This window comes from Mus caroli, unplaced genomic scaffold, assembly GCF_978045245.1.
Source record: "Mus caroli unplaced genomic scaffold, Mus_caroli_1 scaffold_6, whole genome shotgun sequence".
In the NCBI taxonomy this organism is placed as follows: domain Eukaryota; kingdom Metazoa; phylum Chordata; class Mammalia; order Rodentia; family Muridae; genus Mus; species Mus caroli.
The window spans coordinates 104,153,859-104,225,947 of record NW_028227261.1 but is presented as its reverse complement, the minus strand read 5'-3'; positions in this window follow the sequence as shown (position 1 = coordinate 104,225,947).

Here is a 72,089-nt window from a genome sequence, read left to right as displayed (position 1 = left end):
ACAAAAACCACATGATCATCTCGTTAGATGCTGAGAAAGCATTTGACAAAATCCAACACCCATTCATGATAAAAGTCTTGGAAAGATCAGGAATACAAGGCCCATATGTAAACATGATAAAAGCAATCTACAGCAAACCAGTAGGCAACATCAAAGTAAATGGTGAGAAGCTGGAAGAAATCCCACTAAAATCAGGGACTAGACAAGGCTGTCCACTCTCTCCCTACCTATTCAATATTGTACTTGAAGTCCTAGCCAGAGCAATTTGACAACAAAAGGAGATCAAGGGGATACAAATTGGAAAAGAAGGAGTGAAAACATCACTTTTTGCAGATGATATGATAGTATATATGAGTGACCCTAAAAATTCCACCAGAGAACTCCTAAACCTGATAAACAGCTTAAGTGAAGTAGCTGGATATAAAATTAACTCAAGCAAGTCAATGGCCTTTCTATACACAAAGGATAAAAGGCTGAGAAAGAAATTAGGGAAACAACACCCTTCTCAATAGTCACAAACAATATAAAATACCTTGGTGTGACTCTAACTAAGGATGTGAAAGATCTGTATGACAAGAACTTCAAGTCTCTGAAGAAAGAAATTAAAGCAGATCTCAGAAGATGGAAAGATTTCCCATGCTCATGGATTGGCAGTATCAACATTGTAAAAATGGCTATCTTGACAAAAGCAATCTACAGATTCAATGCAATCCCCATCAAAATTCCAACTTAATACTTCAAGGAATTAGAAAGGGCAATCTGCAAATTCATCTGGAACAACAAAAAACCTAGGATAGCAAAAACTCTTCTCAAGGATAAAAGAACCTCTGGTGGAATCACCATGCCTGACCTAAAGCTGTACTACAGAGCAATTGTGATAAAAACTGCATGGTACTGTTATAAGGTTAGACAAGTAAACCAATGGAACAGAACTGAAGACCCTGAGAAGAACCCACACACCTTTGGTCACTTGATCTTTGACAAGGGAGCAAAACCATCCAGTGGATAAAAGACAGTATTTTCAACAAATGGTGCTGGCACAACTGGCGGTTGTCATGTAGAAGAATGCAAATTGATCCATTTCTATCTCCTTGTACTAAGGTCAAATCTCAGTGGATTAAGGAACTCCACATAAAACCAGAGACACTGAAACTTATAGAGGAGAAAGTAGGGAAAAGCCTCGAAGATATGGGTACAGGGGAAAAATTCCTGAATAGAAGAGTAATGGCTTGTGCTGTAAGATCTAGAATCTATAAATGGGACCTCATAAAGTTGCAAAGCTCCTGCAAGGCAAAAGACACCGTCAATAAGACAAAAAGACCACCAACAGATTGGGAAAGGATCTTTACCTATCCTAAATCAGATAGGGGACTAATATCCAATATATATAAAGAACTCAAGAAGGTGGACTCCAGAAAATCAAATAACCCCATTAAAAAATGGGGCTCAGAACTGAACAAAGAATTCTCACCTGAGGAATACCGAATGGCAGAGAAGCACCTGAAAAAAATGTTCAACATCCTTAATCATCAGGGAAATGCAACTCAAACAACACTGAGATTCCACCTCACACCAGTCAGAATGGCTAAGATCAAAAACTCAGGTGAGAGCAGATGCTGGTTAGGATGTGGAGAAAGAGGAACACTCCTCCATTTTTGGTGGGATTGCAAGCTTGTACAACCACTCTGGAAATCAGTTTGGTGGTTTCTCAGAAAATTGGACATAATACTACCAGAGGATCCCGCAATACCTCTCCTGGGCATATATCCAGAAGATGTTCCAACAGGTAAGAAGGACACATGCTCCACTATGTTCATAGCCGCCTTATTTATAATAGCCAGAAGCTCGAAAGAACCCAGATGCCCCTGAACAGAGGAATGGATACAGAAAATGTGGTATATTTACACAATCGTGTACTACTCAGCTATTAAAAGGAATGAATTTATGAAATTCCTAGGCAAATGGATGGACCTGGAGGGCATCTTCCTGAGTGAGGTAACACAATCACAAAGGAACTCATACAATATGTACTCACTGATAAATGGATATTAGCCCAAAAACTTAGGATACCCAAGATATAAGATACAACTTGTTAAATGCATGAAACCCAAGAAGAACGAAGACCAAAGTGTGGATACTGTTCCCCTTCTTAGAATCGGGAACAAAACACCCATGGAAGGAGTTACAGAGATAAAGTTTGGAGCTGTGATGAAAGGATGGACCATCTAAAGACTGCCATATGCAGGGATCCATCCCATAATCAGCTTCCAAACGCTGACACCATTGCATACACTAGCAAGATTTTGCTGACAGGACCCAGATATAGCTGTCTCTTGTGAGACAATGCCGGGGCCTAGTAAACACAGAAGTGGATGCTCACAGTCAGCTATTGGATAGATCACAGGGCCTCCAATGCAGGAGCTAGAGAAAGTACCCAAGGAGCTAAAGGGATCTGCAACCCTATAGGTGGAACAACATTATGAACTAACCAGTACCCCAGAGCTCTTGACTCTAGCTGCATATGTATCAAAAGATTGCTTAGTCGGCCGTCACTGGAAAGAGATGCCCATTGGACTTGCAAACTTTATATTCCCCAGTACAGGGGAACCCCAGGGCCAAAAAAGTGGGAGTGTGTGTGTAGGGGAGTGGGGGGTTGTATTGGGGACTTTTTGGATAGCATTGATAATGTAAATGAGGAAAATATCTAATAAAAAAAACATACATACAAAAAAATAAGAAATATGAATTTCCTGGGAGTCAGGGATGGGTGGATTCTCTAGGAAGTCCAAAGAGACCCAGGATGAAGAAGGCTCCCAGGAATCAATGTCAGTACCCTTGGTAGAAATGCTCAATAGTTTTTATATGGAACCTGAAGAGAACACCTCCATCATCCAGACAGGATCCAGGACCCCCATTTGAGGGGTGGGGATACCAACCCTCCTATAAAACCTTTTTTACATAAAATTGTTCCAGTCTAAAGGAAATCCAGGGTCAAAGATGGAGGAAAGAATGAAAGAATGACTGACCAGTGACTAGCTCATTTTGAGAGTCATCCAATGGGCACCAATCCCTCACACTATCAATGATGCTAGGTTGTACTTTTAGACAGGAGTCTAGCAAAGCAAACCTCTGAGAGGCTCTACCAAGAAGCTGACTGAGACAGTTGCAGATACCTACAGATAAACATTGGACTGAGGTCAGGGACTCCTGTGGAAGAGTTAGGGGAAGAACTGAAGACCCTCAAGGAAATGGCAAAGGTACAGGAAGGCCAAAGTGTCAACTAACCTGGAACCTTTGGAAGTTCTAGAGACTGAGTCACCAACCAAAGACCATACATGGGCTAGTCCAAGGCTGCCAACACATATGAAGCAGAGGACTGCCAACTCTGCCTCAGTGGGAGAGGACGTGACTAATTCTGCAGAGACTTCAAGCACCAAGTTGGTTGGATGGTGGGAGAGGGACTGCTCTCTCAGAGGCAAAGGGGTGGGGGGTAGGGGAGAAACCTGTGAGGAGAAATCAAGAGTGGTCAACATTTGATTTGTAAATAAATAAATAAATGCATAATCTACATGAATAAATAAATAAATAAATAAATAAAGCCATTAAAAAAGAAAAATAATGAGGTTTGCCTTATCTTCTGGGTGTTGAACTTGGTTGTGCTCATTCAGGGAACACAAGGAACACAAAATTTGTATTGGTGATACAAACATATATTGTGATTGCCACAACTTCTGCAATAACCCTGTTGGTAGTCAATTTTGGTGGAAACTGAAATTCATATAAATTCATATCTTTGACTCCTAAGACTGACAATTGATGTTTGATTTGAATGTAATAACTGAATGAATTACTGAGTCCTGGGCTTCCAGGTCTTTAATTTTTTTTTTATTTTTCAGAAACTATTTTTGAATGCATGTTCCCCATGTTAATGTCTTTGTGAATCATTTTAATGTTTCTTTATTTATAAAACTTACATATGTGCAAAACTTCATGTAACATATTGCACAAAGATCTTGCTTTCTGGGAGGCTGAACATATTACAGATCACCATGTCGTAGTTTCAGAAGGAACCAATGACACTAACTGGTATATGAACATTTGAATGGCGACCTTTCTGATTTAAATGTGTGTGTATGTGTGCATGTGTGTGTGGGTGCATGTCTGTATGCATGTTCCTGCCTGCGTTCATGCATGCATGCTTGTTGTGTCCCTAAGCTCTGAATATCCTGTCAATATTCATTAGACCCATGTGAATACTCATGATTCTAAACACCTGACCCTTATACTCTACACCACAGGAGATTTATAAAATCACGGAAATGAACACAAAACAAGGCAGCACAATTATGAACAGATAATGACCACAGTGAAGTTGCATTGCACATCGTCTTTACAAGCGTCAGTGTTTGCTTAGTGCTCACTCTGTAGCTTTTCAGCATCACATTATAACCACTAACTGCCTGCATATATTCATAAGACAATTTTCTTGCCTGGTATAAAATACATTTTTTTTTTGCAAAAGGCTTATTGTTTTAGCATACCTACAACCTTTATTACCTCTAACATATAACTTTCTCTGGTTGGTGCCATTTCTATAACACACACACACACAAACACACACACAGAGAGAGAGAGAGAGAGAGACAGAGAGACAGAGAGATTATAATTCTTTAATGCTCTTATTCTCTCCAGTATTTGATGTGTTCAAAGGCATTTACTATGTTGACTTGGAAAGTACTGTGACATAAGAGGTGTGAGGAGAAAACATTTAAATATCACTGTGTCTGGGAGCTGGAGAGATGGTTCAATGGATAGGATCGCAGGTTGCTCTTCCAGAGGACCAGAGTGTGATATCCAGAACGCACATGTTTACTCACAATCTCTGTAACTCCACCTCCAAAGTATCTGATGCCTCTCCTGGCCCTGTTTGAATGTTGCATGCATGGAATGTATAGACATGAAGGCAAAAACACCCACACACAAAAGTTAAAAGAAAAGTGAAAAAAATTCCTTTGTGTTCTATTGTGATTCAGTATATATATCCCTGCAAATTAAAATGGGCCATAAAATGTGACTGTGGGTTAAATGTGATACCCATACATTTAGAGAAACAACTTATTGATTTAACCAGTTACTTCTCTGTTTGACACATGTTGTATATGAATGTTTTGTAGCTTACATCAATGAATTTTTAGTTTAGCTGAAAAAAAAAATCCTTTCCTTATGCAAGTTCTTCTGAACCTAGTTCTGTTAACTGCAGTTCAGAAGCACGAAAACTTCCAATTAGCATTTTTTTCTGTGTGTGTGTGCACGATCGTGCTCATATGTGCATGTGCAAGCACATGTGTATCTATATCTCTTGGTGTGCTGTACATATCTGTGGGGTGTGCACAGTTTTAAGAACTGACATGTACACTGACATGCATATGCAGGAGCCAAAGAACAGTGATTTCTTTCTGTGTCACTGAATTTACTTATCAACCTGAAGCCCAAGAAAAGTTCTGCCTTTTCATCCAGCTCTGGGATTATATGGACGCAAACTATGCCTGTTTTTTTTTTTTCTCTGTGTATGTGTTTGTGTGTGTGTGTGTGTGTGTGTATATGTGTGGTAATGGAGATTCACATTCAGGGCTGCATGCTTAAACAGCCAACTTATCCACTGAACCATCTCCCCAGCCTCCCTCAATTATTTCTTAATATACTTTGCAATGTTAAATAAAATTAAAGCACAAAAATATTGACTGAAATGTTTGTAATAAAGTTTATTACACATTTTGATATATATATATATATATATATATATATATATATATATATATATATATCAGAGCTGTCCATGTATGGTCAGTGCATTTACTATATCCATTTTCAGATGTGAAAATTAAAAAAAAGGTGATTTACTTCATCACCTAAAGATCAGGGAAGCCACATGTTAAGGATTTATGATCTCACTCTTGGGGTTTCAGAGGAAAACATGCTTAGAAAGAGAAAGAGGGAGAGGAAAAATAAAGCAACATGACTTTGTGGTTTCTATTATGTTTCTTGCTTTGCCGCTCCTTTTTTCAATTGTTTCCTTGGGAAGAAGAATTGACAAGACCACACACACACAAACACACACAAACACACACACACACACACACACAAAGAAAATATTTATCTGTTCTCTCTCCTTCTTCCAGTAACTCCCATGTCCTCTTTCTCCCCATCAATTCATGCTTTCTGATTCTTATTGCTGTATTTACACACACACACACACACACACACACGTATAAAAACATGAATATAAATACAACCTGCTAGTTCTAGTGTTATATATAGTTTCAAGCTTGACCTTTTAGTATTGGATAAGCACCATGAGCTCATTCCTGGAAAAAAAAATCTCCCTGTCTCAGCAGTTGTTAATTTCATGTTTCTCTTCATCTAGGGGTGAGGCCCCATAAAATTTCCTCTGTCCATGTTGGATTTTTAATTGGGGATGTCCCCTTGACGTCTTTTTTTTTTTCATTTTTTTATTAGGTATTTTCTTCATTTACATTTCAAATGCTATCCCAAAAGTCCCCCATACCCTCTCCCCCTCCCCGTTCTCCTACTCACCCACTCCCACTTCTTGGTCCTAGTGTTCCCCTATACTGGGACATATAAAGTTTGCAAGACCAAGGGGCCTTTCTTCCTAATTATGGCCTACTAGTCCATCTTCTGCTACTTATGCAGCTAGAGACACAAGCTCTGGGGGTACTGGTTAGTTCATATTGTTGTTCCACCTATAGGGTTGCAGACCCCTTTAGCTCCTTGGGTACTTTCTCTAGCTCCTCCATTTGGGGCCCTGTGTTCCATCCAATAGCTGACTGTGAACATCCACTTCGGTGGTTGCCAGGCACTGGCATAGTCTCAAAAGAGACAGCTATATCAGGGTCCTTTCAGCAAAATCTTGCTGGCATATGCAATGGTGTCTGCGTTTTGAGGCTGATTATGGAATGGATCCCCAGGTGTGGCAGTCTCTATATGGTCCATCCTTTCATCTCAGCTCCAAATTTTGTCTCTGTCACTCCTTCCATGGGTGTTTTGTTCCCAATTCTAAGAAGGGGCGAAGTGTCCTCACTTTGATCTTCATTCTTCTTGATTTTCATGTGTTTTGCAAATTGTATCATGGGTATTCTAATTTTCTGTTGCTAATATCCACTTATCAGTGAATACATATCATGTGAGGTCTTTTGTTATTGGTTATTCACTCAGGATGATACCCTCCAGGTCCATCCATTTGCCTAGGAATTTCATAAATTCATTCTTTTTCATAGCTGAGTAGTACTCCATTGTGTAAATGTAACACATTTTCTGTATCCATTCCTCTGTTGAGGGACATCTGGGTTCTTTCCAGCTTCTGGCTTTTATAAATAAGGCTGCTATGAACATAGTGGAGCATGTGTCCTTCTTACCAGTTGGAACATCTTCTTGTTATATGCCCAGGTAGAATGCTTGAAATTTCGTGAGTATAGCATCCCTATAATATCTAGAAGACACAGGCTCACAGAAGGCTTCTTGTTCATCTGACTCTTGAAATATTTTCACCTTCCTTTCAAAATGTATCCAAATTATTGTTAGAGTCTAGGCCCTAATCTGGAGAAACAGACATCACTTGCCTTCAATTCATTTTAATGTCAAAAAGGGTGTGTACAATATCAAATGCCTAGTACTATAAATTGGTCATCTATTTTCGGAAGCTTTATTTAAACTCATTACTGATGTGTAGGAAAACTTGATTTGGTACTTCGATGTTCTTTACAATAAAGTTTTAATTCTGTAATTAGGCAACAAATAGCTTTCACACTCTTGCAAAGCTAAGAAGTCTGATGCCACCGGTTGAATCTCAGCCAAAAAGAAAGTGAAGAAGCAAATACTAGCTGTAATTTCCATAGCTATAATGAATCCTTGTATAATAGGTATAAAAACAGAAATCAAAGATGAAGTCTATGCAGTAATGGATCTACTATGAAGTAGATGGAGATCTCCTCCACCAGTGAAAGGAAATGTTGACAGGTAGTGAATTTATAAAGAAACATTGGTTTTGTTGGACCCATGCATCATCTTTGAGGTATGTTTGATCATAAAATGCTGCCAGTTCTGCTAAAAATAATGCAAAATACCTTCTGCTTTTCACCTCATCATTGTGATTTTTGTTTAGAACTGTAATTCCTTTAAGCTGAAATAATCTTTCAATTTCAAGATCACAAAAACCAACTTTAATGTTGTTAGAAGAATGACTTGGATCTATATTTTAAAGCAGTTCCTATTTTTGTTTGTAGGAAGAGATCAGGATTACTTTAGGAACTATTTAATTTACATGATGATCCTAAAGTTTCCAGTGTGCTTGTTCCTCCTGTAGTCTGTTTGTTAGACTACTTTTAAAATGCCACATTATATTCACCAAAATTAGTGGCTGTGTTTTCACCAAAGACATTTTTCATGGTTAAATCCCCCAGTTATCCACAGTGTCTTCTAAAGAGCCAGAAGAAATGAGAACACATTATTATTTTAGGATCTTTATTAAAAGCTTCATTTTCTTAGACAAGTCAGACTTCCTAATAAGTCCTTAGGTCAGTAAGAAGGGTCTCTATGGATTAAACATATTTAATCTAAAGGGTAGTTAAACTGGTAGAATATTTCAGAATTCTTAAGACTGAAAACTGAGCTCTTTTTATAATGGAAAACAATTTTATGAACTCTTTGTAATAAAAATTATATTTTCAAATACTGTGCTACATGATCATCTCTTTTGCAGTGAAAAAGCAAATTCTGGAATCTTCCTTATTAATCATTTTAATCTGAAGCTTTAATCCTTTATTTTATTTTATTTTTTGTCTTTAGCTATGACTCACAGCTTTGGGAATATGGAGCCTGGGGAGGCTGACTCCTGGTGTCAGGCTGGAACCTTGGTGGAGCAATAGGACACCAACTTACACACAAAACTTTCAACCCAAAACTTACCCTGTCTGTAAGAAATGCAGGGATTAGAGATGGGGCAGAGACTGAGGGAACCACCAGTCAATAACCATCCCAACTTGAGACCCATCCCATGGGCAAGCACCAATTCCTGGCATTATTAATGATTCTCTGCTATGCTTGCAGTCAGGAGTCTAGCATGGTTGTTCTTTGAAAGGCTCCAGCAACTGACCCAGACAGATCCAGACACCCACAGCCAAACAGTGGATGGAGCTTTGGGACTCTTATAGAAGAAATTTAAGAAGAAGTGCAGCTCCTAGGGGGATAGAAACTCCACAGGAAGACCAACAGAATCATCTAACCTGGACCCTTGGGGGGTTCACAGACTGAACCATCAACCAAAGAAAATACACAGGCTAGTCCTAGGTCTCCCCACACATATGTAGCACATGTGCAGCTTGGTCTTCATGTGGGTCCTGAACAACTGGAGCAGGTGTTATCTGAAAAGCTGTTTCCTATTGCAAAAGCTGTTGCCTGTATGTGAGATATGTTCTTTTAATTGGGCTGTCTGGTCTGGTCTCCATGAGAAAGGAAATAACAGGTTACACACACACACACACACACACACACACACACACACACACACACACAGGAACACACACAATTAAGGGAAGTTCTCTGTTCTTGAAACCACTTAGAAACAATTTAGGAAATATTTATCTAAAAGAATGAGGGCAACTTCTTTAGGCTACTGAATAGATTAGATCTATAACATGTCAAGCTATTTGTTTATTAACATAAATCTAGGAGAACAGCATAAAGACATTTACCAAAGAATTTCTTTCCAAGTTCTTAATAAAATGCATACATGTATGTTAGGGTTTGGCTTACACATGTATGTGTCCATTTATCTATACAACTTAAAGGAATATAAATTAAGTGCATAGAGATAACAAAAATGTACATTACTATCATATAAAAATAGTATTTATACTGGTATTTCATTAGAATAAAAAAATACATGAAAAAACACTAAAAATGTGATGTCACAATTATATTCACACTAAAATTACAATTTAAAGTTATGTAGCAATGTATATAACAAGAAAACATGAGTGACTAAGGCGATGTAAATGGCAGGTATATTACTCATTTTCTTTCTGAGGAGTTTTATTGTCTAATTCCCTTTTTTATTACATCTTATTTTTTTAAAAAACAGAAAAAATAAATATGTATGACAATATAAAATTTAAATAGGACTTTAATTTCCATTATTTTTTCTTGAGAGACAGGTTTTAATGACAAATAATATAATAAAAAAGAAGACCTTATTAAAGTTATCAATTTGCAACTATTACATTTATCTAATTTCTCTATATGTATTTATGTAAGTAAGGAGGCAGCACCCACTGTGTGTGTGTGTGTGTGTGTGTGTGTTTGAGAGAGAGAGAGAGAGAGAAGAATAGTATACAACTTCCCAAATATATACCCCCTTGTTTTGAAATGGACTGGTACATTCTCCTGTGACCAGAACGGCCTTGCATATATTTAGTTTTCCTGACTTAGACTTCCTAGTGCTAGATTTTAAGCAAGTGCTACCATATCTAGCCTTCAAAAAAAATCCTTGAATTATTTAATATATGCAACTTCCTTTTCTATTGAAAATTATGTGAATAAATACTCATATGTATATATTTAAATGACTTAAACCAATCACTGTATAAATCCTAACTCTCTGTCTAACCTTCATAAGATATTCTGTGAACCTAGAGATTTGGGGATAATACAATTATTTCTTCTAGTTTGGTGTAAGCAATGAATAAATAAAAATATTATACTTATGAAATGTTAGAAATATTCTCCAAATGTTCTTCCAAAAAGTAACACTGTAATACTTACTGATGGAGACATTTTGATGACTTTCTAGTTGGAACAAAATGGTATGGTTTTGATTTAAAGCTCTGAGTTCTAGAAAAAAAATTAAAGTTCATTAAACTTAGCACTGTGTGCTAAATGCAGATCAGCTCATCACTGAGCAACAACTCAATCATTGATGAGAGCTCTTTGAAAGGCCCATCATTATAACATTAAATGTCACTTTATTACCAGACAGTAACTGCCTGATTAAATTCTTTAATGGATGGGGCTCATCGAGAAGCCATATTGAAAGTATCTTCCAGCTGATTAAAGTCAGCAGTCAAGGGAAATATTAGTAAGAATGAGTCTCTGTCTTGCTCATTATTTTCATGTGTGGTCTCTCCATTTCCTTTGATGTATTAGCTACTTTGCTTGTGGCTGTGACAAAATACCTGACAAGGCACAGTTTAATGATAGGAAGACTTATTCGGGTCCAGAGTTCCAGATGATACTTTCTATCATTGGAGGGGAGGCTCACTGGCAAGAAAGGGAAGCTTGCTGGTAACACTGCCTTCCCAACCAGGAAGCGGAGGCTGAACAGGAAGTGAAGCTTCCAGTGGTCCACTTCCTTAAGGAGGGCTTTAGCCCCTATAGTTTTTGTGACTCATGATCATTTCAAACAGTGTCATCAGACACAGATTAATTATTCAAATATGTGAAACTGTGAGGGACATTTCTCATTCAAACCACGCAAATGACACTGAGAGTTCCATACCTTTTAACTTAGTTTTGCTTCATAAAACCTCCCTTTTGTATCTTTTAAAGAAATTTATTCTTGGGCATTTTTATATATGTATTAAATGCATTCATTCTAATTACTCTTACCTCCTACCTGTGTCAATTCCCCTTATTGTGAACATATCCATGTATCTTCTACTTCATTGAGTTTCATCAAGATGATCTGTGTGAGTTTATCCATTGGATCTCAGTAGGCTCAGCAAACGTGAGTTACTAGAAACAATAATCCCTTTCTTAGTCACTGAACTTTTTATTAGCCAATAGTTCAACAGGAAGAAGTATAGCCCCATAAGGTCTTCCCCTACACATAATTGAGTGTTGACAGAGCCACTCATTTACAGGTCAGGTCAAGCAACTGAAGCATCTGTGAGTTGCATATTGTAATGGCAGTGCCATTCTTGGAAAAGAATATTTCACAGTCCTACTTTTGGTCTCATGCATTCTTTCTGCATCTTCTTTTGTAATATTGCCTGACCGTTAGACAAGGTGATACAAATATTGTGTTTAGAGTTGAACACGTCTTCTCAGTACTCTGACTTGTATCTCTGTATTCACTATTGTTCATTGGAAAGACATGCTTTTCTCATTCGACTGGGGATACCGTTTATCTATGGGTATATATAGGTATTTAGAAAGCAGATATATACACTGTGTAATTTAATTTAACAACAGTAGTACATGTGTGTGTGTGTCTGTGGTGTAAAACCAATAGAAAAAATATAAGAAAATTTAAACTGTTTTCTAAATACTGATCTTACCTGAACATACTAGTTCAACTCTCAATTCTCATCCAGGAAGTCTTTTTGTCAGTGAGTAGTAATTTATACAGATTCACAACTTTTCAACATGAATAGAGTAAGATACTGAAGAGTGATGAGCCTATAATAGAATATTTGTATAAACTTCCTCTTCCTAAAATTTGAGACTTAAAACAGAAAAGAGGTAGAAAAATTGTAAGAGTCAGAGTTAGCAGAGGACTAATATAAAGCAATGTATTCCCAATACTACAGAGAAGTTACACAAATGAATTCATAGATGACAACATAATATTGCTGAACAAACTACCTACTTTGGATGGACAATATAGAGAAATCGACCTGGAACTTAGCTAGAAATTTCTTCTCTGCTAGTTATATTTTATAGTGCTGGAAAATTCTGTGAAGGCAGCTTGGGTAGGAACAAAATACATAAATGATCTTACATAGCTTTGAATCCTATGAAATTCAGTACCAACCTATACAACAACATGTGACTACTTAGGCAATGATGGTAGAACCATTAGGGCATAGCAAACCAAATTCTGATTAGATTTAGATTTGCCTCCATATAAGGCAAACCATTTAAGGTAGTTGTTGCCACTTTTTGGGAACTATCATGGTCTTTTAAAAAATATTCATATATATATATATATATATATATATATATATATATATATATATATATATATATTCCATACCTCTTCTTTCTCCTGAATCCACTGCTCCTTAGATTCCTTTTAGAAAAGTGCAGGCCTCTCAGGGATCTCAAACCTGTCATATGAAGTTGCAATAAGTCTAGGTACCTCAATTCATATTAAGGTTGGAAAAGACAACACAGCAGGAGAAAAAGTATCCCAAAGCAGGCAAGAAAGTCAGACACAGCCCCTACTCCCACTGTAATTTTTCCTACAAGAAGATCAGGTTACACAACCATCACATATAAGCAGAGGGCGTAAATCAGATCCTTGCAGGTTACCTGTCTCTGAAAGCCCCTATGAGCCCAGGTTAGTTAAGTCTGTGGGTTTTGTGGTGTACTTGACCCCTCTTCTTGCAACACTCTTTCCTCTCCCTCTTTCACAAGATCCCCTGAACTCAGGTTAATGTTTGGCTGCGTATCTATTCATGTGTTTCCCTCAGTTGATGGATGAAGCTTTCTGACGACAGTTATGCTAACCTCAATGTACAAGCATAACAGAGTATCATTAAGAATCATTTCACTGACTTTTTGTTTGTTTGTTTGGTTCTATTCTAGGTGTCTAGACTGTTCAGCCTCTGGTTTCTGCACCTCAAGGCAGTGTCAAGGGTAGACTCCCTTTGTAACATGGGTCTCAAGATAGACCTGGGATTCTAGATACTGGCATTGCCTTCAGTAGAGCAGGGGACCTAACATGGTCTTTTAGTTGTTAATTCTCTAAAATTAACTAAAGAAAATAGTTGGAAGGACTTTTTAAGTCTACATTTTAAAAGATGTCTTCTCTTTCTCAAATTGCTTTGGTAGACTTGGAATGATAAGACATTAAAATTTGTCTGATCATAATAAGAATAATTGTTTTATATTTTTAACTCTATGATTTATCAGAAAAATGCTTATGTATATCTGTGACATATTAATCATTATATATAACCACTCAACACTTTTGTTAATTCAGATATTCTATTGTTACTAAATATTGAGATATCAACAACCAATAGGAAACAAATTTGACATAATACTATAATTATATAATACTATATAATAGTTGCATTAATGTCATTAGAGTGTTGAAGCCTGACTCCATGTCCTATCTGTTTTCAACCTTTATAAATTTCCTGAAGTATATTTAGTAGGGAGAAAGTGAAGTAGAAAATAACTATTTCAGTTTTAACTACCTAGTGCCCCACGGAAATTTTGTTAATTAGCTATAATTGTGGTAGTTATAAAGCCATGGCTACAGCTATGAACTACATCTGAATTGAACTTTCTATTTCCTTCCTTCCTTCCTTCCTTCCTTCCTTCCTTCCTTCCTTCCTTCCTTCCTTCCTTCCTTCCTTCCTTCCTTCCTTCTTTCCTTCCTTCCTTCCTCCCTCGCTCCCTCCCTCCTTTCCTTCCTTCCTTCCTTCCTTGCTTCCTTCCTTTGTTTAATTACTTAATATTAGTAAATTAATTACTTAATATTAGTCATCCACCATTTTAGTATTAAAATGGAATATGATTTTATAATTATAAGGGTTTAAGAAAACATATATGTGAAATATATAGAACAGTATAGAAAGAGAAAACCTAGTTGCTTTTTTTTTCTTTTTTCCTGTCCCCAATTCACAGAAAGTTGTTGAATTTAATACCAATGCTAAAGTTGCCAAAATTATGTTGCATTTGAAGTTTTTTTTTTTTGCAGGTTATTGGCATCACTGTGAGTCATGCATGCACACAGGATCTGATTAAATAGGTTAATGAAGTTTAAGTAAATGCTGCCCAGAACATTATTGATTAAAAAAAAATGACTATTTCCTTAAAACTTTAAACTCTGTTTTACTCGTTTTTTATATTTCTACAATTTCATTTCTACTGTATTATTACAGAGGAATAGATTGACAATAAATTTTTTTGAGAATATGTAAATTACATTAATTCTGATCAAAGCCAGAGGTATGGAGACACTGTCTAGTGGTTCTCTCTCCTTATATAATAAACTGTGTACAGCAGTGTGAACTCATTTACTTCCTATGTGTTTTTAGCTCTACCTCTCTGCTCTCCACAGTCACCATGGAGATGCCAAAAATTTATCACTCAGGTGTAAACTTTTGACTTTAGGTTTTATGTATTTATTTACTCTTAACTGAAGACAAATTTTTTAAAAGAGAGAATTTTTCTACAATCTCAGAGGAGGTTTTTAGAATGTTTATTTGAAGGAAATCATAAAGCTGTAATTATCAGTATAAGGAAGCCAATATTCAAGGGGAGGCATAGCAGAGTTCAACCATATGGAAAGAGCTGTCAGATGGAAAGGATGATCCAATAAGTGGGATATAAGAAGACAGTGACTGGATTCTGAGATCCTGAAGGTTCATGGTCATATGCAGGAGCAATATTTGTAGAAGGTATCTCCTAGTTTAGGATGCTTCAGCTAATGTCTTCCTATTCATGTATTCCTTCTCCTCCTCCTCCTCTTTCTCCTATTATTTTTTTTATTTAAATTTTCTTTTTCCTTTTTCTTTGTTCTTTATACAATGCATCTAGAGTACAGCCTTTCAACACTATCCACTGTTCCTTCATTTCCCTTCAGTAAATAATACACCTCCAAATGATATCAACTGAACATGGCATAAAAAGTTGCAATAAGACTAGGCATAAACCCTCATATCAAGGCTAGCTGAGACAACACAGTAGGAGGAAAAGTTTCTTACACGCAGGCAAAAAGACACTCCCCCACTCTTAGAAGTCCAACAAAAACCCAAATCTAAACATTACATCATTTATGCAGAGGGCCTAGCACAGACAAAGCAGGCTCCATGATTGCTGTTTCAGTGTCTGTGAGCCCCTAAAAACCTGCACAGTTGATTCTGTGGGTTGTGTTTTCCTTAAGCACTCTGGCTCCTACAATCTTTCTTCCTACTCTTCTGTGGAGTTGTTCAAGCCTAATGTTTGCCTGTGGATCACTGGCAACTGCAGGAGGAAAGCTCTCTGATGACATTTGGACTAGGCACCAATCTCTGAGTGTAGCAGAATATCATTAGGAATCATTTCATTGAATTTTTTTCAGTTGTTTTCGGTTTTATTCTATGTCTCTAAGTCATTTACCTTAAGGATCTGTGCTCAAACCTTAGCACTACAAAATTCAACTATAAGGATTATTTATTTATTTATTTTAAATTTTATTATAAAAACAAATATTTACCAGAACAAAACTCATACAATTCAATGAATTATGTAATTAGAGTATTAAGTTGGAAAGATGTGGAGGTTCACATTGGATATTATACTTTTATTATCAAATGTGTATGTATGTTTATGTATGCATATATACACTTATTTACCACTAAAAATGAAAATTTCATAACAGAGTTAGAATTGTAAGACAACTAGCTTTATGCTCTCTCTCATAACTTGTGATTATAATATGAAATTTAATTAATTTTTAGATATGTTCTCTCTATGCAATCCATGTTGGCATCAAATTTGTGATTTTCAGGTCTCAGACTCTTTCACACTGTTTTTGTAGTATCTAAATGCAGACACTTTAAATTTTGTCATTTCAGTCACAGACAACCTTCTATATGAGAATTTATTTATTTATTTATTTTTATTTATTTATTTATTATTAGATATTTTCCTTATTGACATTTTAAATTTTATCCTCTTTCCTCATTTCACCTCTGAAAACTACCCTGCCCTTTCCCCCCACCTCTGCTCACTAAACTACCCACTAGCGCTTCCTTGTCCTGGCATTCCCATACACTGGGGCATAGAGCTTTCACAAGATCAAGGACCTCTCCTCTCATTGATGTCCCACAAGGCCATCCTCTGCTACATATGTGGCTAGAGTCTTGAGCCCCTCTATGTATACCCTTTGTTTGGTGGTTTAGTCCCTGGGAGCCCTAGGGGTACTGGTTGGTTCATATTGTTGTTCCTAATAAGGGACTGCAACCCCCTTCAGCTCCTTGGGCCCTTTCTCTCGCTTCTCCATTGGGGTCCATGTGCTTAGTCCAATGGATGGCTGTGAGCATCAACTTCTGTAGTTGTCAGGCACTGGCAGAGCCTCTCAAGAGACAGCTATATCAGCCTCCTGGCAGCAAGCACTTGTTGACATCCATGATAGTGTCTTGTTTGGGGAACTATATATGGGATGGATCCACAAGTGGGAAAGTCAATTTATGGCCTTTCCTTCAGTTTCTGCTCTAAACTTTGTCTCTGTATCTCTTCCCATTGGTATTTTGATCCCCCTTCGAAAAAGGATGGAAATATCCACACTGCGGTCTTCCTTATTCTTGAGCTTCATGTGGTCTGTGAATTGTATTGTACTGGTTATTTGGAGCTTTTGGGCTAGTATTCACTTATCAATGAGTGCATACCATGTATGTTCTTTTGTGGATGGGTTACCTCACTAAGGATGATATTTTCTAGTATCATCTATTTGCCAAAGAACTTCATGAATTCATAGTTTTAATACCTGAGTAGTACTCCATTGTGTAAATGTACCATATTTTCTGTATCCATTCCTCTGTTGAAGGAAACCTGAGTTCTTTCCAGCTTCTGACTATTATAAATAAGGCTGCTATGAACTTGGTGGAGCATGTGTCCTTATTAAATATTTGAGCATCTTCTGGGTATATGCCCAGGAGTGGTTTATCTGGGTCCTCAGGTAGTACTATGTCCAATTTTCTGAGGAACCAGTTCTACCAAAGTGATTTCCAGAGTGGTTGTGCCAGCTTGCAATCCCATCATCAAAGGAGAAGTGTTCCTCTTTCTCCACATCCTCTCCAGCATCTGCTGTCACCTAAGTTTTTGATTTTAGCCATTCTGATTGTTGTGAGGTAGAATATCAGTGTTGTTTTGATTTGCATTTCCCTGATGATTAAGGATGTTGAACATTTCCTTAGGTGGTTCTCAGATATTCAGTGCCCCCCTCCCCACTGGATAGTTTTAGCTCTTTTGTCAAAGATCAAGTAACCATAGATGTATGTGTTCATTTCTGGGTCTTCAGTAGTATTCCATTGATCTGCTTGCCTGTGTCTGTAGCAATACCATGCAATTTTTATCACTATTGCTCTGTAGAAGCAAATAGTTTCAAGAGCAATAGATGGCAGGAAATAATCCAACTCAGGGCAGAAAAGAAGCAAGTAGAAACAGAAAGAACTATACAAAGATCAACCAAACCAAGAGCTGATTCTTAGAGAAAATAGAAACCCTGTCTCGAAAAAAACAAACAAAGAAAAACAAAAAACAAAAACACCCCCCCACGAAAAAACAATCAAACAACCAAACAACAACAACAAACAAACAAACAAAAACAAAAACAAGATAAATAAAACCTTAGCCAAACTAACAAGAGGACATAGAGACAGTATACAAATCAACATAATCACAAGTGAAAATAGAGGCATAACAATAGAAACTGAGGAAATCTGAAAACCATCTGATCCTACTAAAAAAGCCTATATGCAACAAAACTGGAAAATCTGAATGGAATGAACAATTTTCTAGACAAATACAAGGTACCAAAGTTAAATTAGGATCAGATAAATGATCTAAACAGTCCCATAAATGCTAAAGAAATAGAAGCAGTAATTAATAGTATCCCAAAGCCCAGAACCAGATGGGTTTAGTGCAGAGTTCTACCAGACTGTCAAAGACGACCTAATACCAATGCTCTTCAAATTATCCCACAAAATAGAAACAGAAGGAACAATACCTAATTCGTTCTATGAAGCCACTATTACTTTGATGCCTAAATACCTCCAAGACAGGACAAAGAAAGAGAACTTCAGATCAATTTCCCCTATGTATATCCATGCAAAAATACTCAATAAAATCCCTACAAACTGAATCCAAGACACATCAAAACAATTATCCATCACGATCAAGTAGGCTTCATCCCAGGGATGGAGGAATTGTTCAATAAATGGAAATCCAGGGAACAGTCATACCAAGATCCTGTCAGCAAGTCTCTCTTGGCAAGAGCAACAATGGCAGCAGACAAGATGGATCTCCAGGTGTGGTGTTCCCTGGATGGCCCTTCCATCAGTCTCTGTGCCATATTTTGTCCCTGTATTTCCTTTGGACAAGAATATTTCTGGGTTAAAAACTTTGAGATGGGTGGGTATTTCCATCCCTCGACTGGGGGCCATGTGCATCTACTGGAGGTCCTCTCTAAAGGTTTTCTCTCCTTCTCTGCCCATGTTGACTAAAGTCACCCCTGTTGGGTCCTGGGAGCCTCTAGAATCCCTGGTTTCTGGAATCTTACAGTGGCTACCCCTATTTCCCCACCCCCCCACTGTTACATATTTTTATTTGACTTCCTGACCCCCCTGTACCTCTCTCTTGTCCCCTCTAGTATCTGATCTTGTCCCCTTTTTTCCATCTCCCTTCTCTCTCTCCTCTATGTCCCCACTCCCTCTACTTCCCTCAACCATCCTTGAGTACAGAGCTAAACAGAGCATTCTCAACTGAGAAATCTTGAATGACTGAGAAGCACTTAAAGAGATGTTTAACATCCTTAGTCATCAAGGAAATGCAAATCAAAATGACACTGAGTTTTCACTTCAAACCAATCAGAATGGCTAAGATCAAAAACTTAGGCAACAATAGATGTTGGTGAGGATGTGGATAACAAGGAACATTTCTCCATTGTTGTTAGGACTGCAAGCTTGTGAAACCACTTTAGAAATCAATATGGCAGTTCCTCAGAAAATCTGAAAGAGTTCTACCTGAAAACACTGCTATACCACTACTGGACATATACCTAAAAGATGCTCCAAAATATAAGAAGGACACATGCTCCACTATATTTATAGCAGCCTTATTTATAAGAGCCTGATGGTGGAAACAACATACATCCCTTGTGGAGACAACAAATGTAGTCCATTTACACAGTGGAGTACTACTCAGCTATTAAAAACAATGATTTTATGAAATTTGCAGGCAAATGGATGGAACTAGAAAATATCCCGAGGGTGGCAACCCAAACACAAAAGAGCACACATGGTGTGTATTCACTGATAAATGGATATTAGTCCAAAAGCTCACAATGGTCATGACACAACCCACAGTTCATATGCAGCTGAGGAGGAAAGAAGAAAAGGGTGTGGATGCTTCAGTCATGAATTACTCCTATAAAAGCTATATTTCTTGAGTAATAAAAAATAAAGGAACATAATAATGGTTAAATAATTTGCCACTGAATAATGAGATAGATGAAATATGAAAACACTTATAAAATTCACTACTTAATAAAGGAATTCAATTTAAACTAAATTAGTAAATGACAACACACAAATTGGTAATTTTGAAACATCATAGTCAGCTTTCTTGCAATGAATTAACATAAATCAGGATACCACTTCTACAAAGACATTTGTGAACATGCTCTGAGAGTATCTGGAAAGCTCACTGACTTTCTTTAAGGAAATATACTTGGACTTACTAGGTTGCCAGTTAGTTTTAATTGTTTACTTAACAGAGTGCGAAATAACTTGAAAAGACAGTTTTAACGAGGAGCTGATTGTCTAGATAGATTGTCCAGTAGGAATGCCTGAGGTAGCCATTCTCTTGACGATGATATTTGAAGTGGAAAGACTCATTTGGGAAGTGGGTAGTTCATATCCTAGAGTTTTGCCCTGGGTTAAGTACAAATGGGAAAAGTGATTAGGGCATAGCAAACATGGCAATATTCCATCTCCTTTCATTTAATATGGGCATGGTTGTCTACTTATCCCCTTCTTGCTTTGACTTCCCTGCAGTGAGGGACAAAATCTGTAATTGTGAGGTAAAATAATTCCTTTTCCTTTAAGATATTTTCGTCATGTTATTTTATTTTAGCAACAGGAATCGAAGCTAAGACAGCAATAAATATGAATGAAAACAATGGGTATATAGAGATGATTTCCAGAGAAACATAAAATATTTGATACCAAGATACAAGAACATTACTGTTAATATATTTTACGCACCAGTATGCAGCCATTCAAATACTGTTAAATATATGGAATAGTTGAAAAGTGATATATTGTGCTGACATTAAAATTATGTGCTACATGATATTTTGTGCACTTAAAGGAGAAAAATGTGGAATCATAAAGAAAATGGGGTACAAGGCCAAATTATAAGTTATTTGCTTTAGCTAGAAAATGGTAAGAGCATTGATTCAAACAAAGCATGGGCTAGGATGTCAAGGATATAAGGATAGTAATACAGAACGCACATTCAAGTAACTAACAGATGAAAGGTATGAGAGAGACTAATAGGGGAGAAATATAGCCATGCAGGTAAAATCAGACTCACATGCTAATGTAGTTTCCTTTACACAACAGGATGGCTTTCCAGAACTCTATGACCTTCTCAGGATAGCAGGCCTCTTAAGATTTGCTCTCAGCTCTGACTCTTCTTCCTTGTAGATATCTTAAGCTGTTTGGGGACTTCTTTCCTAAATGCATCTTTGTTTCATGTGATGCTTTATTATTTTTGTTTTTAATTTTCTGACTCTGGAGTGACCTAAGTATGTTATACTTGCATGTAGAAGTCTCCAATAGAGCTACACCCCCAGCTCCTACTTCCACCACTTACAAACACTGAAGATACTATAATTTTCAAATTAATTGGCTTTCAAATTTATTACATTCATTTCCCTTCATTAATCTAGTGAATTATTATTTCATTCTCTTTCATCACATATAGTATTAATTTGTGGTAAATGTGTTAAAATGCAAATTCATATTAAAGCAAGAAAAATAATTGAAAAGCTGAAGTGAAACTAATAAGCTATAAATACTCACAATATAATGATAATGTTCTAAGAAAGCTATTCTGGGTTTAAAATGTGCCAAATATACAACAGTGTAGAATTAATTTGCAATGAAAAATTTTGTGTTAAAGAAAGTGCAAGTTGAGAGCAACAGTTGGTTAAAGATAGAATTTTCTGTTAATTGGTACTTTAGTTTTTCACTGTAATGGCAAAAAAGTAATTTGATTTTGATTTCCTTGAAGAATTAATATGACTTCGTTGATTTTGTTTTGTTTGTATGTTTTTTGTTTTTTGTTTTGTTTTTTGATCTTTCAATTGTTTTGTTTTTTTTTCAATCACTGTATTATTGTATAAAATTGATGAAATTACATTAAAGTGAGAAGGCTGTTTGATAAGTCTTCATGTTTTACTTAGAATATGGTTTATTTTATTAGTGCCTGTTTCACCTGATTTCCAATCTATTAATACCTATACAGATTAAGTGCATGATTGGCTGTAAATTTAAAAGGTCTGTCTTTAGATCTTCCAAGAATGTATCTCCCTAATAATTGTTGTTAGATGTACAAATTGTCCCTGATTGGGAAGCTATCATGTCCTGACCAAATTATCATATGATATCTACATATATTGTCTTTATTTTCCATATCTATTATATATAAATCCTTTGGTAAATCTCCCATAATGTGTGATTTTGTGAATTATTGGAGATATAAATGAATAGATAGAGAAAATAAATTGATTATTAGGAAAAAGTAAACCTTTACAGTCTACCCCTTGCAACCCTCATCACATAAACTATAATGCATTTTTCATCCTTTGCATTTACAGTGAAAGAGGTAGGCAAGCATGTACTGAAAAAAGATAAAATATAGTCAAATGTTACATGGCCCTATATATTATGTATCATTGTATCAGTAAAATGTGTCATATGGTAGGATATTCTGTGAGACAAATGTCTTGATTTTTGTCATCAGACTTGAGTGATTTATACAGTAAAACACCAAAATCTTTGAATTTTAATCTCTGGCCTCTTAGTGGTCATTAAAGTTCTTAAAATGCAAAAGTTATATAATTACATTGATTTAAAGAAAAAAAATAGAAGGATTGTAGACGATGATTTTTAAAATGGGTAGACACCCAGAGCCCTCTGGGAAGAAACCTGTAAACTTTCAACAGCATGAAGAGAAGATTTAATAAGAGCAGTTGAAGCAGAGAAGGAGCTATCTCAAGAATTTCATCTCTGAAAGAAAGTCTAGTGTGAATTTATTGATTAAAGTTTATGTTACTGCTCTGAGTGGGAGAACTAAGCATGTTGTGATACTTTGCACCATGAATACAAAAGAAAGGTAAATTCTTTTATTTCTGGAGAATAGAATTCTTTGTCATGGATTTTTAGTAATGTAAGCCTAGATTTACATCCCAAAAAGAGCACTAGAAATTCACATGTAGCAAAAATGAGGAGTCAATTTCAGGTGTGCAAAGACAGATTCTGCTTTGAATCACTCAAAGATGAAATCTCAACAATATGGTTGCTCAAAAACAAACAAACAAACAAACAAACAAACAAACAAACAAACAAACAATAAAACCAGAGAATACAGACAACAAAGCAAAACTGTCACCCTAAACTAACCACGGGCAACACACAAGGTCTCAAACACAAAGGAGGAATTACAGTCAGTCAATGGCTATTGATAAGGTAGAAACAATTTTTATCAGGGATGAGTCCTCTGATAAGTTATCCATCAAATGGTCAGTCCTAAACACTTGAATACAAGCAACATTGAAGGGTTGTGGGTGGTATTCCATCCTAAAATCTTCCAATTAAAAATAAAAAAAGAATCAGACCCCATGAATCAAAGAACAAATTTACTAATAATCTATATACTAGAGCTGAAAAGGTAGACAAGGGAATAAGTAGGACTGGTTTTCAATTCTAAGTGTTTACATCAGGTGCACCACAACTCTCTCTAACTGCAGCTCCGGTAGATCTGAAGTTCTCTTGTGGCGTCTACTGACAATGCCCTCACATGGAATACATTCACAAACACACACCTACACATGAGGATATAAATAAATTAAATCTTTAAAAGAACCTATGCAGTGAATATAGATGTATCGCATTCCCTGCATATACTTTCACATCAATATGCTCATTTAAAAAAAATTACTAGTTTAACCTCATACTTATATATTGAATCAGAAGCATTAATTTACATCTGAAGCAATGGATTAGGAAACTAATAATTTTCATACATTGACTGCCACATTGAGAAAGCAGTTGATATTTTAGGATTACACAGGTCCTTCCTTGTTACCAGTATAAAATGCCTAAGATATTTAACTTTTAAAGAGAAGAGGCTTCTTTATCTCACAGGTGTGAAGTTTCAACCTAACTCTGGGGGAAGTGGCTCATTGTTTTGTTAAAAGGTAGAAAAGTGAATATGTAGGACTGGTTTTCGATTCTAAGAATTTATATCAAATGCATCACTGTCTTGAACTGCTGCTCCAGGGATCTGAAGCCCTCTTGTGGCCTCCACTGACAATGTACTCACATGACATATATTCAGAAACACATGTATTTATGTATATACACTAGGATATAAAAAAATTAACTCTTGGTTCAATAAATTAATCCATTGCTTCAGATGTAAATTAATACTTCTGATTCAACAGACAAGTGTAAGGTTAAACTAGTAAATTTTTTGTTTGTTTGTTTTTAATATTTTTTATTAGGTATTTTCAATTTTTTTAAAATGAGCATATTGATGTCAAAGCATATTCAGGGGATGTGATACATCTATATTCACTGCATAGGTTTTCATAAAGTTGTACTTTAGGCAGATGTTATAATAAAGAGAAGGATGGAGAACACAGTGGCAGAATTTCCTTTGCTTGTGACCAGCTCTTGTGGGTCTCCTTTCTTGTTCTTGGTTGTAATTGAGGAATTGGAGGGGAAAGAGCATTGGCGGGGGTAAGACTTGGTCTTATGAGATATTTAGGGTTGCTCTGCAATGATAAAATATTTTCCTGTTTAAGTTTATGTTACTTTGCTACTGTAGCTGACCTGCCTGAGTCCCTTTTAGGCCAGAAGCTACAATCTCTGGCATTTAGCACCTCATCTTAAAATAGAGGATTTGGTAAAGGATTAATTGCTAGAGCCTTTTCCCTTTAGTCCAGATGCCTCTAGCTTGTTGGGCTAGTTTATGGAGCAATAAACTTCTAATGAACCAGTAGAAGAGATCACCCTCCCAGAAGGAAAAACTTTTCAATAAGAAAATGAGCATAAACACACATAAGTTAATATATTGTACTGGTATTTTTGTGTCAACTTGACACAGCTGGAGTTATCACAGAGAAAGGAGTTTCAGTTGAGGAAATGCCTCCATGAGATCCAACTGTAAGGCATTTTCTCAATTAGTGATCAAGGGGGAAAGGCCCCTTGTGGGTGGGACCATCCCTGGGCTGGTAGTCTTGGGTTCTATAAGAGAGTAGGCTGAGCAAGCCAGGGGAGGCAAGCCAGTAAAGAACATCCCTCCATGGCCTCTGCATCAGCTCCTGCTCCCTGACCTGCTTGAGTTCCAGTCCTGACTTCCTTTGGTGATGAACAGCAGTATGGAAGTGTAAGCCGAATAAACCCTTTCCTCCCCAACTTGCTTCTTGGTCATGATGTTTGTGCAGGAATAGAAACCCTGACTAAGACATATATGAATTAATACAAGTATATTTATACATTTTCATTCCAATTAGTTAGGTCTAGCTTACCTCTCCCCTTGCCCCTCTCCACACACACACACATGCATTTCTAGCAAAAGACCAAGTATCAGTGCAGAAAGAACTCACTCATTCCAGATAAAAAACGAACATCAATCTTTATTGCTTGGAGAAAGGAAAAGCTTCTACCTTATTATTGCTAAATGATTTAAACCCAAGTCTTTAAGAAGAAAACGTTATTCTCTTAAGTAAGACTAAGCCTGCCTTGCTACTTGTAAAGGATCTATTCTGTCCCATGATAAGGAAAAGCCTGCCTGTACCTTCTGTTCTATTTGTAGCTTCTTATTTTTTCCTCTTTTCCTTAGCAGTCTGCATATTGCTCTGTAATTATTTTAAATTACCTTCTGGTTTTAAGTTATTGCGCACTGTATTCTCATTGTAATCTTGCTCTCTTCTGTTCTGTTGTCACAATAATGTACTTACTCCCACTCAATACCTGTGGGAAGCCACATATGCCATTACAAGGTGGCGCTGGCTACCACTGGCCACCACCCATAAGTTTGGGTAAACAACCAATGTGTGCAAGTGCAGTAGAGTTTTTTGCCGAGTCACTGGCTGGCCCGGGGCTTGTAAATGAGGTACTGAATGCATAACCAATCGAGTGTAGATATGTAAATGAGGTATGTAAATGAGGTACTGAGAGCATAACCAATCAGGTGTAGACATGTAAAAGAGGTACTGAAAGCATAACCAATCAGGTGTGGACACACTTCTCCTAGGCCTACATAAGCAGTGCCAGTTCTGGGCTCGGGATCTTTTCGCCTCTGCAATCAAGCTCTCCCAATAAACATGTGCAGAAGGATCCTATTGTGGCGTCTGTTTTGCTGGTGAGTCGGGCACTAACAAGTCATGCTGAAACCCGGGAAAAGAAACATCTTCAGGCATGAGTGAAGACCCCCTGTTACAGGGAGGATTCAGAACTGCATCACGGGGAAGGAGCGGTCAATGAAGTGTTCCCGCAAAACAGACTGTTGAGAAGGATTCGACTGCATGGATTTAGAATTCTTCAGCTGGGGAACGGTGGTACCGGTAAGTAAAAAGAAATTAATGTAAGTCTCTGGGAGGTATGCTTTCCTATGGAATAGATCCTGTGATTGTTGCTGGGGTTGTGTTGCTTGCTCTCTTTCTTGCCTTGATGTTATGCCATTGCCTTAATTGTCATCGCCCTGGGCACGAGTGTATCTTCTGGGAATAATTTCACGTAGATAACGCTTTAGCCCAGGACGATCATGGGTACTGGCCAGTCTATGCCATTAGTAGGGCTGGTGCAAGCCTTGCTTAAAGAACGAGGTTTAAAGATTTCTGAAAGTACAGTGAGCAGGTTCTTAAAAGAGATAGACAGACTCACTCCTTGGTTTGCCCCCAATGGGTCCCTGACACTGCCTAGTTGGGAAAAAATAGGGAGAGATATAGAGAGAGAAGAAGCAGAAGGGAAAGTGAAAGCAGGAACAAGACCATTATGGAAATTGATTAAGGCTTGTATTCAGGACAAGAAATGTGAACCAGCTGTTAAGGAAGGGCAGCGACTTTTGCAGGAGCACCAGGAAAGTATGTCAGAAACAGAGAGGAATGAAAAAGAAGGCAAGCACAGAAAAATAAGTAAAGGAAGAGATAAAAAAAAAAGAGAAAAGGAAAAGAAAACAAAATATAAAGTTTCAAAAGATAATGTAAAGAATGAAAAATTAAGTCAATTTACCCGCCTCTCAAGGACTTTGACTAAAGAGGCAGCTTTCATCAAAGGCTTAAAGATAGCTCTCAGGGAAAGAGGAGTAACTATTGGAAGCGGCCACTGTGCAGAATTCCCAGAAGAAGGAGAAAAAAAATGAAAATAAGCTATTTCAGGGCTCTCTTAGGGACAGAGGGAAAATGGGAGGTGTCCTGCTTCCTCTCTGGCTCCTATGGAGATATTCTTAGCTCTGGTTAGGATATCTGTGTCCCTTTGAGACATCAAGTTCTATTCCTTGTCTGTCTATCATCTGTTTTTGGTGCACCAAATTGTCCATATGTCTGTCAATTCATATTTGTTTTTGTTTTGTTGTTTGAATGTTTGTTGTTCTGTGTTTCATGTTGAAAAATATAATTGGTTAAAACTTTATCTGCTGGCTATCCATCCTTTAACTTGTTTAAAAAGCAGTCTCAATTTGCACAGTAGAAACTGATAAGTTAGCTGCACTGTGGCTGGGAGTCAAGTACAGCTGAAAAAGCCCTGCTGAGAGCCAATAGCAAATGGAGCTCTTAAAGAGGCAGGCAGCCTTTTGCTTGTAAAAGAAAGTTGGCTTAAAATTGGGAACTTAGGGTTGGAGTCATCCTAAACAACATGAATGAACCCAAGAAAACAGGTCTTTAAGGATACTTCAAAATAGGGATAATCTTTGGGCCAGGACTCTGGCAGAGTGTTCAGATTGAGAAAAGTTTGCATTTGGGTTGAGGCTGAGCTCAGAGGGGAGCAGCCTCTGTGTGGCTTGTGTGGCACATCTTTTGTTTTGCAAACCGTGACTAGGGAAACCTGGAATTTCAGCTCTCCCTCCCTTTTTTTTTTTTTTAGCTGAAAGAGCCTTGTTACAGACCTAGCAAGAAGTTGTTCTAAATAAATTTAAATTCAAAGTTTATAAAAGGTCAATCAGGCAGCAGTGAAAGCTGCCTAATCGAGGAGAGGTATCTGGTAATTTGACAAAAATTATTCAGGGAGTTAATGAGCCATTCTCTGAATTTGTGGCTCACATGATGTAAGCAGCAGGATGCATATTTGGTGATTCTGAGGTCGCAATGCCATTAATTGAACAATTAGTTTATGAGCAATGTACCAAAGAATGCAGAAATGCTATCACACCTTGGAAAGGGAAAGGACTACAGGCGTGGATGAAAGCCTGTAGAGAAATAGGAGGACCCCTTTCAAATGAAGGGCCGGCTGCCACAGTTTTGATGGCACAAACAAAACAAATAACCTGCTATAATTGTGGACAAACAGGTCATAGGCAAAAGCAGTGTCCAAAAAGCACAGTTAAATTGAATAAATGAGCAAGAACCTTTGTACCTATGCATATTAAGAACCATAAATTTGCCAACTGCTGTGTTATGGCAAGATAGAGCATTATCCCACCACGGTGGCAAATATGGCCCATAAAGGTATAAAAAGTTCAATTACTCACTTTGGAAAAATTCCTGATAGCATAATTATTCTATATACTGCCACACAAATGCAAATATTGTGTGCTACTATAGATGAATGGGCCATTCTTAGATGCACTTATTCTGGTTTAATTGATAATCATTATCCTAAACATCCAATGTGATTAATGAAAAGGCTGTATGGTTGCAGTTTACACCAGGAGCCCCTCAATTGGTAGAATGTTTGGTGGTTTTAGAAGTTTTTAAAAGATTCCTTATGGCCATAAATATTATCTCTGATTCTGTTTATGTGGTTAATGCTGTATTAGCATTAGAGACTGCCGGGAGTTTTAAGCAGTCTAATCCAGTATCTGAAATTTTGATGAAAATACAAGATTGTATTTTGATGCGTGAACATCCCTTTTATATTCAACATATTAGAGCACATACATCATTACCTGGCTCCTATTCAAGGGAGAAATTCCTAAGGTGAAGTTAGCCACTGGCAAGAAAGACTAAACAGATAAGTCCTAGCTGTTTATTTTGTAAATCTAAATAGTATATATGACTGATGCTTCCTAAAAGCTCTATGGTTTGGGGCTGGAAAGCCACCCTGGAAACAAATGTTCTGTTCCTGTTAGGCAGAAACACTCATGACCTTCATCAGAAACATACACCTGGCATCAAGGCAACCGACTCCCACAGGCTCTGTCCTGGGGAGGACACAGAATCTATATGAAGGCCTCTATCTCCGGCCGGTCATTGGCTAACTAGGAGAATTGGAACTTCTTTGAAAAAGAAAGACAAGAACAGATTCAACATTCCTATAGAAACAGCACTTTGGAGTGACCAGTGTTAGGTGCTAGCATCAATTAATCACAGAACAGTACTTTCCTTCCCACTTAGTCTACCAAACAAACCAACACCATCATTCATTAGAAAGACCATCCTATAAGCTGCTTGGTTTCAGTAAGACTGGTCACATCAAGCCTACAGAACACCAATGAGGAGGAGGTGGGGGAGTATCCAAGGGAAAGGACATTGCGTATTCTGCAATATGGAACATAGCTAAGTGCATGATGATCTAGGCCAGGGGGAAGGACTGAGGTTGCAGTATCCAGCAGGGCTAGGTGCAATACCACAGTAGATGGGAGTCTTCAGTAATTCCTTCGGGAAGCTCTTGTGCTAACTCCCTGCCTGGATTCACACACAGCAGAATAATCTTATAATGATAGAACACACAGACACAGAGACACACACCCTTAACAGAAAAGCCTTAAGTCCTTAATTAGGGTCACAGCACAGCACTTCTACTGCTTCTTGTGCTGTTTCTGGGGTAGGTTACTATTTAATAAAAACCCACTCTCTTGTACTGGAGACTGCAGGACTACAAAAACAATCTTAAGACCAATACAATAATGAAACACATTAGCTGCTCCATTTTCATTCCACTGCTTTGAAATCTTGGAACCATATGTGTTGATCCCCACAGGAAAGGCAGGACCTTACTGTGACATCCCAAAAGAAGCCACTGCTTTCCTAGGTGGTCCTTGAGTAAGAGCCTGGCTCATGGGTCCTCTGAAGTCATGGGAGGGAGAGATGTGCTGGGTAGCTACGTGGGCTGGGGAAGAAATAGAAACAAATTCCTGGAGGATGATTTTAGCCATCTCAATGGTACTGTGGGCAATGACCAAAGCTTTCTGAATGTCCTGGTAGGAATAGCCCTGACTCATGAGGCATTCAATCTCACTAGATAGCTGCGGTGAGGGTGCTGTGGCCACAGGGTTAGCAGTGGCACCTCTGTCTTGTTGATAGCTACTGGCTTTTCATTCTGAGTTGATTACCTGGACTTATGATTAAGGGAAATTCAATTGCTGATTCAGCCACCAGAGATATGGTTTTCCTATCACAAAGTTCTATAGAATGTGCTAAGAATTTTCATCAACTTTATCATGTCTCTGCTTCTACATTGCGACAGAAGTTTAAGCTCACACAAACAGAAGCTTGAGATATTGTCCTACAGTGTGGTAAATGTGTAGAATTTATTAATACACCTTCAGTGGGTGTTAATCCTCGTGGATTGTGACCCCTAGATGTTTGGCAGATGGACATCACGCATATCCCAGCTTTTGGTAAATTATAATATGTACATGTGTCCATCAATACCAGTTCTGGTGTCCTACATGCCTCTCCATTGACAGGGGAAAAGGCAGTCCATGCCATATCCCACTGCTTAGAGGCTTGGGCTGCATGGGGCAAGCCCCTGCTGCTAAAGACAGATAATGGTCCTGCATATACTTCTTCTAAATTTAGTCAATTTCGCAAACAAATGCAAGTGAAACATATTACTGGGTTGCCCTATAATCCACAGGGCCAAGGCCTCATTGAGAGAGCAATGCTGGAATGGAACCAAATTCTTAGCCTTAGTGGTACATCTACCAACCTTTGTCCCTGTGCCTGTTGAGGCAGATCGAGAGAAGTTCCCAATAATGAGTCTTGTTCGGCAAAAGAGGGGTTTTGGAATCACAGCTGCCATTGTTACAGCCATTGTGGTGTCCGAGGCATCAGCAGTTATCGCAGGAATTGCTATGGCCAATCAAGTTAATAGTGCTGACACCATAAATCAGTTAGCAGAAAAAAACGTCTGAGACATTGCTTACCCTGCAAAGGGTGGATTCTCATATCGCCTCAGGGTTAATGATAGTGAATCAAAGATTGGATAATTTACAACATAACATGGAGCAGATGATGGATGTCATACAAATGAGTTGTGTGGCATCAACTCTGCATGTATACATTATTCCCATTAGGTATAGTAATAATTCTTTTATTAAAAGTACAGATTTATCGAATTATCTGAAGGGGCAATGGTCGCAGGAGCTGGAAAGGTTGCAGACGAAGCTGCAGATACAGATCCTGAACCTTAATGGAACCAGAGTGGAACCAGTGACCCTTGGAGACTTTACCTCTTGGCTTACCTCTCCATTTTCTTACTTTAAGGAATGGGTGGGAATGATTTTGTTTGGTGCTGCCATATGCTGTGGACTGGTATTCATGCTTTGGTTGGTTTGCAAATTCAGAACCCAACTAAAACGTGACAAGGTGATTATAACTCAGGCACTTTTAGCCATTGAAAAAGACACCTTCCCTGAAGTTTGGTTATCTATGCTCAAGAATTACTCGGCATCTGAGTTCTCTGCTCTTGCACCCCACGGATTTATGGATCCATTGCACTGGGATGAGAGAGACTCAACGATCATTGATCAGCCCTTGCACATCGCTGAGGTTTCCTCATTGCACTCGGTAGGGTGATCATGATTTCCCCGCTAATTCATTCCCTTAAAACTTGGCTGGCCTCTTTTGTAGAGTTCGCTCTAGGTCATTTAGCAGTTACTGTCACACAGTGACATGGCATCCAAAGATGGGCAATTTTCCTCATGCACAGACCAACCTAAGACACAGGGCCTGGTGGCAATAGGGTTACCCTATGACGGGTAAGGCTGTGACACTAGAGGAACGACCTAAAACAGGAGCCACTGCAGATGGACATAATTGCACAGGCCTAGTCCAGCATCATTTTATTAAAACAAAAAGGGGAGATGTGGGAAGCCACATATGCCATTACAAGGTGGTGCTGGCTACCACTGGCTACCACCCATAAGTTTGGGTAAACAACCAATGTACGCATGTGCAGTAGAGATTTTTGCCGAGTCACTGCCTGGCCCGGGGCATGTAAATGAGGTACTGAATGCATAACCAATCAGGTGTAGACATGTAAATGAGGTACTGAAAGCATAACCAATCAGGTGTGGACACGCCTCTCCTAGGCATACATAAGCAACACCAGTTCTGGGCTCGGGTCTTCTTGCCTCTGCAATCAAGCTCTCCCAATAAATGTGTGCAGAAGGATCCTGTTGTGGTGTCTGTTTTACTGGTGAGTTGGGCGCTCACAAATACCACTACTCCCAATGCTATGCCTTTAATTCTAAGTTCTTGAGTTCAGTTCTGTCTAAAACAAGTTATCCCCAGCTCAGTTCTGTTATCCTCTTTTTGTCCTCAGCACTTACACATCTTTCGGAATACACTGTTAAAATATTCACCACAAGGTTAGACGTAAATCCAAACCATAAATCGAATAAGAAGTTTACAACAGAGAATGTTTACATGTATATCCATTAGGAGTAACTATCTGATTAAACATTTATCACCTGTCACCAGTTCCATAGGTTAATGGAGAGTTAAAAATCATAACTCCAATGACCAAGAAAGTTATTAGTAAAGTTTGTATACATATACCCAGTTGATATTTTATCTTCTGTCCTTGTAACTATAGTAAATTCTTAGTTCCCTTTTTATAATCTTTGGTTAATGGTTTTACAACCTCTTGGAATGTGCTCTGAGTAGGATATGCCTTCTTGCTGTCTCAGAAACTATTAATTCATGACACTAAAGATTGGTATAGTTTTCACTGCAGTTTTGATGATCAGAGAGAACCTAGTATCAGTCCTACTATAAAAGAGTTTACTTAACATAATTTTAGGAATTCTTATAGGATCATCATTAAGGATTAGGGAATCATCTAATTGTATATTTGTCTATATAGCATCAATATAAGACAGTGCATCTTTGTTTTTCTTCATGGTGGGCTAATACTTAGTTAAAAGCATATTAATAGCAGGAATCTTTCCTAAAATGAATTTGTCCCGGGGCTTGCCTACCAGAGCAAATCTGTCCTTTTATTTTCTTTAATTCATTTTTACAATTTAGTCTTCATTCCCCCTCCTGTTCTGTCCCTTGATGGTTCCCCATAACTATTTCTCTTCCATCATTCTCCAAGATGAGGTCATTAGTCCCCACCCCACCCCACTACAACCCCACCAGACCTCTCCACTCCTTGGGGTCTCAAGTCTCTCTAGGGTTAGGTACAACTTTACTTACTGAGGTCAGACCAGGCATTCCTCTTTCAGCTACTTGTTGAGCCTTTTCAAGGGCAGCTATTGCCATGTATATCCTTTTGTGTCTGAGTTACCTCACTCAGGATGATATTTTCTAATTCCATCCATTTCTTTCCAAAACTCATGATGCCCTTGTTCTTAAAAGCTGAGTATAAATAAACCACATTTTCTGTATCCACTCTTCCATTATGGGACATCTGGGTTGTTTTGAACTTCTGGTTATCACAAATAACTCTGCTATGAATATAGTGGAAACACTTGCCTTTGTTGCATGGTAAGGTATATACCATCTTTTGTGTATATGCATAAAAATGGAATAGCTAGATTTTTAGGTACAAAAAAAAAAACAGAGTATAGAGCTAAACAGAGAATTCACAACAGAGGAATCATGAATGGGAGAGAAGTGCTTAAAGAAATGTGCAAAGTCGTTAGTAATCAGAGAAATGTAAATCAAAACAACCCTGAGATTCCACTTTACAACAATCAGAATGGCTCAGATAACAAAAACTCAGGCGACAGTATGTGCTGTCAAGAGGAGAAAAAATAACACTCCTCTATTGCTGGTGAGATTGCAAACTGGTACAACCACTCAGGAAATCAATCTGGAGTTTCCTCAGAAAACTGGAAATAAATCTACCTGTCCTATACTTTAATGAAAGGTAGACCCATCTCAGGAAGATCACCTGCTATTTTTTAGCATCTCCTATGATGACACTCCTTCATAGGAGACAATTGTGTGTCTGCAGTGACCTGAGGACCACCATTGCCCCATCCGCTAAAGGCCCCATCAACTCTTAGTAACACCATTCTGAGGAGTAATTGTTTAAGGCAAGGGCATTCAGGTGGCACAAGTCCAGAGTACAGAAAAAGCCAAGATCTTTGCAAAAATACATTAGAAGTGATACATTTCAACAGCTACTTTCCTTATTCTCTTCTTTGATTTTAGCTGAACAGTCTTTCTCAAGAGGGGTTTCTGGCCTACATTGATGATAGAGTTAGTTGGTAAGCTAAATATAGTTACGGGCTAACTTGGGGATGTAAGTAGACATCACAAATAAGTAGTAGAAGGGCAGTAGCACTGGATAAAATTATCCAGGAAAAAGAGGAGTACTGAACTTCAATAATTTTTCATCGTCCTTTAAATGTTTTTTTTTTCTTGTTGGTGTAAGTTTCAGATATTCAACACATTATATAAGTATAAAAGGTTGTGAAGCACTGATTAAAACTTATGGCTAGAAATATGGCTCATCAGTAAAGTGTGCTTACTACAAAGACGACCCAACAACCTTGTAAGTGCCCTACAGCCTACCTAAAATTGTACTCCAGTTCCAAGTATCTAACACCCATCACTTATTCTTTATGCATACAGAGGCAGGTACATGATTCTGCACCACAGGTGTGTTTATACCCATCCAGAGACAAATACACATTAATAAACCAGTAAACCAACGAGCCAATAAATAAATAATAAATAAATAAATACTAGGTGTTAGAATATTAATTGTGAAACAAATAAAACTCACAGACCACATGAAGTTCAAGAAGAAAGAAGACCAAAGTGTGTATGCTTCACTCCTTCTTAAAAGGGGGAACAAAATACTCAAGGGAAGAAATAAGGAGACAAAGTGTAGAGCAGAGATGGAAGGAAAGGCCATCCAGAGACTGCCCCACCTGGGGATCCATACCATATATAGACACCAAAATCAGACTCTATTGCAAATGCCAAGAAGTGCTTGCTTAGAGGAGCCTGGTATAGCTGTTTCCTGAAAGGCTTGGCCAGAGCCTGACAAATACACAGGCAGATGATCACAGCAAAACATTGGACTGAGTATGGGGTCCTCAATGGAGGAGTTAGAGAAAGGACTGAAGAAGCTGGAGGGTTTTGTAACCCCACAGGAAGAACAACAATATCAACCAACCAGAACACCCAGAGTTCCCAGGAGCTAAACCACCAACCAAAGAGTACACATGGAAGGACCATGTATGTGGCAGAGGACAGCCTTGTTAGTCATCAGTCAGAGGAACGGTCCTTGGTCCTGTATGGGTTTGATCCTCCACCGTAGGGGAATGCCAGGGCAGGGAGGTTGGGGTGTGTGGGTAGGAGGGTGAGCACCCTCATAGAAGCAGAGGGACGGGAATCAGATAGGAGGTTTCTGGATGGGAAACCAGGAAAGGGGAAACATTTGAACATAGCAGTCTTATTTATAGTAGCCAAAAGCTGGAAAGAACCCAGATGTTCCTCAGCAGAGGAATGGATACATAAAATGTGGTACATTTACACAATAGAGTACTATGCAGCTATAAAAACAATGAATTCTTTATGAAATTCTTAGGCAAATGAATGGACCTGGAGGATATTATTGTGAGGTAACCCAATCACAAAAGAACGCACATGATATGCACTCCCTGATAAGTGGATATTTGCCCAGAAGCTTGGAATACCCAAAATACAATTCGCAAAACACATGAAACTCAAGAAGAAGGAAAACCAAACTGTGGATAATTTGGTTCTTCTTAAAAGGGGGAACAAAATACCCATGGAAGGAGATACAGAAACAAAGTGTGAAGGAGAGACTGAACGAATGACCATCCAGAGACTGCCCCATCTGGTGATTTATTCCATATATAACCACCAAACGCAGACACTATTGTGTATGCCAACAAGAGTTTGCTGACAGGAGACTGATATAGCTGTCTCCTGAGAGGCTCTGCCAGTGCCTGACAAATACAGAAGTGGATGCTCACAGCCATCCATCAGACAGAGTACTGGGTTCCCAGTGAAGTCGTTAGAGAATGTTCCCAAGGAGCTGACAGGGTTTGTAGTCCCAAAGGAGACACAACAATATGAACTAACCAGTATCCTCAGAGTTCCCTGGGACTAAAGAAAACACATGGTGGGACTCATGGCTCTAGCTGTATATGTAACAGAGGATGGTCTAGTCAGTCATCAATGGGAGGAGAGGCCCTTGGTCCTGTGAAGTTTCTATGCCCCAGTATAGAGGAATACCAGGGCCAGGAAGCAGGAGTGGGTGGGTTGGTGATCAGGGGGTGCGGGGAAATAATAGGGGGTTTTCAGAGGGGAAACCAGGAAAGGGGATAACATTTGAAATGTAAATAAATAAAAATATATAATGATAATAAAAGAGTAAATATACATATATCTATAATGGCCTAACGTTACATATGAATCCTTCTCTGACTTTTTTCCTATTGTTGCCCATTTATCCTTCCCTTTCCTGGTACACTGATTGTTTCTATCCATAGAATATGTTATGCTTATACCAAGGCCTCTTTTAATGTAATACTGAACAGCTAGTTATCTTTTTAGAAATATTCCCATAGTCACACAATCAGCTTACAGGAACTGCTTAAATACCATGTTCTTGATAAAATGTGTTTTAAATAAATAAAAATAAATAAAATATCAAAAATAAATAAATAAAGATAGAATTCACAAAATAAGAGCATCATACATTGAAAGGGCAGAGAAGAGAATATAATTTAAGAACAGGTTTTGGCTAATACAACAATGGTGGCTATTAAGTTTTGACAGTAAGCTATAAAATAAAAATATCTCTACATTGTATAAGAAGGCTAGTCACAATAAAATGAAGGTGCAACAACTAGTTCTCACATTCTGTCTGAGTTCATATCCATGCTAGGATGTTCTTCATAAGCACTTGTAAATTGAAGGAATTCACAGTTTCATGCCTAAGTATGTTGTGGGGTTTGTTGTTGTTATTATTGTTGTTGACAATGATGATGATAATTTATGTTTAATTTTGTTTTGACTGCCATTCTATGGAAAGTAGCAGATACAAAAGACCACACTGAGCTTGCCATCCTTCTGAGGAGCAGAAGGAGAAATTCTCATGTGAAAAAATGTTCTTGTTATGGCACCAGCATAGACACTTTCCTATCACCAGAGACATGGAGCTAAAGCTGTGAACATCTGTGATTCTATTTTTTCAATGATTTTATTATCTTCAATATACTGTTCTCACAAATTTCAATTTTTCTCAGTAGCTAAACTTTACACACTCTAATGTATAAGCCAGTTTGTCTAGCTGCTTTTAGGATGAAGGGAGTTATATCTTTCTATTGAGGTATCCCATGACCATGCAAATTCACTAAATAAAATTTTCTATTTCTCCTAATAATGTGTCTTATGTCTGTCCTGACTACATTCTCAGAAATAATGCAGAGCATTATATTTCCCCTTTAAGGTACTGTTGAGTTATGCAGAAAAAATGGATTGCAAAAATCTATGCATTTGAATGTTTGTATCTTAGGAGAATGATTTATAATATTAAGATATTCATATCTATATATCTATATATCTACATCTATATCTATATCTATATCTATATCTACATCTCTCTCTCTCTCTCTCTCTCTATATATATATATATATATATATATATATATATATATATATATCAATTTACTTTAATCTTGGTTTTACACTCAAACTATGAGTTTCCCAAGCTATTGAATAATCACAATGAACTTTGTAATTAAAATATCATGTTGAGCTTTGTCTAGTATGACGTACAGCCTGCTATACATTCAGGAAAACATGACATTCTAAGTCACTATTAGAAAGGGTATTTTCAATTTCATAATTAATATGGAAAATATGTAATATGTTAAATTGATATATTAATTTATTGTATTTTTATAAACCACTTAGTCATTTAATCATAATTATTCCTAGGAGCCAGTGCCTTCATTGTCTCCCATCAATATGCATTGGCTCATTGTTTTTTGTCTCTTGTTTAAGCAGCAGTGACTCATTGTAACAAATAAACAAGGGTGATGAGGAACATATTTGCTGTTCCTCAGGACACACTGGGAATCAATGCCTTTTCTAATAATAAGTACAAATCAAAATCAGATTATCAATCCACTTACAGCATTCATGATTCTATGAGGATAGCATTTAAGGACTTGTAAAGTCTAATACATAATTTGTCATTTGGAACATTAACTCTGGCATTCAGAGAATGTATGTGACTTTCTCTGGGTTTTCCTATCCTATGAATGCATAGGCAGCAATTGTTTCAAGATAGAGCTAAGTTATAGACATATATTCTAGAAAAAATACATGCCAAAAATATTTAAAACAGGGCATAATGGCACATGCCTTTAATCCAAGCACATGGTAGAGGTAGCCAGAAGTAGTGAAACAAAGAAAATATTTCTTCAAAGGGTTTAACAAGAAATATTAGAAGCCTAGGTTCCATATTAATATTTTCTTACATTATTAAAACAAAATTAATTTTCCCTAAATTTGTTTCAATAAAAAGTATCTATTGGCTTTTGTACTCAGATTAACTGTAATTGTACTGCTTAGTAAAGCCCATATTCAGATAAAAAAAGATCAGCCTGGAATAATTTTAGGACAGCATAAGGAATTCTATTCCACTAATAATGGTGTTTGATGCCATAGAGAAAGAAGACGTTGATTCCTGTTGAAAATCAAAGAGGAAATGGTGTTTCAGCTGATTTCTAAGAATGGCTTAAAAGAGGATATTTAAAAAAAAAAACAGGGTATATTAATTGCATGAATTTTTAGATAATAAATTCCACATAAATGAAACTACCTCTTGGATATACATACATGCACACATAGTATTACTTAACCACACTATTACAGGTGATTTGAAGCTTGTGTTTGCTCACACTTCACAAGATGTTTTATACAATTGCCTTTACCAGGTTGTATTGTATCTAGTAAGGACTGTGTTAAGACTGGAGAAGAGGGCTTGGGTATTGACTCAGTAGCTGAAGATCCTGTTGTGTACTCATGAAGAACTGAGATCAGATTCCAAGCAATCATGTAAAATACTTGGGACTGGTAGCAAGCACCTTTAATCCCAGTGCTGTTGGGGTACATAATGGCTTCTTGGGTACATGAAGGCTTGTTGGGGTACATGCTGGCCAGACTAAATAACTGCTGAGCCTTAAGTTCACCAAAAAACCCTGTCTCAAAAATAGAATCTAGATGTCCTTCAACAGAGGAATGGATACAGAAAATGTGGTACTTTTACACAATAGACTACTACTCAGCTATTAAAAACAATAAATTCATGAAACTCTTAGGCAAATGGATAGAACTAGAAAATATCATCCTGGGTGAGGTAACCAAATCACAAAAAAAGCACACATGGTATGCACTCACTGATGAATGGATATTAGCCCAAATGCTTGGAATACCTAAGATACAATTCACAGACCACATGAAGATCAAGAAGAAGGAATACCAAAGTGTGGGTGCTTCGTCCTCCTTAGAAGGTGGAACAAAATACAGAAGGAAATAGAGACAAAATGTGGAGCAGACACATAAGGAAAGGCCATCCAGAGACTGCTCCATCTGGGAATCCATCTTGTATACAGTCACCAAACACAGACACTATTGTAGATGCCAAGAAGTGCATGCTGACAGCAGCCTGATATAGCTCTCTCCTGAGAGGCTCTGCCAGAGCCTAACAAATACAGAGGCAGATGCTCCCAGCCAGCCATTGGACTGAGTATGGGGTCCTCAATGGAGGAGTTAGAAAAAGGACTGATGGAGTTGAAGGGGTTTGCAACCCCACAGGAAGAAAAATAATATCAACTAACCAGACCCCCAGAGCTTCCAGGAACTAAACCACCAACAAAGGAGTACACATGGAGGCACACATATACAGCTGCATATGTAGCAGAGAAGGCTTGATGGCCCAGTGTAGGGGAATTCAAGGGCAGGGAGGAGGGAGTGGGTGGGTGAACATCCTCATAGAAGCAGAGGGAGGGGAGATGGGATAGGGGATATGGGGTTGGGGAAACAGGAGAGGGAATAACATTTGACATGTAAATAAAAAGTATCCAATAAAAAAAAATAAAAGCTTGGTTTCAGGGAAAACCAATAGAATGCAGAGCAATAAAGAAGGAGACTTGATATCAATCTCGTGTGGCCACATTCACCTGCACACATATCAATGTGAACCCACACTCATGTACACATACATACTTTAAATAAACACACGCACACACACACAGACACACACACACACACACATGAAAAGTACTTGAGGTGGGCACTTAACTTCTGCTTTTATTGTAAAAACATCATCACAGACATGTACAGTGTATCATTCCAAGTGAAACTCCACACATGAACTTTTGCCTCTATTTTAATTCTATGAGCAAATTTGCCTGCTGTCCTTTTGGGAGATACCTTTTTTTTTTTTAAAGATATATGTATACTAATTGTTTTCTGCTTTCTCTTGTCTGCTGGAAAGTTCACAGTAAATTTATATTACATGCACATGCATCTGCCTTATGTGTGTTTTAAATAATTTATATTGTTTGCTTTCATGTTTTATGATAATTTTCTTGCAGTTTGTTTACTCTGTGAGTTGTCAGGATCCTTTGAGGCAAAAGAATGTAAAGCAGTCTAAAGAAATCAAATATTACAAGAACATTATACAGCCCATGGGTTTCCTGAATTCACATTTTTCTACATTTCTAAACTTATACATCCCTTAAAATTCAATCCTGTGACTATATGATTTTGAGAAACCACATACTTATATAATATAAATATGACATTTTAGAAAATTAGAGTGCCTATGGTATTTACCTCCTCAAAAGAGCAATGGACAAATTAAGATAATTTAATATAGACATTTTAGTGGTCTGTGATTACATTTTACTACTCAATACTGTCTTTTATTTTTAAAACTGCAAGTCCCATACTGAAGCGTCTATTGTTATGCTAACCATCAAAAGGTCCTTTTAAAAATAATTTAACTCTATTATAAAAAAACAACTTAAAATGGTTCTTGAATTACTTTCTGAAGTTACTTTGCAAATCAACTACTGTTTGCTGCTCAGAGATAAACACATCAGTATGACTCTTCCAATCCGAATAATAATTGAAGAAAACACATCACTTTAGGGATTTGATTACTCAGAATGGCAAGTCAAGTTTTCAGTGCTGCCCATTGATTAGCTGAACTGTACCTGTACCATGTGTGACCAGACTGGAGAGGCAGAGAAAGAGATTGCATTTGAAATGTGGCAAGCCATCAGTACTGTGCCAAGTCAAGGGAAGGGCATGAGAAGTGCTGTACTGTTTTAAAAAAAAAAAGAGTTTTATTTTTCTTCTTCTTTCACTTTGTTTCTGAGATCTACTTGCATGAAAGTTTCTGTATATCAAGCTGAGCAGTCTTTGGGAGTTAAAACAATATGTGATTCTTCCTACAGTTAGTGATCCCCATATGACAAGGACGTATTTCATAGAAGTCCTGACTTACTGTGGTGATGTGATGGATCCTATCGTGGGCCCTAAACCCAAATGCAAACTCTGCCATTATTTGTAACTTAGTGTGCCCTTTGGGAGGCTGTCATCTGCTTCAGAAAAAGCATGCACAGCTCTGGGCCAGCTGTTCCTTTTCAATGTTAATTCGCTAGTACACAAAAGATGCTCAGGATTGAGGCTGAAAGTCATGATTTTGAGTTTATTTTCCAGAAAGTAAAATGAAATGTTCCTTTGTTCCATGTCTTGAGTTGTATTTATCCCATAAGTGCATTTTTTGAAGTCACTCATGCCTTTGTCTAGGTGGTGCTATCTCAATCATCTTTCTTCATTATATAAGCATGACTTTTCTGCTCTCATTCTTGTGTAGTGAAACCCAAGCATGGTCACCATTGCTTGACAGAAACTGGATCAAGCTAAGCAGCATCACACCATGCAGAGACTGGTGGCACACATTCTGTACCCTAACCATAACTTAGTGACTACTCTGCATTTCTTTTGTTGAATCAGTTTCTTTCCAGTTATTCACATTACACGTTTATCGGGGCATTTTATTCTCACAAAATGACTGCCGAATGATTTTTCTCCTTCCCTGCAGGGAGAATGGCTGGAGTCCCTATCATTCTTGTGAACATAAGTACAGTAGTAATTATAATCTGTAAGATTTTTCCCTCTTGTTAGCTTGGTTTAGGAAATGGCCTCTTAATTTCTGTGCATTCACTTCCCCTTTGATTAAAAAGAATCCCTCTTCTTAATCTCTGAATATGCTTAATTATTATGTTAATTTAAAAACAAACTCATTATATTGTACTTCAATTTTCTTTCTCAATGCATTCCTATATATAATAACTTCACCCCACAGAGTCAAGACATCAAAACATTCTCCATTTTCTTATGATCCACACACTCTTAGGAAGCCTGGCTTATCAGCAGCATTCAAAATGCATTTATAAGACAGCAAGTCGCACAGCAGAGTGAATGAGCACCCCTGAATCCCTATATACACTGTAATGACTATGTTGGATTACTTGGGACTTCCTGACCAATCTTTATCCTAGTAGATAGTAATTTTTTATGATAGCATTATTTCTCAAATATTCTACTAGAAAATACAGGACATATGGTGGATAAAAGATCTCTATATTACAATTCTGCCTTCTTTAGTAATATTTTCTATATATTATATTATACTCTATTGTAAGTATATAATATATATATTATATGATATGTTATGTTATATATAATATCTTTTATATTAATAGTTGTTGCCTTCAAATATAGAATGTATTTATGTAAATTGTAAGCATAATTGACCTGCATAAAATAAAGAATATTTTACAAGATGGGTCAAATATTTAATATACAATTTAAAAAATCTTTGAATTTTTACCATTATTAATTTTTAATCTTTTATTTACTGCCCAGTTATCCCAGTCAGGCCTCTAACTGTTGCTCATCGCATTCCCCCTCCCCTGTCTCCAAGAGGATGTCCCCAACCCCACCCCACCCTAGCAGACCACCCCAATACCTGAGGCCACAAGTCTCTCCGAGTTTAAGTACATCTTCTGTCACCGGGACCAAACCAGGCATTCCTCTGCTGTATATGTGCTGGGGGCCTCGGAACAGCTCATGTATGCTGCCTGGTTTGTAGCTCAGATTTTGAGAGATCTCAGAGTCCAGGTTGGTTGAAACTGCTGGTCTGCCTATGGGGTCACCTTCCTCCTTAGCTTCTTCCAGATTTTCCCTAATTCAACCACAGGGGTCCCCAGATTCTGTCTTTCAGCTTCTTGTTGGGCATCAGTGATTGTGTCAGGCCTTGGAGCCTCCCTTGAGCTGGATCCCAATTTGGGCCAGTCACTGGACTTCCTTTCCCTCATCTCTTTTCCATTTTTGTCCCTGTAGTTTTCTTAGGAAACATTCTGGGTCAGTTTTTGACTGTGTGATGGCAACCCCATCCCTCCACTTGATGCTCTGTCTTTCTACTGGAGGTGGATTATATAAATTCCTTCTCCCCACTGTTGAGCATTTCATCTAAGGTCCCTCCCTTTGAGTCCCTCCCAGGTCTCTGGTACATCATAGACAGACACCCCACCTCCTACCTCCTGAGGTTGTTTGTTTTCATTCTTTCTGCTGGCTCTCTGTGTTTCAGAACTATTTCCCTATACCCATGTTCCCCATTTCCCCTCCCCTTACCTTCTGTCATCCAGATCCCTCCTTTCCTCTGCTGCCTGTGATTGCTTTTCTCACTCTCCCAATTGTGATTGAGGCATCCTCACTTGGCCCTTCAGCAAGTTAACCTTGAGTTCTGTTGATTGTATCCTGTGTATTCTATACTTATTTTGGCTAATGCCCAATTATTAGTGAGTACATACCACAAACATCCTTTTGTATCTGAGTTACCTCATTCTCAATGGTATTTTCTAGTTCCATCCACTTGCCTGTAATATTCATGATGTCCTCATTCTTAATAGGTTAGTGGTATTCCATTGTTGAGATTAACCACACTTTCTGTATGCATTCTTTCTTTGTGGGACATCTGAGTTGTTTCCAGCTTCTGGCTATCACCATCTAGGCAGCTATGAACATAGTGGAATACTTGCCCTTGTGGCATGATAGGACATCTTTTTGGGTCTATGCCCAAGTGTGGTCTTCAGGTATTTTCCCTTATTTCTAAGGAAAGATATTTATTATGCCTAGACCTTATAGCTAGGCTTGTTCCTGACTAGCTCCTAACTTATTAATTGGTTTATTCTATTCTAAGTTCTGTCACATGGCTCCTTAGTTGCCTCTTTTTACTCCATTCCTGCTTTCCACTCTGTGTCTCTCTGGTAAATCCTCCTGTTTCTGACCTTCTGGAAGAGATTCTTCCAAGACATCCTAACTTCTACTTCCTGCCTTTACTATAAGTCATCAGATTTTTTAAATAAACCAATAAGAAGGTAGGAGGAGTGTTTACTAAACACTAAAGACGTGTGCTGTTTCAATATCAAAGTCCAGCCTGTAATCAAATCTCTGCAGGTTCAGAAATCAGCATTTGTATAATACAGAGACAAAATTCACACAGTGCATAAAAACATCACTTCAACAGCACAATAATAAAGATGTAGTAGAATATTTCCATCACTTCAGGTTATTTCTCCATGTCCCATCAAAGGAGAGGTGATTACTCCTCTGATTTATATAAACCTGTTCTAGTTTGCTGCTATTGAAATTGGAGGACAAAGAACACATACATCTGTGTCTGACTACTTATCTTTGGCATGGTTTTCTTGAAGTCTCACCCTGCATGTTTCCATGCTTCCTTCCTATTTATATCAGTAAGTGAATATACTACTAATCCATAGTTATGTTGATTTCAACATTTAATGATTCAAGGTAAAGTTGATATGAATGTACCTATGATATTTTATTTGTGTGTGTTTGTGTGTGTGTGTGTTTGTGTGTGTGTTTGTGTGTAATTATATTGTTCTTTCTTGCTATGGATGACCAAGTTGAAATTAGTAGTGTCAGAATCTATCTACCTATTTATCTTTCTATCTATACATCATCCAACTATGTTTATGTACATCCCATAAAAAGTGTTGCACATATATGTTATTATTCCAGTTTTGTTCATGCAGGTGTCTATATTCCTATACATATTTGAATTTTCACATATTTTAGTAACTCCAAATGATGTAAAGCAGAATCTCACTGAAAATTTAAATATTTCCTTTCACTACATATTTCTTTCTTTCCATTTGTTTTTTACATTTTCATTGATTATTTTATTTATTTACATTTCAAATGTTGTCCCCTTTCCTGGTTTCCCCTCCACAAAGGCCCCTCCCATTCCACTGCCTCTATGAGGATGTTTCTGTCCCACACACCCACTCCTGCTTCACCATCCTAGCTTCCTCCTACACTGGGGAATCGATCCTCCACAGTACCAAGGGCCTCTCCTTTCATTGATGCCAGGTAAGGCAGTTCTCTGCTACATATGCAGATGGAGCCATGTGTCCCTCCATGTGTACTCTTTGCTTGGTGATTTAATCCCTGGGAGCTCTGGGCGGTGGCATCTGGTTATTTGATATTGTTCTTCCTATGGAATTGCAATCCCCTTCAGCTCCTTCAGTCCTTGCCCTAACTCTTCCATTGGGGTCCCAGTGCTCAGTCTGAGGGTTGGTTGGAAGCATCTGCATTTCTATTGGTCAGGCTGTGGCAGAGCCTCTCAGGAGACAGTTATAGCAGGCTCCTCTCAGCAAGCACTTCTTGTCATCTGCAATAGTGTCTGGGTTTGGTGACTGTATATGGATGGATCCCCAGGTGGGGCAGTCTCTGGATGGCCTTTCCTTCAGTCTCTGCTCTAATCTTTGTTCCTGCATTTCCTTTAGACAGGAACCATTCTGGGTTAAAATTTTTGAGATGGGTGGGTCACCCCATCCCTTAACCAGGGGCTGTGCCTAGCCACTGAATATAGTCTCTATAGTTTCCATCTCTGCTGTGTTGGGTACTTCAGCTAATGCCATTCCTGTTGAGTACTGGGAGCCTATTGCTTCCCTGGCATCTGTGACTTTCTAGTGGTTATGTCCAGTTTCCCATCCTCCACTGGTACACACCTCCATTCAATTTCCTGACACTCCGTACTTCTCCCTTTCTCCTCCCACACCTGATCCTGCCCCCTTTCCCTCCCTCCCTCTACTTCTTATGATTATTTTGTTCCCTCTTCTATGTAGGAAAAAAAAAAGTATAATCATCTACACTTTGGTCTTTCTTCTTCTTAAGCTCCATATGGTTTGGGGGTTGTATCATGGGTATTCTAAGATTTTAGGCTAATATCCACTTATCAGTGAGTACATACCACATGTGTTCTTTTGTGACTGGGTTACCTCCTTTAGGCTGATATTTTCTAGTTCCATCCATTTTGCCTGAGAATTTCATGAATTTATTGTTTTTAATAGCTGATTAGTACTCCATTTTGTAAATGTACCACATTTTCTGAATGGGTGTGGGGATATACACCTATAAGATCAGCATGTTCAAGGTTGAGTCAAGAGAATCAGAAATTCAAAATCACCCATGTCTACAAAGTAAATTTGATATAATCCCAGGCTATCTAAGATTCTGTCTAGAAAAACAAACTTACAAATAATACTAAACTGAAAATCCCAACACACTGAGAAGATGGGTAAGCCACTAACGTTCAAGCATGAGGATAGTTTGATGTTAATACCCATCAACTAAGCCTTGGTTGTCATGGATTTCTATGCAGACAAATTAAAACTATTGAAAAGAGTGGTTCTAATTGTTTTTTTCTTTCTTGGACTTAGATGCAGATTCATGTTGTGCATATTGCTTTGTATATTGGTGTAGACTGGAAGCAATCCCCCTGTATCTGTCTTCCAAGTGCTAGTTTTAAATGATACTTTGATTTATGTTTTACTCATTACCAGCTATTAATGGTAAAACATTCAACTAAGTGTACTTACTCATTTCCTTAAGACTCTGCAAAGTCATCTTCGATGTAACTTTGATTAATAACTGCATGTTTTAATTGATTATGCATCTGTAATGTCTCATTTTTTGTGGTATCTTAACCTAAAGTAGAGTTATCAGAGAGGAAGAACCTCAGTTGAAGAAACGTTTCCATGAAATTCAGCTCTAAGACATTTTCTCAATTGGTAATCAACCATGGTGGGTAGTGTCATCCCTGGTCTGGTAGTTCTGGGTTCTATAAGAAATCAAGCAAAAAGAAGCCAGATATTAAACAATATCTCTCCATGTCTTCTGCATCAGCTTCTGCCTCCAGGTTCTGCCATGTTTGAGTTCCTGTCCTGACTTCCTTCAATGACAAATGGTGAAACAGAAATGTAAGCCAAATAAAACCTTTTCTTTCCTACTTGCTTTTTTGCATGGTGTTTTATCAAAGCGATAGAAGCCCCAACTAAGACAGTGTGTGAAATTATATTTTCCGATAAAATATTTTTTATGAGAGCATTCTTTTTGTTGGCTACTTATAAGTGTAACAGTAATCTAAACATCCTATCTTAATATAATAAATGCTTGCATGACTTGGATAATTAAAATACATGCTCTGTGAATGACATATATTTCTTTGCAATGCAGGTTGATAAGATTTGCTTTCTATTTTAACTTTTTAATCCTCATATTATTGTGTTTCTAACATGACCAATTTTATTTATATCCCAGTGAGTATTTTCTCTTTGTATCTTTTTATTTTAATCTATTATTCTTTTGTTCTTCCTGGAACAATCAAGAACTAATTAACTCATTTTAATGTTGTGCTTATATTTTTGCTTGGGATTATCTCCAATGACTCAGATCTTAAATGTCCTTCAGATGACAGTGTGTTAAAATTTCATCTCTAGGATAAACCTTATGGAGTGGTGTTCTACACTTAGCTTAGTTGGAACTTGTTAGCTCATTGAAGCATGTCCTAGAATGGGACTATGTGTAAGTCCCCTTTATTCTTTTATTTTGTATGATATAAAGGGTTTGCCTATGTGATGTGCTCCTACCATCTTAAACTACTTCATCTAAGACTTGAAAAGGGGAGTTTATAGGAAACAGACTGCAACTTCTTTCATGTTTGAATTAAGAACCTTATATACTGTTAATACCTTTATCTTCTCTGAGAGAATTTAAGAGTACAATATTAACTCTTTGTATGCATATTTCCAATATTCTTTTCCTTTTTTTCCCTCATTGCATGTTTCTGACTACTACATGTCTCATTACAGATCTTCACTCAACATGCCTTGTCAAATCAATTCTCCAGTGACAGAATCAATATTTCAAAATGCTTGAGTATATATATCATCATTATTTTAGAGGATTTGGCATAGTACTAAAAATACAATGCTATTTTTAGTTTTGTTTTTCCCCTCTTACCATCTTGAAAATATTTCTTTTACTTTCTTGGCTGATACTTTTCTCTAAAATCATAAAAGTTCAATTTCTGTATGTGTTTTTGTATTTATCTGATTTTGGGTTCATGGGAGGGCTTGCAAAGTAAACAGAGACTTACACAAATGGAAATTATGTGAAAGATATATAACAACATACAGGAAAAAGTTACCCTCAGCTACAATCAGAGTCTTGCCTTTCTGTCTTTGAGATGGCAGAAGTTTATATCTGCAGTCTTTTACATGGAGTGTTGGTGTATTTTGAAGGGCCCAGTGGAACATTACAAACTCCATTTTGTATTTAGACTCCATCTTGTGTTAAGCTTGTCCTTAGGTTGAACTCAGTTGTTCCAGGAACAAAGACACCCCTAGAAGCAGCTATAACTCCCCTAACAACAGCCAGTCTACCCTGAGTAACAGCCAATCAGCTCATGAGAGGAAAGTACCTAATATTCCAGATGCTTTGAGATAGATTACTCATAACAGATAGTTAACCACCATTGCTTATAACAAGCTGAAATCATTACTAGCTAAGAGAAATGCACCAAGCTGGAATTTTCAAATGTTAACAAATCATGTAACTCTCAAGTTGGAAAGCCCCTTGACCTGCTGTAACTGTGATAAAAAAGACAAGGCTTCACCAGCTTGGAACCTTCCACACATATCCACTGTGTCTGAGATGAAATGCCTGACAGTGGGGATAGGGAACTTATTGAGCCCACCTCCATCAGGAAGACAGGACATCAAGTGAGTGATAGGGTTGCCATTCCACAATCACATCTCTAACCCCTAACTGTTTCTTTCTGAAAGAATACAGGGATGGAAACGGAGAGGAGCCTGAGGAACAGAAGGTCCAGAAACGGGCCCACAGTGGGATCCAGCTCAAAGAGAGGTCCCAAGACCTGACACTATTACTGAGACTATGGAGTGCTCACATGACTACCCACGAAAGACCCAACAAATAGCTGAAATAGTCAGATGCAGATATTTGCACCCAATAAATGTACAGAAGTAGCTGAGCCCTGTTGTTGCATTAGGAAAGGCTAAAAGAAGCTGAGAAGAAGTCAATTCCATTTGACTCTCCCAGTACCCTCTAACTCTGTCCTCCATCCACCTGATTCTTCCTGTTCTGATCTTCCCAGCAGTGCACCTTCCAGCTACTCCCCAATAATATCTATTCTATTTCTTTTTCTAAACTCGATCCACACATTCCCACCCTTGAGCCCTTCCTGTTACTTAGCTCCTGTAGGAGAACCAGCAGTCTCAATTAATGTGGACCCCCAAGATCTCTCAAATACTGGACCACCAAACAGACAGCATAGACCAGCTGATATGAGGCCTTCAACACACATACAGTAGAGGACTTCTGAGTCTGTGTTCATTCACAGATGAAGCACCTAACTCTCCAGAGACTGGATACCCCAGTGAGTTTAGATGTCAGGTGGGATAGGGGGTGGGGGAATCCATGTGGAGACAGGGAGGGGTAAGGAAGTAGTATGGCATGTTGAGGAAATGGAGGAAACAGAGGGTGGATGGGGAGAGGGGGAATGGAATATAGAATATAAAAAAGAAATTAAAAATAAAATTAAAAAATCAAAACCAAAAACATTCCTCAAATTAGTCCACAAAGTAGAACTGAAGGAACACTGAAAATTCATTTTAAGAGGCTGCAGTCATCCTGATGACTAAACTACACACACACACACACACACACACACACACACACACACAAGAAGACAGAATCTCTAATTTCCCTTATAAATATTTATGCAAAAATTTCAACAAAATAACCACAAATAGAATCCAAGAACATATCAAAAAAGAACAACCACTGTGATCAAGTAGGCTTCACCCTAGAGATGAATGGATTGTTCTTAAGAGAGATCATGAATATGAATGTGAGATGCCATTTTATGTCCATCAGAATGGCTAAAATTAAAAATGCAAGGGACAGATCATTCAGTCAAGTATCTGGAGCAAGGAGAACACTCCTCCACTGGTCTTGGGAGGGGAAACTTTTATATACACTTTGGAAATCAATGTGGTAGTTTCTCAGAAAATTAGGGAAAAAATCTACTTCACGACCCAGCTAAACCACTACTGGGCATACACTTAAGGATAGCCAAGAATCCCACAGGCTCATTTGCTTTACTATGCTCAAAGCAGCTTTACTCATAAAAGCCAGAAACTGGAAACAACCTAGATGTCCCTCAACCAAAGAATGGATTTTTTAAAAAAAGGTGTGGTACATTTACAAAATTGAATATTTTCAACCATTAAAAATATGACATCATGAAATTTTCTTGCCAAGTGATGGAACTAAAAAAGTTCATCCAGAGTTTGAAGTAACCCAGACCTAGAAAGACAAACATGGTATGTACTCACTTATAAGTAGATATTAACTGTAAAGTAAAGGATAAATCATTCTATTATCTACAGAGCCCCCAAAAGCTAAGTAACAGGAAGGGCTCAAGGGTGGGAATGTGTGGATCGAGTTTAGAAAAAGAAATAGAATAGATATTATTGGGGAGTAGCTGGAAGGTGCACTGCTGGGAAGATCAGAACAGGAAGAATCAGGTGGATGGAGGACAGAGTTAGAGGGTACTGGGAGAGTCAAATGGAATTGGGGACATCTATGTGATGAGCTAGAAACCTAATGCAAGGGTTCTCAGGAATATATGAGGGTGAACCCAGCTAAGACTCCTAGTAGTACCTGATATAGAGTTTGAACCAGCCATCTTCTGTAATCAGACACAACATCCAATGGATGGATTGGAACACCAAACCAGCCATAAATCCTTTGACCTACAATTTGTCTTGCCTACAAGGTGTGCAGTGATAAAGCAGAAATTGAATGTCTAACCATGGGTCTAGCTTGAGACCCATGCCAGGAGAGGCAGTCCACCCTAAGACTGTTAATCACATTCTGCTATACTTGCATATAGAAGTGTAGTATAACTATCATCAGAGAATCTTCACGGAGAAACTGAGAAACTGATGGAAACAGATACAGTGAACCACAGACAAAAATTAGGCAGAGCTTGCAGAATCTAGAAGAGGGGGGTAAAAGATTGTAGGAGCCAGAGGGATGAAAGGCATCATGAGAAAACTATATAATCAATTAACTTGGGTCCAGAGGGGCTCATAGATACTGAATTGCCAACCAAGGAGCATGCATGGGACTTAATTAGGACTTGTGCACATATGTAATAGTTGTGTAGCTTGGTTTTCAGGTGGGATTCATAATAGCAGTGACAGAGGCTGTTTCTGACTTTGTTGTTTGCCTTTGGGAACGTTTTCTCCTATGGGCTTTCCTGGCTATCCTCAATAAGAGAAAAAAATTTATCTAATCTTATTGCAATGTGATATGCCAAGGCTGGTTAATATCCATAGGAGTTCTCCCTTTTCTTAAACAGAGAGGCAGGAGGAGGGAATTGGGAGAGGTGGGGGTGGGGGAACAACTGGAGGGAAAGAAGGGAAGGGAAACTGAGCTTGGCATATTAATTAATAATTTAATTAATTAATCAGTATAGAAAAGTATAAATGTATATTTATTTACGTGTTTTCTCTCTCTCTCTCTCTCTCTCTCTCTCTCTCTCTCTCTCTCTCTCTCTCTCTCTCTGTATGTGTGTGCCTGTAAATACCTTAGCACCTGTGTGGGGTTGGAGGACATGATCAAACTGACAAGATCAGGTCTCTCAATTTATGATATTTATCCTGGAAATGAAACTCAATTTTCCAGACTTGGCAGCAAGTATTTTTACATATTGTCTATCTTGTCAGCACCCATTCTTGTTTTTCATGTTCTACAAGATAGTAGTCAATCCTGAAGTAGTAAATTAGTCTTTAAATGTATACTCCAGTGTAAGACTATTTCAGAAATACTTTGGGAAGCTGTTTTTTGTTTGTTTGTTTGTTTGTTTTTTCACATTGCTGAAAGTTGTTCCTTAGAAAACTTAGACTACAGTCATGAGACATAGCTTATTTGAACCCAATCCTACACAACATCCTAGTACATAAATATTATCTTTATTACTATTTGAAGGGAAATTTTAAATGGAGACTCGAACACTCTGTCACATTTTTGTTCTTTCTAGATATCCTTAGGTTGCAGTATTTTAAAACCATTGTTGTCTCTAATTGCCCATCCTTTCATGTAGTACTAGTGATAATTTGAGGTTAAATAGTTGAGTTTTCTGTCAGAACAATTACATAATGATTTTGCTTCCTGCTATTTGAACTGACATCTTTAAACACAAAACATTTTATAATAAAGTGCTTTTATTCTGCACATCTCTCCCATGAGTGGACTTAATCATAGCCTGACTTTCTCTACAGATTATGGAAGAACTCCCTGTCTCAAGAGACACCAATGGGGGAGGAGACAAGAACTCCCTGAGGCAATGTTTCTGTGAGCTCTGTTGTTCATAGTGTCAAAAGATCAGATTTGAAACTGGGGACATTTTCACTCTGCCACTTTTATTGGTTTTTGACAGTTTTAGCTCTGTTAAATGCATAGACTGTTTTCCTATTTTCCAGAGATTTTATATGTTAATGACAGAAACAAACTCAAGAAAGCTTAAATGTAAAGGTAGATTGTTGGATGCTTAGCTTGTAAGTGTGAGTATGACTCTTTTGTTCTCTATTTAAGAGAGTAATGTACTATATTGACACATGAGAACAAGTAATTAGAAAATGGATAGTTTCATCCTGTGACCACATGTTGATCTGTAGTCATGTTATGTCCTGTGTTCCCATGATGACTTGTGGCCACATGATCACTTGTGGTCACATGATGACTGGTAAACTCGGTGAAACATAAAGGAAGGAAAAAATACCAATCAACTAAACAGCAGCAAAATCCCAAGAAAATGAAATAGCAATTTTGCAGAAGGAAATGGGGGGAGGTTTGTGAGGCTAGGAGGCAGTATAAGTAGATAAGGAGGTACAGAAATCAGAACGTATTTAAGCATGAATAAAATAGTCAAAAATAGAGGTTAAGAAACCTCAGCAGAAATAAGATGGAATAGCACGATGATCTATATTCCCTTTGCTCTCACCCAGACACTTAGGCAAGGAATTATGTTACTAGATTATTCATGTAAGGAAGTGGAACACTGTGATAAAAGATGATATTGTTCTCCAAGGCACATTGTTTGGTACCTGTTATTAAAGTCCTCATCTTTAAAAACAAATAGTAACACACAACATGTATGCTGAGAAGGATTTTCAAAAAAATCTGCTGGTGCTAATTGACTTCGAGTTCTGCACAACACATACAACCTGAGGTTATTCTCAGCAGAAAACTACCACTATCTTTGTATAATATGAAAGGTTAACACATTCTCTGGGATTTTATTTAGCCTAGGACTTCAATTTTTTTGTATGATTAAATTAGTCTAAAAAGGATATTCCAACAACTTCTATAGAGAAGTTTGAATCCAGCAGCATGACTGCTCATGCACTGGATAAAATCCAAAGACCATCTAGGTCTGTATGATCCAGTGGGGATGTATGCATGCCCTGAATTATAGTATGATCTGGCTGGAATATAGATACAACCTTAGTACACACCTTTAATCCCAATCAATGAAGGTAAAGTTTGTTTGTAAAAGGAAGTAGCCATCTTTGAAAGTAAGTTGCAGACAAAATAAGGACGGAGAAAGAGTTGAAGAAATGAGTCAAAGATAGGTTATGCCAAACTTTCATAAGAACAGACAGGGAACAGAGGCAACTAATAGAAAACAGCACACACACACACACACACACACACACACACACACACACACACACACACGGGGCAGCAGACAGACAGACAAAGAAACAGAGAGAGCAATGCAGGTAGAGAGAGATAATCAGTCCAGTTTGGTGAATTCCCTCAAGTGCAGTTGAGTTCTGCTGAGTTCATTCAGTCAGTGCAGCAGTTCCTGGAGTTCAGAGGCAGTTTTCCCAAGCAGAGCAATTCAGAAGCCAATTTTAATCAGTAAGCTTGGAGGGGGATTTTGAGCCAGAACAACTGAGTTTAACCATCTAGCCAGACTTCAGAAAGAACTATAAAGGGCTACCTTATTCAGTAGTAAGTCTCAGAAAGTGAAAACATTCTAGGCCTAGGTTGTCAGACCGAGACTGGAAGCTGAAGTCTTTAAGATGGGCTTGCAGAAAATTAGATTGTACAGAGACTAGTACCTTCCAGGCCTAGGCCTAGGAATAGTTAGAACAGAATAAGAAATGCTCTGGGCTTAGCCCAAGCCATGTATTCACATAGTTTGTATATGGCTTTCATCTCATCCCTTCATCTGAAGAAATAAAAACATTTAGACAGTTACAGATTTTTTTTAAATTATAGTAATATATATCCTAGAATGAATATTAAGCACACAAACACACAGCACATGCATGCATGTACACACACACACACACACACACACACACACACACACACTTGTCTTCTGGGAAAAAATGGATTATTCCTCATAGTGAATTTTACAGTGGTACCTAGAGACTTACCCACATGTTCTTGCACAGATAACAATATTATCTGTATTTTATCCTCTCTGTTACCTTAAAATGAGAACAATTGTCATTGTGAGATAGTAAAATTTTGTCTTTAATTCAATGTAAAGAGAAAATCCTACAAAGGAATAGAGACCTGGTAAGTATCCTCTAAAACTGTGAGGTTAATAAAATTAAGTGACTCTAACCACATTTCCATACTCACTGATAGGAAATAAGTATTTACACTTATACTGAATTAAATTGAGATATACTTACTGCCCATGTAACATGAGAATACATAAATCTAGAAATCATATAAAGATAAGTGACAAATTTCACCACAACTTTTCATAGTTCTGTAATGAACCAAATAATAGTCAGATGTGAAGAAATGACTTCACCACATTTATGAGAAATAAAGACTCTACTATATTAAAATTCCAAAAATTCCTTTAAATCTTAAACTTCATCTTTTATATAAAAGATTTTATATAAAAGATTTTATATAAAATTTATATAAAATTTTATATAAAATTTATATAAAATATATATATATTTTATATATTTTATATAAAAGATTCATGACCTTGACTCAGGTAATTAAATATGTGTTATTGCCTCATGCTTGATTATTTAAGTTAAATTATCAGTTATTTGAAAGTTCTACCCTCAAAACATCCTTATCATTTAGAACTTAACTTAGCATCAACAGCATCCCTTTATCTGCAGTTTCTCCTGATTGATTTTTATTACTGCAATGACTTTATTTATTTACTGAGTATGAACAACTGTCTTCTGTACTTTCTTGTTGCATTTTTTATGGATATTTTCTATATTTATATTTCCTATGTTATCCCCTTTCCCAGTTTCCTCCTTGGAAACCTCCTATCCCATCCCCCTCCCCTGCTTCTATGAGGGTGGTCCCCCAACTTGATAAACATTACACTGCTGAAGCTAGTGGCATAAGAGCTCATCCTCCTTATGCCAGTCTTCCTGGCTTAGTGCCTTCATCCCCAGACAGTGACATCTTCATAAGAAGCATCTGAAACAACAGAGGCCCTGGACTTCCCAGGACATTTATAAATAATATTAGATCTGAGCCTATGTTTTGCTTCCTACTGGCATGAATTTTTGTTCTACTCTTCTGCCCACACCTGCTCCTTAATGCTTTTCTTTATGGATTCCCTGCCTCACAACCCTGATGTGGAAAAGCCATTTCCTGTTGTAAAGAAATGACTATGGTGCCAGAGCACAAAGATACATTGTTGTATATTAATATGTTTCTCTTCTATTTCTCACTATTTATTTCAATAGATGACTACTTAATGGCTTCTGCATACTGAGTTGTGCGGTCTCCCTTGATGCCTTTATTGACATATGAACGTGCCTCCATTATGTGATCTTACCATGATGTATACCTCACTCCAGATCAAGCAGTCATGAGCTGAAACTTCCAAACTGAGAGCCAAATAATCCTTTTCTCCTTTCAAACTAACTGCCTCATGTGTTTGTTACAGAATACAATATGTAGCAGAAACCAACACTGAAAATGAAAACATTATTTTTTAAAATGTGAATGGAATGATGTTTTTAAACCTTTAGCATCTTGCTTGGTATAAGATACTTGATTTCCCCTTATTCTCGTATCACATATTGTGCCTATATGAGCAGTTATCATTAAAAACTATAATTTAATCATTATTAACCAATCTTCAATACGAAAAGGCTGATCTATTAAATGGCAAAATCCCACATCTTCACTTAAAACCACAAACTGGTTTCAACACCAAGAAACACTTTAGGATTAATTTGTTACTTGCATGGAGTCTGTTTATGTTTCTCCTGTTTGTACTTCAAGTGGATTTTGACACTAGATATTTCTATTATTACTTATGTTTCTACATTCATTTGTAACTTGTGGACATTTTAGCATAAACAAAAAGAGACTGTGTTGGGAGTTGCTGCTCGTATATTATTTTAAACTCAAGATGACAGAACAATATCTTTAAAATAAATTTAAGGAAACAGTTTGAAGCATTATTTCTTATGATTGGAGACAACAAAGTCAAAACCATTCAGCTCAATTATTTTATAATCCTGCTAGGACCAATTTACAAATATTTATATTATTGTATATTTCTCTGAGCCTACACTTACTGTTGTCAGTTCCCAAGACAGTTTATATTTAAAATAAGTTGTGGGTGGGGGACTGAGAGGAGTTCAGGGAGGGCAAATATGTTCGTGATATATTGTATAAAAAAAGAATAATAAAATACATGTTACATATGTAACTTGTCATATTTGGGTTCATTGTATACTTCATGTTTAAATTTTATTATGTACTCATTACAAGTGTTCTTAAGTAAATGGGTTTTTTCTGGGTTTATTTGTTTATATTAAAATAAATAAAATGGATATATTAATAATAAAATTATAAAAGGCATAGCTCATTTTAATGATGATCTAGCCTGGTATAAATCATATTGATGTCCAAAATCATGGGGCATTGCTTAAGTGCCATTGCTAAATATTCATGGATGACACAGAGATGTATTTGTGAGGAAGCTGGTAGCCATAACAAATGTAGTAATATCCATAAACATGAAAGATTAAAGTGCATGTTTTCTCTAGATGCCCTCATATACTTTGCTCATGCTCTGCCATGAATCAGAGTTGATACTATAAGTAGCATATCCACTCAAGAGCTAAGAGATGTGATATTTGCAGCTTTCACCATGCTACTCCATGCCTGTTTTGTTCGTTACATAATTTAGTAACTATTTATATTTAAGGACACGGGGCTGGAGACATGATTGAGCAGTGCAGCAGTGATTTAGTTTGTGTGCCATTGCTGGACAAAAACAAACTCTCAGCAGCATAGAATGACACTTCATTATAACTGTAAAGAATACCATCGAGTCTAAATTCAGTTAGAAGATTTGTCTTTTGACTTTTCTTTGATCCTGTGGGCTGTAATCAACTGTCGATTAGTTAAGAGTTGGCTCTGCCATTTTGGAGCTCAGCTGGGTGGAAGTGGTTCTGGTTTATAAAGACTCTGTTACTCCAAAAGACTTGGTTGGGAAAATTCACAGTAGTTTCAAGATTTCAGTACCAAATCCTGAATTATAAAGAATTTTTTGAGGCCACTGAATTGGTACACCATTACTCCTGCTCCATTTTCCTGCCAAATGCATATCATAAGGTTATGCCATTTTAAAGAAAAAAATGTACAGTACCTATATTCCTGGGAGTTATTATAGAAGGCCTCTTTGCTAAAATCATTAATTAAAAGGTCACAAAGAGCATACACTATATATTATTGTTTGTGTTCATTATTTATTCATTTGTGGTTCTGAAATAGTTAAATCAGAAAAAGATTCTTGAGTCTGGCACACATGCTGTATGCCTATAATGCCAGCATTCTGAATGTCGAGGAAAAAGAAGAGTGAACTCAAAGTCAACTGGGTGGATAATGAGTGATCCTGTCTGTAATCCCCAACAGTCAACAACAAAGAATCATAAAACAACAACAAGAACAAACAATCACTCAACCACAACCACTACCACCAACAAAAACAACCACAGCTTATAACAAAAGAAAAATGATTAGCCTAATCCTAAGTATGTGCCATGCTCTTTCCTTCCTCCATCCCTCCCTCCTTCCCTTTCTCTTTCTTTTTCTCCTTTCTCCTCCTTGCTTCTTTTGCTCCTCCATCTTTCTTCCCCCCTCCTTTTTTTTGTTCAAGTGCATGTTCTCTCTCTCTCTTTTTTATTTTTTTTACTAATTGTTACTGAATGCATACATGTATTTGTATATACATATATTTTCTTAAATAAAACCCGTTGAGTCTGTAAGTGCTATCTGTTTGTTTTCAGGGCTGACTGCTTAGCACTGGACAATGAATTGGTGCTCATTTCTCTAAGGAAAGCCTCTTTTGTTTCCAGCTTTCCTTTGTTGCCTATAGATCTTTGAGTAGGGTTGGAGCCTTGTGTACTTTTCTCTGTCAACTTTACCTTGGTATCATCCATATATCCTTATTCAATACACATTTGAATAGTCACATTGATTAAAACTTTATGAGTATAGCTTCTGATATACTGGAAGATAATCTCACAGCAAATTCCATTGGTCTTTACAATTCCTTTAGCCCCTCTTCAATAATATTCCATGAGCCTTAGGGTTAGGAGTGTTTTCTAGATGTTTGCATTGGGACTGGGTTCTACAACTGTATTTTGATTGGTTATGGTTTTATTTACAGTTTCGATCTATTGCAAAGAGATGATTCTTTGATGAGGGGTGAAGATGACAATTATCTGTGGTTAAAAATATAAGTATTTATAGATTGCTGTTAGGGATTATGTTGGTTTAGTAAATTGGTGGTTGCAGGTTCTCTGTTAATAACCATGACTTCGTTAGCTGAGTAGTTCACTATATTTTCAGTACCAGACATGGTCTCACTCTCACTGAATGAGTCCTACATTCAAATAGAGAGCTGCTGGCTATTGCCAATGTATGCATATCATGACTTCACCTCAGGAATTATTGTGTAAACTTTCCAATTGATATGATTTTTAAGCTATAGATGGCTTTCCCATTTCTTGGGAAACTGGCCTTATACTTTCTAACACCATGAAGTTGGAAGAAGCATTATTAATCTAGATGACAGAGATACATTATATATATGCACATATATACATATATATGTATATATATATATATCATTATATACACACACATAAGTACAATTGTTATATACACATAATAAACATACATACAATCATTAGATACATTATATATGACATTGTGTATATTATAGGTGGACTTTTGGTAAATAGTTAATACTGTGATTCCTTGTAACTCTTCCAGACATACTTATTATTTTACTCACCTTCTTTCTTCTTCTGTACTTACTTCTCCTGCTTTTCCTAGAGTCCCCATCTTCTAACTTATTGTGTCATATTATGTGTATCCTGATATTTCTAGTACTATCCTTCCACCTTCTTATTTCTTAGATGCATTATGGGTAGTAGCAGCAACTTTGACTAAAGGACACTTAAATGACAGCTATTCAAATTGACTTGATTTAGATAATTAGTTGGATCTTGGAATCAAAGTAATCTAAAATAGAAAAAATTGATATTCTCTTCCTACTGGTCTCCTCACACATATCCAAATACAAAGCCTGCTTGGAGGTCTATGTTTAGTCTGTAGTTAAGCATAGAGTACTCAGATAAACCAAAGATGTTCAATGTGCTCTAATTGGTGTGGCAGATGCTACCAAACGTTCACATTTCATCTGTACTATATAATTAATATAAGAAAGATAAAAATTGTGTCACAATTACAATTTTGTGTTCCAGACATTTTTGTATATATGTGCATATATGTATTGTGAATGTGTGTGTGTAGGGGTCTATCTATACATGTGTGGAGGACACATACAGAGGCTTATCTGGTCCTCTTCTCTCTTCTCTATCCTCATCCTCTTTTTTTCCCTGATAGGTTCTCTGTTTGTACCTGTAGTTTTTCCATAGGTCATGGGATCCACCTGTCTCTACATCTATAACTCTAGGTACATAGTGCTGCATTCTATTTATACATGGGATGGGAAACCAAAACTGAGGTCCTTCATCATGCCTGTGCAGTAAGCACTTTACTTCATTCTTTTTGTAGTGTAGAAGCCTAATAAGGGCAGTCTGGAAAGTATGTTCTCAGCAATCTATTCTTATTGAAAAATTCTTGGAATTCTTTGAGTTGTCACAGGAGAGTATAAAAACTGAAGTATTTTTCAGAAAAGAACAATCATATTTGATGAAAAGTTGGTTTGGGCTACAGCTCCTATGAGATAACACAAGTGAAACAGTTCCTTTGACCTCCTGGAAGAAATAATGATTTAAAACTTACTAGGAGGCATGAGTGTGGGAAATGGCCCTGCACTTTCTTAGACTGAAGAGTAACGGCTCTAATTAAATTATAAATCAGAGAGACAGTACACCCAAGGACAGTTGTAAGATCTTGAAAAGAATTATTTAAAAGATAAGAAAAGGGAATCAGTTTCCCTGTAGGAAGAGCCAATATCAATGATGCTTTAGCAATGCAGGGTGGGAGAGGCCTCCAGGGACCATTCTGAATAAACAGTTTTATAACTTTTAGAGAGACACATTTTAAATAGATATTTCTATCTGAATGGACATTTTCTTCATCAATCACTCCTTTCATTTCATTTCTCCTTTTTTTATTCTCCTATATCCTGTGATGAAAATACTGTAGTTCTACAGTTTAGGAAAGTCTCAAGATTATAACAGAGTATTATTACTTTCTAGTCACATTGATGTAATTTAAGTCTCCAGATGTCTTCATTTTGTTTGACTAGATCTTTGTAGCTCTTGATCAACATTTCACTACTTGATCCTCTAGTTTCTGGCAAGTGCCTGTATTGTCCCCACTTAAATGAATGTGACAGCTTTAGGTTCCATAAGTAAGTGAAGCTAAGCCTTCTTTGTTCTGAGTCTGGTTTGTCTTACCTAGCAAGATATTTGGGAGCCTCATCAATAATAAGGCAGATATCAAGATTTCTGTTTGTTTGTTTCCGAAGAATAACTAGTATGCCCTTGTACATACATGCAATATCTTCTTTTCTCTTTATCTGTGGATTGAATTTTAGACTGCTCCAGGTTTTAGGTTTTGTAAACAATTCTGTATTTTAGTATGTGGCATTCTGAATTGTGTTTGCCTCCAGAGAACTTCATGACTTTCAGGTATGTATCTAGAAATGTGTTTGTTTCATCATATAGTAATACTTAGAGTTTTAAATTTTAAGAAACATCATGGTTTTTCTCATAATGATGATATCAGCTTGTCTTTCCTCCAGTAAAGATGGAGAGATCCATTTTCAGTATACTTTTTTTGTTTTTTTTTTTAATTTTTATTAGATATTTTATTTATTTACATTATTTATTTACATTTATGAACAGTTCTTATACATGATCTGTTCATCATGCTAAGATGTGTGAGTGATACCTCTGTGTTTTCATTTGTGTTTCCTTGGTGGTTGGGGAATTTGAGTAAAGTTTTATGTAGTTACTGGACATTTTTGTGTATTATTTTCAGAAATGTATAATCAAATCTTTAAGCAATTTACAGTGGAATTATTTTTAAAATTGTGATGCCGAGGTGTCTTAGGGTTTTACTGCTGTGAACATATATCATGACCAAGGCAACTGTTATAAGGGAATTTATATTTAAATGCTTTAAGTAATTCTGTTAGATTTCTACCTCCTTCAAGGTTTTCTTTGCTGTTCAAATATATAATATATAATTCATATTATTCGGTGTCATTTAATATTTTTGTTATAAAATTTTTGTATTGTATTTAAAAACACCACATCAAGGTCAAGACAGTTTTTCTGCATTTTTCTAGCCACAGGTTTCTGGTATTTGGTTTTAATTTTAATCAATTTTGAAGGTCTTTTTTAGATTGTGCGAGATGTTTCCAATTTCTTTCTTTGATATGTGGATATTCAGTTTCCTCAATTTAATAAAATTAAAAAAAAAAGATTTTTCCTATTCTGTGTTCTTTACTGAAGACTACCTGAACATAAATGCATGGGTTAATTTATGTAGTATTCAGTTTTCTTGTTCTGTATTTCACTTTTTTATTAATATAATATTTTGTTTATTATGTCTCTGTTACATATTTTGAAGTTAGGAAACATGATACATGTGATGGTTTGTATATTTTTGGGCCAGGGAGTGGCACCATTAGGAGGTGTGGCCTTGTTGGAATAGGTGTGTCACTGTGGGTGTGGGCTTAAGATCCTTACCCTAGTTGCCTGGTAGTCAGTCAGTCTTCCACTAGCAGCATTTGGATGAAGACATAGAACTGTCAGCTCTGCCTGCGCCATGCCTGCCTGAATACTGCCATGCTCCCACCTTGATGATGATGGACTGAACCTCTGATCCTGTAAGCCAGCCCCAATTAAATGTTGTTTTTATAAGAATTGCCTTAGTCATGGTGTCTGTTCACAGCAGTAAAACCCTAACTAAGACAATACATAAAATATAAATATTCCTTTAAAAGTATCTGCAGTTGTTTGGATTTTTGTGCCTCTGTCCATATTTTAGGAACATTTGTTTTCTGTTTCTGTAAAGAATGCCCTTGAGACATTTGTGAGATTGTGTTGAATACATGGCTTACTTGGGCAGTATAGACAACTGAATAACATCACTTATTCTAAAGATTGATTTATTATTCAAACAATGTAAGACAAGTCTCCAGAGAATAGACACCATTGAACAGAGAAAAATTATGCACAAATGTTGTGAAACTCAAGGATAGATAAAAATGCATAACCTGTGGGACACTTGTGAGGAGTGGTGAAGTGGTTGAAGGCGGAGAAAGAAAGTCATTTGGATATATCAAAGGAATCTCACATGACTGCTTGGGCACTAACACAAGAAAAACTTTTAATTTTTATCCAGAACAGTACAAGGTATAGAAACTGTATGAGCAAGCCAAACTTTAGTGTAAAAGATAATGGAAAGATAATGGAAGACAATGGAAACATATACATTTAAAATATTATCAGATCCTTATTATATATTATCAAGGGCATAAGTAGTTGAAGTTTTTCATAAAAAGTAAGGAAAATACTTTAAAATATAAAAGACAGTGCTAAGATATAGCATTGATAGTATAGCAAATATAATATATGATATAAACAACATGCTACTGACACATTTGATCATAGAAATAAATAATAAAGTTTAATAATGGCAGCACAGCCATTTGTACTATGCAAACTATTAGTTGAAATAGATGACAATCTCAGTAAAATTATAAGAAAAATTTCTCTAAATTTAGAACATTCCGTCCTCTTTCTTCTCCTTTTGTCAAAACCAGAAAAATAAACAAATTTGTTTCTAAGATTTGACAAGGGACAGAAATAAACTTGAGGCAAAGACATTCTTCTAAACAGTGAACAGAAATTGCACTAATTCTAGGCTTTTCTAAAAAAAAAAAAAAAAAATAACAGACACAGTAAAAACATTAGCTCCCCTGTCAGCACTGTAAAGAAAAACTATATTATACATTTTATTCAGTGAAGGACTGTCTGTGTTGTATGGTAATGGACAAAAACATATTTTCTAAATTTTAAGGGTATTGTGTCAGGAAAAAAATTAAAGTATTGAAAGACACATATTAACTATATGTATATAACATAATATTTTCCATAAAGAAAATATGATATGTAATTAAAGAAGATACAAAGGAAGATTTAGCTAAATGATTGATATAGATACTTTTGTAAAAAAAAAAAACTTAATACTATCTTTACAAATAGAGTGAAAATGTGTGTGCATGTAAGAATTAGCTGGATTTTAATTTTTAGTTTGTTAATTCAATAGATTCAATTACTAAAATTGAAAAAGAGTGTTTGGAGAAAAGAACACATTTCATTTTTATTTTATTATAAATTTTTTGGGTTAAATGTGGCATGTTTTACTCAGCCACTTTCTAAAAATTCAGAGTTTCTCCAAAGTAACATATATTCCCAGAAAGGAAAATGAAATGAACATAAGGGATTAAAACATAAGGGATTAGAGGGATTAAAATGATTCCTTCAAGGAACTAACAGAGAAGAATTAGGTCCAATAAATGTGGAAATGATTTTATTTATCTGAAAGTAAAAGGAGATATAGGAAAATGTGAAACCAATATTTTGAAATGAAAAAAATAATTTGAAATTATTTTATAAAGTGCTAAAAATCATTGAAGAAAATGGTCTTCAAGATATCCCAGAATAAGCCGGGTGTGGTGGCGCCCACCTTTAATCCCAGCACTTGGGAGGCAGAGGCAGGCAGATTTCTGAGTTCGAGGCCAGCTTGGTCTACAAAGTGAGTTCCAGGACAGCCAGGGCTACACAGAGAAACCCTGTCTCAAAAAAAAACCAAAAAAAAAAAAAAAAAAAAAGAGAGAATAGAGATTATTAATAATATATTCTTATCATAGAGAAATCTTGAAGACATGCTTGAGAGCTTGGGAAACTTAGAACAGATAAATGAGAGATTGGTGAATCATATTACTTACCATATTGTGTACAGAAGACAGAAGCATCATCTTGTATTATATTAAAAGAAAAACACTATGGACTATTAAAATCATTAGGAAACAATAGACTACAACTAAAAATATTAAAAATATAATATAACACCTGGCATGTATACCTGTTACAGAGGCTCAAAAGTAAATATGCAGATATATGGCTTATTTTTTCTGTTTTTTTCTTATTAAAGAAGATTAAAGAATCACTATAACTGAAAAAGTTATTAATCCTTAATTAGATGCTACCACACCTGAAAAGAAACAAAAGCAATAGAAAATATTAATGACATGATACTGAAAGACTCCGAAAGGATCCCCTCGCTCAGGCCTCAGGACAATAGCGGACAACCAAGAACTCACGACAGACTGAGCTTGTTGCAAACCACATGAGGCTTTATTCGGAGAAAGCCAGAGCTCTGGGGACAACTCATATCCCACGCAGGGGTAGAGGAGTCGACCTCGAGGGGAAAGAGATCCCACTTTTTATAGGCCCTCAGGGTGGGGGGGGGGGAAGGAGAAGGGGGAGAGTAGGGGATTTCCAGATCTAAACAATGTCTATTCTCAAGAAATGGGTATGGGAGGGGTACAAGGAAAGAATCTAATGAAGGTGCAGCAATGGGCACACACCTGGTCAGAACATTGGCAGACACACAGGTTCAAGGAGTGGCCAGAGCACCTCTATTTTTCTAAATCAGTGAAGCTAGTTGTGCTAACACTGACGTCTATCTTGCCAATTTCAGGGCTTCTGTGTCCTTTTACATTCTGCCAGGATCTTTCATTGGGCCTCCATTCTGCCAGGATCTTTCAATACAAATTTTAATATTGACTATACTTAACTACGAATAATCAGTTAATTCCTCGGTGTTTATATATACCTAATTTATTAATATTTAGTGGTAGAATATCATTTTAACTAAAAGGTAAATCTCATGTGTACAGACACCTCCTTTAATACATATAAGTATGTGTGTGTTTATACATATATGCAAATGTAAGTATAAAATATTGTTACATACAAATCCTCTTAAAATATATTAAAGAATTTGAGGCATTTTCTCTATTACAAACTATTAAATTTATATAGAATATGTAAAAGAGTTAAGTATGTGTCCTTAATTATTTCCAGAGAATAAACCTAAATATCAAAATATGGTAGTTATTTTTAAAATTTATGCTAATTGTCTTAGTCAGGGTTTCTATTCCTGCACAAACTCTGAATAAGAACATGGAAGTGTGCTTTTAACCAAGGCATACATATCCTCAAATCCTGATGTGGATTCTCTATGTTCAGATTGCTGTACTGTTGAAAATCAAAATGTCATTACTGTAAATTTTTTTCACCTCTAACATGTTTTTTTTTTAATTAGGTATTTTCTTAGTTTACATTTCCAATGCTACCACAAAAGTCCTCCATACCCTACCCCCCCCAACTCCCCTACTCACCAATTCCCACTTCTTGGCCCTGGTGTTCCTCTATACTGAGACATAGAAAGTTTGCAAGACCAATGGGCCTCTCTTTCCAATAATGGCCGGCTAGGCCATCTTCTGATACATATGCAGTTAGAGACATGAGCTCTGAGCGGGGAGGGGGGGGCGTGCTTAGTTCATATTGTTTTTCCACCTATAGGGTTGCAGACCCCTTTAGCTTCTTGGGTACTTTCTCTAGCTCCTTCATTGAGGGTCCTGTGATCCATCCAATAGCTGACTATGAGCATCCACTTCTGTGTTTGCTAGGCCCCTGCATAGCCTCACAAGAGACAAGTATATCTGTGTTCTTTCAGCAAAATCTTGCTAGTGTATGCAATGGTATCAGCGTTTGGAGGCTGACTGTGTGATGGATCCCTGGGAATGGCAGTCTCTAGATGGTCCATCCTTTCTTCTCAGCTCCAAACTTTATCTCTGTAACTCCTTCCATGGGTATTTTGTTCCCAATTCTAATAAGGGGCAAAATGTCTACACTTTGGTCTTCATTCTTCTTGAGTTTCATGTGTTTTGCAGAACACATGTTTTGTATCTTTTATCTTGAGTATTCTGAGATTTGGGGCTAATATCCACATATCAGTGAGTACATAGCATGTGAGGTCTTTTGTGATTGGGTTACCTCACTTAGGATGATACCCTCCAGGTCAATCCATTAGTCTAGAAATTTCATAAATTCATTGTTTTTAATAGTTGAGTAGTACTCCATTGTGTAAATGTACCACATTTTCTGTATCCATTCCTCTGTTGAGGGACATCTGGGTTCTTTCCAGCTTCTGGCTATTATAAATAAGGCTGCTATGACCAAAGTGGAGCATGTGTCCTTCTTACCAGTTGGAATATCTTTTGGATATATGCCCAGGAGAGGTATTGTGGGACCCTTCAGTAGTACTATGTCTAATTTTCTGAGGAACTGCCAGACTGATTTCCAGAGTGGTTGCACAAGCTTGTAATCCCACCAACAATGGAGGAGTGTTCCTCTTTCTTCACATCATTGCCAATATCTGCTGTCACCTGAATTATTGATCTTAGCCGTTCTGACTGGTGTGAGGTGGAATCTCAGGGTTGTTTTGATTTGCATTTCCCTGATGATTAAGGATGCTGAACATTTTTTTTTTCAGGTGCTTCCCAGCCATTCGGTATTCCTCAGCTGAGAATTCTTTGTTTAGCTCTGAGCCCCATTTTTAATGGGGTTATTTGATTTTCTGGAGTCTGCCTTCTTGAATTCTTTATATATATATTGGTTATTAGTCCCCTATCTGATTTAGTATAGGTAAAGATTCTTTCCCAATCTGTTGGTGGTCTTTTTGTCTTATTGACTGTGTCTTTTGCCTCACAGAAGCTTTGCAATTTTATGAGGTCCCATTTGTTGATTCTCGATCGATCTTATAGCCCAAGCCATTGCTGTTCTATTCAGGAATTTTCCTCCTGTGCATCTTTGATGCTTTTTCCCCAATTTCTCCTCTATAAGTTTCAGTGTCTCTGGTTTTATGTGAAGTTCCTTGATCCACTTAGATTTGACCTTAGTACAAGGAGATAGGAATGGATTAATTCGCCTTCTTCTACATAATAACCACCAGTTGTGCCAGTACCATTTGTTGAAAATGCTGTCTTTTTTCCACTGGATGGTTTAGCTCCCTTGTCAAAGATCAAGTGACCGTAGGTGTGTGGGTTCATTTCTGGGTCTTCAATTCTCTTACATTGGTTGACTTGTCTGTCGCTATGCCAGTACTATGCAGTTTTTATCACAATTGCTCTGTAATTCAACTTTAGGTCAGGCACGGTGATGCCACCAGAGGTTCTTTTATCATTGAGAAGAGTTTTTGCTATCCTAGGTTTTTGTTATTCCAGATGAATTTGCAAATTTCCCTTGCTAATTCCTTGAAGAATTGAGTTTGAAATTTGATGGGGATTGCATTGAATCTGTAGATAGCTTTTGGCAAGATAGCCATTTTTATTATATTGATCCTGCTAATCCATGAGAATGTGATATCTTTCCATCTTCTGAGATCTTCTTTAACTTCTTTCTTCAGAGACTTGAAATTCTTATCATACGGATCTTTCACTTCCTTAGTTAGAGTCACACCAAGTTCTTTTATATTATTTGTGACTATTGTGAAGGGTGTTGTTTCCCTAATTTCTTTCTCAGCCTGTTTATCCTTTGTGTACAGAAAGGCCATTGACTTGTTTGAGTTAATTTTATAACCAGCTACTTCACTGAAGCTGTTCCTCAGGTTTAGGAGTTCTCTGGTGAATTTTTTAGGGTCACTTATATATACTACTAACTCATCTGCAAAAAGTCATATTTTGACTTCTTCCATTCCAATTTGTGTCCCCTTGATCTCCTTTTGTTGTCGAATTGCTCTAGCTAGGACTTCAAATACTATGTTGAAGAGGTATCTAGAAACTGGGCAGCCTTGTCTAGTCCCTGATTTTAGTGGGATTGCTTCCAACTTCTCACCATTTACTTTGATGTTGGCTACTGGTTTGATGTAGATTGCTTTTATCATGTTTAGATATGGTCTGAATTCCTGATCTTTCCAAGACTTTTATCATGAATGGGTGTTGGATTTTGTCAAATGCTTTCTCCGCATCTAACTAGATGATCATGTAGTTTTTGTCTTTGAGGTTCTTTATATAGTGGATAACCTTGATGGATTTTCGTATATTAAACCATCCCCGCATCCCTGGAATGAAACCTATGTGATCAGGATGGATGAATGTTTTGATCTGTTCTTGGATTCAGTTAGTGAGAATTTTATTGAGTATTTTTGCATTGATATTTATAAGGGAAATTGGTTTGAAGCTCTCTATTATTGTTGGGTCTTTCTGTGGTTTAGGGATCAGAGTAATTGTGGCTTCATAGAATGAATTAGGTAGAATACCTTCTGCTTCTATTTTGTGGAATAGTTTGTGAAGAACAGGAATTAGATCTTCTTTGAAGGTCTGATAAAAGTCTGAACTAAACCAATCTGGTCCTGGGCCTTTTTTTGGTTGGGAGACTATTAATAACTGCTTCTATTTCTTTAGGGGATATAGGACTGGTTAGATCATTAAACTGGTCCTGAGTTAACTTTGGTACCTGCTATCTGTCTAGAAATTTGTCCATTTCATCAAGGTTTTCCAGTTTTGTTGAGTATAGCCTTTTTTAGAAGGATCTGATGGTATTTTGGATTTCCTCAGGATCTGTTCTTATGTCTCCCTTTTCATTTCTGATTTTGTTAATTAGGATGCTGTCTCTGTGCCCTCTAGTGAGTCTGGCTAAGGGTTTATCTATCTTGTTGATTTTCTCAAAGTACCAGCTGTTCTTTTGGTTGATTATTTGAATAGTTCTTGTGTTCACTTGGTTGATTTTGCCCCTGAGTTTGATTATTTCCTGCTGTCTACCCCTCTTGAGTGAATTTCCTTCCTTTTGTTCGAGAGCTTTTAGGTGTGTTGTCAAGCTGCTAGTGTGTGCTCTCCCTAGTTTCTTTTTAGAGGCACTCAGAGCTATGAGTTCTCCTCTCAGAAATGTTTTCTTTGTGTCCTATACGTTTGGGTATGTTTTTCATTAAACTCTAAAAAGTCTCTAATTTCTTTCTTTATTCCTTCCTTGACCAAGGTATCATTGAGAAGAGTGTTGTTCAGTTTCCACGTGAATGTTGGCTTTCTATTATTTATGTTGTTACTGAAGATCAGCCTTAGTCCATGGTGATCTGATAGAATGCATGGGACAATTTCAATATTTTTGTATCTGTTGAGGCCTGTTTTGTGACCAATTATATGGTCAGTTTTGGAGACGGTACCATGAGGTGCTGAGAAGAAGGTATATCCTTTTGTTTTAGGATAAAATGTTCTGTAGATATCTGTTAGATCTATTTGTTTCATATCTTCTGTTAGTTTCACTGTGTCCCTGTTTAGATTCTGTTTCCATGATCTGTCTATTGATGAAAGTGTTTTGTTGAAGTCTCCCACTATTATTGTGTGAGGTGCAATGTGTGCTTTGAGCTTTATTAAGGTTTCTTTAATGAATGTGGCTGTCCTTGCATTTGGAGCATAGATATTCAGAATTTAGAGTTCCTCTTGGAGGATTTTACCTTTGATTAGTATGAAGTGTCCCTTCTTGTCTTTTTTGATAACTTTGGGATGGAAGTTGATTTTACTCGATATTAGAATGGCTACTCCAGCTTGTTTCATCACACCATTTGCTTGGAAAATGGTTTTCCAGCCTTTCATTCTTAGGTAGTGTCTGTCTTTTTCCTTGAGATGGGTTTCCTGTAGGCAGCAAAATGTTGGGTCCTGTTTGTGTAGGCAGTTTGTTAGTCTATGTCTTTTTATTGGGGAATTGAGTCCATTGATATTAAGAGATATTAAGGAAAAGTATTTGTTGCTTCCTATTATTTTTGGTGGTAGAGTTGACATTCTGTTCTTGTGCCTGTCTTATTTTAGGTTTGTTGAAGGATTACTTTCTTGCTTTTTCTATGCTGTGGTTTCTGTCCTTGTTTTGTTTTGTTTTGTTTTGTTTTGTTTTGTTTTGTTTTGTTTTGTTTTGTTTTGTTTTGTTTTGTTTTCTGTTATTATCCTTTGAAGGGTTGGATTCGTGAAAAAATAATGTGTGAATTTTGTTTTCTTGTAGAATACTTTGGTTTCTTCATCTATGGTAATTGAAAATTTGGCTGGGTAAAGTAGCCTGGGCTGGCATTTGTGTTCTCTTAGTGTCTGTATAACATCTGTCCAGGATCTTCTGGCTTTCATAGTCTCTGGTGAAAAGTCTGGTGTAATTCTGATATGCCTGCCTTTATATGTTACTTGACCTTTTTCTCTTACTGCTTTTAATATTCTATCTTTATTTGGTGCATTTGTTGTTCTGATTATTATATGTCGGGAGGAATTTCTTTTCTGGCCCAGTCTATTTGGAGTTCTCTAGGCTTCATGGATATTCATGGGCATCTCTTTCTTTAGGTTTGGGAAGTTTTCTTCTATAATTTTGTTGAAGATATTTGCTGACCCTTTAAGTTGAAAATCTTCATTCTCATCTACTCCTATTATCTGTAGGTTTGGTCTTCTCAATGTGTCCTGGATTTCCTGGATGTTTTGAGTTAGGGTCTTTTTGCAGTTTGCATTTTCTTTGATTGTTGTGCTGATGTTCTCTGTGGAATCTTCTGCACCTGAGATTTTCTCTTCCATCTCTGGTATTCT